The sequence below is a fragment of the Microtus oregoni genome, unplaced genomic scaffold (assembly GCF_018167655.1).
Source record: "Microtus oregoni isolate MIOR12 unplaced genomic scaffold, Mior012 000050F_ref0000143, whole genome shotgun sequence".
NCBI lineage: Eukaryota > Metazoa > Chordata > Mammalia > Rodentia > Cricetidae > Microtus > Microtus oregoni.
Window position 1 is genome coordinate 9,232,623 of NW_024543256.1, and position 72,089 is coordinate 9,304,711.

The 72,089-nt window shown below is 37.5% G+C and overlaps 1 protein-coding gene across 1 annotated transcript; it reads right to left on the reverse strand.

Moving 5' to 3' along the window:
- Positions 1-3,559: 3,559 nt before the first annotated feature.
- On the reverse strand, positions 3,560-38,632 carry LOC121437206 (zinc finger matrin-type protein 1-like). Its single transcript, XM_041637062.1, is given in 8 exon segments — positions 3,560-5,544; positions 9,084-9,183; positions 17,037-17,102; positions 18,157-18,213; positions 19,950-20,124; positions 20,212-20,313; positions 21,512-21,618; positions 38,373-38,632. Coding segments are annotated over 8 exon segments (1,986 nt in total). The 5' UTR covers positions 38,437-38,632; the 3' UTR covers positions 3,560-4,229.
- Between the last annotated feature and the right edge of the window lie 33,457 nt (positions 38,633-72,089).

Here is a 72,089-nt window from a genome sequence, read left to right on the forward strand (position 1 = left end):
CCACACACTGAGACAATGGGGATGTTCTATCGGGAATTCACCAAGGCCAGCTGGCCTAGGTCTGAAAAAGCATGGGATAAATCCGGAGTAGCTGAACATAGCGGACAATGAGGAATACTGAGAACTCAAGAACAATCGCAGTGGGTTTTTGATCCTACTGCACGTACTGGCTTTGTGGGAGCCTAGGCAGTTTGGATGCTCACCTTACTAGACCTGGATAGAGGTGGGCAGTCCTTGGGCTTCGCACAGGTCAGGGAACCCTGATTGCTCTTCGAGCAGATGAGGGAGGGGGACTTGATCGGGGGAGGGGGAGGGAAATGGGAAGCGGTTGCGGGGAGGAAGCAGAAATCCTTAAAAATAAATAAATAAATAAATAAATAAATAAATAGACAGAACATTGCACTCAGGACCATACATCTCTTTAGAGCAGAATGAGTCCACAATTTGATACTTTCATTAAGACCAGTGGCAAAGATTCATCCATCTTGTCTCAGCTGCCACAATCTTTAACCTGAAAACTGTCACCCTCTTTTCTACCCTCACCGTGAAAAGTCCTGTGGGAAAGTACTCAACTCTGTTCTAGAAACTTGGGAACGAAATACCCCAGCTAATGGCATCTGTTTAACTTCTGTTAAACTGCTTGATTGCCTTACTTCTCCCTGAAACTGTCAAGCAGGATATAGTTTTTCTGTGTTCTTTGCCTTTAAAAGCTCTCTGTAAAATGCATTTAAGGCTTTTCTGTGAGAAGTGATTCTCAATTTGGACTTTGGTTGTGGTGAATGGTCTTTGCACTGTACCATGCAACAAGGTTAAGCTTTTTTCGGGGGTGGGGGGAGCAGGTTTTCACTTTCTCTACCAGGCTGGTCTCAAATTCACAGAAACCCACCTGTCTCTACTTTCTGAGTGTTGAGATTAAAGACCCACTACCTAAGTTCAGCCTTCTTAGGTAAATAAATAAATAAATAATAAAATAAGTTATGGTACTGATGATCCTTGCCCTGCAGCCAGGGAGGGGACACTTAACCAAAACAGGGAGGACAAACAATTATAAAGTGTCAATTGTCCCATTATCTGGAGGCTGCCATGTCATTTGGCCTGTGGCCTTTTGCCTCTGAAGTGGTTACTGAAATCTTTCTCAAAGTGCATTCCATACCAATTCTGCCTTCCACCTTCTTCCATTTCAGGATCTTTATAAACATAGAGTCTACCCAATAATCCAGGATAATTGCCCTGTTTAAATTCCTGATTAGTAACATTAATTTCATTTTTTCTTTGTAATCTAAAATAGTCACAGAGTCCAAGCGGTTTTTTTTTTTGGATGGTCTTAATGCTGCCTTGGGCACAGGAATGAGTTATTTTTTTCTGTTGAATTAATATATTAAAAGGTAGAATATGAGAGTTACAGGAGATCTTGGGGAGTTCCAGTTTAGCTACCATGTTTTACCCTGAAAGTTGGGGTCCCATCTTGTGGTTTGTTTGTTTGTTTTTTTGAGACAGGGTTTCTCTGTGTAACCTTGGTTGTCCTGGAGCTCACTCTGTAGACCAAGCTGGCCTTGAACTCACAGAGCACCAATCAGCGAGTATAGCAGAATAGCATTAGTAATAATTCCTTTGATTTTTTCCTCGGTCATATTTGGTTCTACCCTGAGTCTCTTTGCTGTCTGGCCTCTGATTTCTGGTCATCCATGCAGTATCAGGCATGGATTCTCTCTTGTGGCATGGGCCTCAGGTTTGACCAGTCAGTATTTGGTCACTCCCTTGTGGAGTTCTGTACCACCATTACACTGGCACATCTTGCAAGCGGGACAGATTATAGGCTGAAGATTTTGTTGCTGAATTGGTGTCCCAGTCCTACTGCTGGAAGCCTTGCCTGGCTATATAAGATAGCTGATTCAGGCTCTGTATCCTTCATTACTAGAAGTCCTCACTACAGTCTTCCTCATAAAATCCTGGGAGTTTCTACTTCACTAGGTTTCCACATGACCTCCAAAACGCACCCCAACTCCAGTTGTCTCTCCCAATATTCTCTCCCTCCACCCCACCTGATCCCTCCTCCTATTTTCATCTGCCCCCGGCCCCAGTTCACTCACAAATTATGTTAGTTTGAAATGTCTCCAACAGATTTGATCACAAAATGGATATTCAGAAAAGAATCTACCAATTCTAAAAATTCTATCAATTCAATTGTTTTCTAACATTTTCTGTGAATACAATGTGTGTGTGATCAAAAGAAAATTGCCAATATTGTAGTTTACAGTCTACTTTTTCTACCTGTCTTACTATTTTTTCATCAGTACATCAAATGCTTCTTTAAAGAGAGCGTTAATACACTGATATATGTTTATCTTATACTAAAAGTCTCATGGAAGAGAAATGATTTTATGACAACCTAACATTCTTTGGAATAGTTCACTCATCTTAGAATAAAACCAATCATTATTATGTTCTAGTATCTACTTGTTGATTCAAACCTCAGAAAAAAATATAAAATCATTTTCTCGGATTCAGATATATCACCATCACATTTGCCATGATTTTTGACAGAATTGGCATATACAGGGCTTACTGTATTTTAGTTTTTCTGTCGTGGGACTGCATAGTGGAATCCAGTGGTATCTTTGCAAAATCCCATAGCAACCTGATGGCACTACTAAGATCATAATCCTGGGATTTGGAAATCTTAGGTTTTTATACTTCCTACTATAGCATAATAATGTTCAAGTTTGTACAGAAAGTACTTATCATAAAACATAGTGCACTATCAGAAAAAACTAAAATTAAATAATTTAAAGTTAACAAATCCCCATAGTTCTTAAGCATTTATAATGTTCTTCTACTTCACTTTCAAGTTGAAGATCTTTTTCTAACCTAAAGTTAAACTCGAAACAATGCTAACTTCTATAAAGCAGTCTGTAGAATAAATCAAATTATAGTTGCAAACTTCATTTCTTGTACCTCACATGGATAGAATCTTTTGATGGAAACAATCACAAAGATGTATTTAGAAATTAAAAAACTTTAATATAAACATTTTTCAGAATATAGACCGATTTTTATCAGCCCTTTGGAGAACACTTTAAAAGTATATATCATCTAATTTATTATACACTAATTTTCCACTTTCAGAACTAGAAAATACAAAAATACACTGCAAATTAGATTTAACAAAAAAGGGCTAAGTTGTTTCATACATTTTCATTGGAGAAAACATAAACATTAACACACAACAGTAGCAAAATACCACCAATACTCACACAAATTCTAAAAGGAATGGATTCTGAGAAGTCTGGTCTCCCTCAGGCCTGACCATTCTTCCAAAAGCAAACAAGACTTGGAAAATTCAGGGTGGTATGGCTGTAGACTGCTTTGTAACTCACTGTTTAGGTACATAGTTTCCATGAGCAAACAAGTCATTTTCATTGCAACTTGAAGGACAAAGTAGAAACACCTCTACTTAAGAAAACCATATTATATATAAGCAATAGAATATTTTTTTCTTATAAAATCAGAGAAAGTAACTTTAAAAAGCATATTGAATATTTTGACTTTAACTGGTTTCTGTTAGCAATTAACTGTACACATGTACAAATACACAAATAACACAAATTTCAAAAAAAAACAAAGTTTTAAACCTTTCTTCAACCTTAAGGGAACAAAACTGCAAAGTAGAAAGCACTGAATCTTCTGGATTTTCTTCAGTAAGTTTCTTCCTCTCCCATTCTTCTTAATATTTTGTTCTTGCTTATTGAAGGCTAGGTTTAGACTTTATGGTTCTACTTTCAATTACATTTTGAAAGGAGGGAGTGACAGAGAGAGAGGGGGCAAGGTGAGAGAGGAGAGCAGAACAGAGGACACATACACACATGGAGAGAGGGAGAGGGAAAGGGAGAGAGAGGGAGGGAGGAAGAGAGAGAGTTTTATCTCTTCTCTTCATTTGAAGTGCTTTATCTCAATTTTCTCAGAACTTTTCCCAGTGATTTTCTTGATTCAGTCTTCTGATAGTAAAACTAAAAGTTCAAAATTCTTGAGTAGGTTTACCTTAAAACATTTTCATAAAGGATGGATTTAGATATCTTGTGTTTCTTTTCTCATATTCATTTTTGCAAACAAAAAACCTCAAGGTTTTTGAGCTGATACTCTACCTGCCTTTCCTTAACTTCACCAGTCACTCCTATCTTTATCTAAATCAATATTGCTTTCTTTTAGCCATTCTTGGGTATCTTGTAAGTTCAGAAGCCAAGAATTGACTCATCCCAAAGGATTTCCTCTTCTGTTCTTTCAACAAATTTCTTTTTCTTGTGCTTACGGTCTTCTTTCTCTGAGGACACTTTATGTTTTCTTTTCTTTTTTCGATGCTTCAGTTTTGCAGAACTGACTCCAGCTTTATCTTCCTGTCCTTTAGTTTGCTCAGTGTTCTTGTCTTTGTCTAAATCTTTATCCTGATAGCTCCTTTTCCTTTTATGCTTGGACTGTTCTTTCTCTGGCCTTTCTTTCTCTTCCCCCAGATGTCGTCTTTTCTTCTGATGTCGTCTTTTATGACTTGTTTCATGGGCACTGGTATTGTCATATGAAGGCAGCTCCTTGTAAATGTCATATTCTACACTGTGTGAGCCAGGGTTATTTTCTTGCTGACTAAGGCTCAGAGGACCAGGTTTTTATGAGAAGCAATCTCTTGTGAAATGATAGTAACTATCAGAGTCTGGGTTCCGTTGGCTCTCATAAGCTGGTAAATAACGAGGTAACTTATATTCCACAGCTTGTGAACTGCTGTATGGATCTGTGTGAGTCTGGAAAGTCTCACACGGGAATCTTTGCTCAAACATTCTGTGCTTAGATCTTCTGTCAACCATTTCTCTGTAATCATGAGTTTCCAAAGCACTATCAATTCTTCTAAAAGACATCTTTGGCCTGAGTTCTCTAAATTCCTGGGCCTTGCTGTAATCATCAAATTCATTTGGGAAATCATCATTTGTCCTCTTTGAATGAGGTGGTAACCAGTATGGTAACTGGCCTTCCACTGGTGAGCCATTGTATTGTCGCTGGTAGGTCTGTGGACTCTCAAATGAAAATCTTTCCTCACACATCCTTTGTCTGTGTTCAGAATCAACCCTTTCTCTGTAACCATGATCCCTATACTTATAGTTTTCTGTCACCTGTCTAAAACTAATATTGGGATCAAGTCCTCTGGCCTTCTGTTCTTTGATGTAATTTTCAAGCTCATCCTGGAAAGAGTCATATGTTTTTGACTGTGCTGGTAAACAGTGAGGTAACTGGTCTTCTACTGCTCGAGGATTATTGTATGGTCCTGGCTGTGTCCAGAAATTTTCAAGTGGAAGTTGTTGTTCAAGCATTTTTTGTCTGGGTCTGGAATCAACCATTTCTCTGTACCCACGGACTTCCAAGTAATTATCCTCCATCTTCCTGAAATGAACCTTATACTCTAGCTCTCTAGGTTTCTTCACTTTGTTATAATCTGCACATTCACCTTGGTAAGACTCCTGTATCTTCTTTGAATTCTTTACTTGATTGATAACATGAGATTCTCTACAAAGAAAATAATACAGTTTTGATTACTATGAATATTTTATTTGCTCTAAAATACCAGTTTAAATAAAATCTACAAAGGTTTAATGCAAATCTAAAACTAGAAAAAGAATTTTGATGCTCAAATCATAGCATGGATAGGTAGATATCTCTCCAGAATTCCACAAGTTTTATGCAAAAACATTTCTTAGAAGATGGTAGATGGGAGACACTGATACTTCCATTTTCTACATGATATTGAAATATTGAAATAAAATCATAGATGAAGAGCTGCAGGGAGAGGGAATGCTGTGTAAAGATACCAGAACGCAAGAGCAGACAATAACAAAGTAAAGTACAGGAACACCAAATGTTTGAACTGTAAGAGATTTAAATGGAGAACCATAAACAAGTGCACAGCAATAAACTACGGACAAGGAAGATGCCCCTCAGTGGGGCTCTTAGCAGAAGAGAGAAGGAAACTCTTGGTGAGTTTCAAAGTATAGAAACTATCACCTTACAAAAATACAGTCTTAGATAGGAGACTTATGATCTATTTGTAATCTGGCCCGAAAGAAGTCTCCTGTATTTCTCAGCTTAACTCATTGCTGTTGAAATGAAGAATTATCTTAAAAGTTGTCCTGTTGTCCAGCCTTACTTTTGGATGTATAAATACATGCATTTTAATATCTTCAAAATCCAGACTGTCCATCCGAGTCATGAATATATACAGTGTTCAGGTTAAAAAGATCAACAAAGAGACTTTAGAGTTAAACTGCACCATAAATCAAATGGACTAAGCACACAGTATTTGATTCAACAGCTGCACAATACACATTCTTTTCAACAGCTTCTGGAATTGCATAGCCAGGAAAACATTAGAGAGAAGAGAAAAGCTGCTTCCTAAATGGATTTGGAGCTTGCTTCATAAGAGGGAATCCATGCCTACTGCTGTAAACCTGCTCAAAAAACCATGACCAAAGAGGTCTTAGACCCTGGGAAGGGATGGTAAGATTATTTTTTAGCTAAATTGGCAACATCAAACCATCCTCTAAATGTCTGTTTATACTCACAGACAAAGACTATTCTCTGCATTGAACAGAGCATCCTCTCCTTTGCAGATAAATACAGAGATCCATGGCTGCATAAGATGCTGAGAATAAAGGCTTAGTCCTAGACTAGACATTTATACCACCTGCTTAATATTCAAGGAATGCTGGGGAAGATGGGTCGGAAAGAATATTATGTTCTCGTAAATGGGGAGAGGGGTTAGAAATTATATCTTTAAAGCACAACACAGAAGTGACAACCATGAACTTAATAGCAGATGTGTATACTGTAACCAGGTCCACAGAAGTTGGGCCCTCCTATCAGTAAGTTATGAAGAGAAAAAGGATTCATGAGGCCCTACCACATACTGTTGATCTACTGTCAACCACAGCTTCTTGGAGAGGGGCAAGCATAGTATCTAGACGTGTACCTAGTGGTGATCCCACAAGGTTCTGATGGTTGGTTCTGCACTCAAGATCACACAGAAAGCCCTAAATAAACTTCGTGAAATGCTAAAAAGAGCCAAAGCTAGTACACATGGGGAAGAGATTTATAGTGAAGGAGGCTAGTAGGATGTGTGTGTGGGGAGGACAACAGGAGAGATTGAAAGAGTAAAAAGAATACATAGTGTACATGTACAAAATTATTAAAGAACAAAATCTACTTATTAAAGAAAAAATGCAAGACAAAATGATGAGAATGCAGAAAAAAATGAATATACATTTTAGTGGGAATATAAATTAGTGCAGCCATTACAGAAATCTATATGGAAGTTACTCAAAAACTAAATGTATAACTTCCATAAGATCCAACTATGTTACTCCCAGACATATATCCAAAAGAATCCTAGGTTGCTTAGAAGAGAGATGGCTAAACAGCAATACTTAATGCAATACCTAATTCACAATAGCTAAGTTACACAATAGTTTAGGGGACCACCAGCAGATATAGAATATGTTGTGATTCTCAAAGAAATACTTAATATTTAATAACAAAGGAAAATAAAAATCAGATTGTTTGTTAAAATAAAGGATAGACATGGAGATCACGGTGTTAAGTGAACTACCCTAGGTCCAGAAGGACAAGTATTGACTGTTTTTCTTTCATCTATGGGATCTTGATATTTTTAGAAATTCCCATCATAGTAAAAGGGGCGCCACTAGGGAAGAGGGAGGACATCAGCATAATTGGGAGAATGAATATGACCCAAGTGTGGTTTATAAATATGTGGAAATATCATAATAAAAGCAATTATTTTGCATATGAAATATGTGGTAATAAATTTTCAGGCCTGGGATAAAATAGAGGATGAACACAGGAGTGAAATGATCTCATTCTACTGTAATACCACAAATATTAATGCATGCTAGTATGTGTGGCTAATTAACATTAATAACTAATGTCCTTATAAACTGTCTGAATGTCACATTTTTAAAGCCAGTTCTTTGATTAGATGCACAGATGTGACAGGTTATAGATTTAAAATTCTGAGGTTTTAATATCTATAGTGTAATTTCATTTGCTGAGTCTGCAATATAATTCCTGTGATGGTTTGAATGATAATTTCCCCCATAGGTTCATGATTGAATATTTGGTCTCCAGTTGATGGAATTGTTTGGAAAGGATTAGGATCTGTGGCCTTGTTGGAAGAGGTATATCGGGGGGGGGGCATAATTTAAGGTTTCCAAAGACTCTGGCCATTCTCAGTGTTCTTTCTTTCTCTGCCTCCTAATTATGTATCAAGATGTGAGCTCTCGGCTGTTCCTGGCACCAGGTCTTTGCTTCATCATCATGTTTCTTATCCCTCCGAAACTGTTAATCCCAATTAAGTGCTTTCTTTTATAAGTTGCCTTTGATAATTGTATTTTGTCATAGCAATAGAGAAGTAACTAAGATACCTCTAAGTAATCACAAATACTATAAATATGTTCTTATAGGGTAAAATAATAAATTTTACATTTTTATTTAAAAATCAACAACCAAAACATAAATAACTCCTTGCCCTGCTACCAAAATTACCTACTGTACAATGCCACAAATTTCTCCTTGTCTTAAAAGCAAATATTAATATTGCTAAAAACAGATCTGGATTCTGTATTTTAGGTACAACAGCATGACCATTGTTCTGAACTATTATACCTCACTGTAAAGATGAATATTAGATCACCGAATACTTGGAATTAAGAAAACCTTTTTAAGATGCCTTGAATTTGCATGGCTAGCCTGAAAAACTTATTTTTTAGCACATCTACAAAGAAAAACAATGTTGTCTATTCAGGAGGATGTACCAATTTGCCAGAAAGATCTGCCAGTGCATTATTGTGATTAGAAAATGTCCTTCACACTAGTGTGCAATATGTTATAAATACTGTCTACTTCCTCTAGATTCAGATCATGAGGAAATGAATATCTAGAAGGTTTGTAAAATATATTAAAGATTATTTGACTAGAAGATTTGGTCTTTGGTAACATGTCGATTTTTTTTATTTTTAATATCAAAAACCACTTACTTAATTTGATGTTCACTTCTTTGCATGTGGGACCGGAACATATGTAAAGATGTAAAGGTGATACTGCAGATATGGCATACGTAGGTTCTCATTCTATATGCTATAAAAATGATAGAGTTTAAGAAGATCAATATGGAAACACTTAGAATCATATAATGCCAGTGATGGATAATACTTAAAATCATATAATGCCAGTGATGGATAATACTTTATTAGAGACCCTCTACTTGAAATATCCTAAGAAAGACTGGTCCAAAGACATAAAGTCACTTGCTGATAGTCACAGAAGCAAAGAATAGCATTAGCATCTTTTAGCCCATGTCTCTAAATTTAATGCCCAGGATTCCTTATACTATACACTGTATCTTCATTTATTTTCTAAGAATCTGCTATCTGCTTGCCTGATGTTGCTACACACACTGTATAGCAGGGGCTTTATCGGTCTGCAACAGCCTTTTTGTTTGCTATTAGTTAGTTTCTTACAAAACCAAACCCTGAAATGTCACAAAACATTAATTAAAAACATAGGAAAATTTTACTCTCTTATCTGAAATCGTTGTAGTTCACTAGTTACCAAAAACAATTTCCACAAATTTTAGAAAAGAGAACCATTGAGCCCATGCACAGGATGAAAGGTGAAAGCAGAATTCTAAAATTATAGCTGCCATTTAAAATGAATAAAAAACAAACAAAAAACCTGACAAAAACACAAAACCAAAATAGAAAACCTTTCAAAACAAATGAATTATAAAAAGAAGCTATATAACAGCTAACTATTCTGCTTTCAAAAGATAATTAGAAGCAGGAGATAAACTTATTTTTGAAATCCCACCATCTTTCAACTTTCTTATTGGTCAGCAGAACAACTTTCATGAGACAAGTATAAAATCGACATTATTCTAGAGACAAGGCAATAAATTGGTACCATATAAAATTTAAGGACAACCAGAATCATCTTCTTGTAAATCAAACAGCAGTTTAATCACTTAAAGGAGGATAAGTTAATCATATTCAAGTGCATTGACCTTTGTTGAACAAATATTATTTACAGAAACAAGAGACTACTTGCAGGGAAAAATAAAATAAAGACATTGAATAACATGTTCATTATTAATACATATTGTTAATGACCAGCAATCAACAGGTTACATTAAAATTTGAAGAATGTTTTGATAAGGACACTCAGAATATCCTTTAGACAGAAAACAGTTTTTCAAAAAACAGTGTTAGGAAAATTACTTACATATAAATGTGGGTAGACTTTTGAATCTCACCAGTTACACTGATCAACTCAAAATGGACTAAAGAGTTTAAGTATAAGAGTGGTGTAGGGGCAAACAGGAGCATGCAGACAATAACAATTGATGAAAACAGAGGTCATAAATTTCAAGGAGAGTGGGAAGGAGTGTACAGGAGAACTTTGAGGGAGCAAAGGGAAGGAATAAAAGCGGCAGCTAAAATACAATCTCAAAACTAAACAATAGAAACACTGATAGCTATAAAATTACTAGAAGAAAATTCAGGTAAAATGTTTCAGGATACTGTAATATGTAAGGAATTTTTGGAAGTGGCTCTCAAAATTCAGGAATCAAATGCAAATACAGACAAATAGGATTTTAAAACAATGTTAAAGTTGCTACAGGACAAAGGAAATGCATAACACAATCAACAGACAATCTACAAACGGGATAAAATTTGTGGTTTGTGTATAATAACAAGCAATTGATAACTAGAATATATAAAGAAATATATATTGAGGAACCAAAACCTCAATCCTGAGCCGAGCTAGATAGGGACTTAAGCAAGCAGTGATAATGAGGAAGAAAAAAATCAAATATGGAGAAACATACACATTATAGAAGATAAACAGAGGCAAAGATAGATAGAAATAAGAAAATGAAAATAGTGGAATAATTAAAGTGGCATATGGTGTTAAGCTGCCTTTTTTGAAATTTTATGTGTTTTGCCTACATGTATGTCTGTGTAACATGTATATGCAGTACCCATGGAGGCCAGAAGAGGGTGTTGGAAATAGAGATGGTCATCAACTGCAATGTAAATGCCGGGACTTGAACTCGGATCCTCTGCAAGAGCACCCAGGGCTCTTAGCTTCTGAGCTATCTCTACATCACCATAATTGTCTTTTTCTTAAAACTGGTTCACTTGTAACATGGAATTCTGTTGTCAGTGTTCTCTGAAATTCTCATTAGCTAATTTAATTTTTCTAGATATGTCTTTTTATTGTTGCTGTTTGAGAAAGGGTTTTGCTATATATCCCTTGCTCACCTGGAACTCACTATGTAGCCCTGACTTGCCTCAAACATATAGTATACAGTAATCTTCCTTCTCCCTCCTGAGTACTGACATTATAGGCATGTACCACCATGTCTAGATGAACTAGATGTTTTCATAATGCTCTCATGTTTTGGCTTGCGAGACAGGAGTGTAGGGTTAAGACAGCCCCTTTAGGGGGCGGGGTTTGCCTCGGGCAAATGCCTACAGATAAATGGGCGCACGGGAGGCGGCTCCAGCCCTTCCTTCCTACCTCCTGTGCCACGCGGGAACTTCGGTTCTGTAAGTTTATCATTAAAGTGGTAAATATTCTTTAATATCTGCATTGCATTTATTTACACAGATACATTTGGCGCCCAACGTGGGGCTCGAACCCTCAACCCTGAGATTAAGAGTTTCATGCTCTACCGACTGAGCTAATAACAATTCATTCACAAGGATGATGGGCATTCTGATGGTAAGGATTACAGATAAGTTGGGGGCAGGGTTCTTTTCTTATCTCCACAGGAAAATACTCATCTTCAAAGAATTTAAGGGACTCTGAATATTTAATTACTGAAGGATGGAAAATAGTTACGACCCACTGAGTATCAACAATAAAATTCTATATATACTGTAAGTATTGATTTTTTATATATATTTATATGTTTTATTGAACACTTCTTTATAAATGTGTAGAGCTGGTTTTGGAGTTGGACTATGGCTCAGTCCCTCTTCAATTCCAAGCCTGTTGAAAAGAGATATTTCAGAGTTTTTGTCTCAGGTCAGGAGCCATGAAATGGGACAGAATAAGAATAACTTTATATTTGATAAACTTTCTTTGCTTTTCCTCATATCTGTGTCTTTCTTTATATGTCAGTATATGTCCTTGTTGTTAATGTTTAAATTTCCCATAACAAGCAACATATTTTCCTACAGTAATCTTTGAAGTTTCCAGGATGAAGATGGGGCCCCACAACATCAACTCAATCTGGCTTTTATGACGTCATGAATTTTTTTTAAGCGCTAATATTAGACCTGTTTTTTGGTACCAACTGCAAGAGACAATTTCGAATGATGCACATTTTTGACAACACTCTGGCCGGACCTTCTCAAAATGCTCAGAGACTAGCGTTTCTTAAGTCAATGGTTAATTTGGGAATTTTACCATCATTTGCTTTCACCGGGGCCCCTAAGAAGAACGTCGCCCCCATGTCAGCTAGAAGCAATCTAAGAGGACGATGTCCCCTCTCCCAACAGAGTTTGCCCACAGGGTTAGGGACATCTTTTAGTGGTTGGTTTAGGGTTGAGGGGATGGGGAGATATTGTATGGAATTAGGGGTATATTCAAAAACAAAACAAAAAAGGGGGGATTAATTAGTTTGATGGGATGATTGGTATTTGTGACTTACTGTTTTTAGAAAATTATATTGGTACTGTTTCTTGTATATTGAATATTGAATGTGAGTATTCCTACCTCTATTTTTGTATAAGAGTATGCTTATATTTTATGGATACATCTATCATATCACAATGTACATTTCTACCTCTGGTACTATTTATGTAATAACATTGTTTACATTTTGATATGTAATGACATTGTTTACAGGTGAAGATCATTGTCTTCATATATTGCACAGTTGTTTATTCTCTTAGTTTTCAAATTAGATAGGTATTGAGAATTATATGTTTGTCATATTTATTTTTAGATTAACCAGGTCTTTTAGATACATAGAGATTATTTTTAGTATAGATAGTATAATCTTCAGCCTCTTTGAAGAGCTGTAGAAAATGGCCTTTAATCTAACCTAGAATTCTGTGCCAACGAGACACAATTACTCCTGGCAACACCACTCTACTCCCGAGAGAACGTTGAGCACCAAAGACACTCCACTGGGAGCTTGTCTTCTTGGCAGAACTGGCCTTTGGGTTAAGAAAAGCCCATACCTCAACTACTGACTAAGATATAAAACAGGATTGTCTTATCTTGCCAAGACAGGGTAGGATAATTCTAAGAAATTTCCTTGCATTTGATAATGGTATGTCAGTTATGTTAGGCCTTAGCCAAAGTTGGTTGACTCAACATTGCAAACGAGACTTTGGGTGATTGCCCAGGTAGTCAGTTGTCTCTGTCATTTGTTGCACATTTTGGATATCTCTCATTTGTTAAGTAATATTTATTCCCTTCTCAGATCTTTGATGGAGTTGAAGATTATTTAATAGTAGTTACTCTCTACATTATTTAGACTCCTTGAGATAGAATGCCTAGCAAAACATTTGTTCTCAATATTGTTTGTTATATTTTATAATTTGTTATTATTGTTTATAGTTATATTTGGTTTAGTTCTGTCTTATTTAGACAAAAGGGGGAGATGTAGGGTTAAGACAGCCCCTTTAGGGGGCAGGGTTTGCCTCGGGCGAATGCCTACAGATAAATGGGCAGGCGGGAGGCAGCTCCGGCCCTTCCTTCCTACCTCCTGTGCCACGTGGGAACTTCGGTTCTGTAAGTTTATCATTAAAGTGGTAAATATTCTTTAATATCTGCATTGCATTTATTTACGCAGATACACAGGAGTTATGACAGGATATGTTTATTCTCTGAGCAGTAGCTTCAGAGATTAGTGTAAAACGCTTTCAATAAATAGACTGAATTTTACTGACACTATTTCATGATCAGATATGAACACCAAAATTCTTTTTGCTGGTAAGATTTTTGTCAACTTGACACAAGCTTGGGTCATCTGGGATGATGGAGCCTCAATTAAAAAAAAACTGATAAGGTTGGACTGTGGCAACTGTGTGGAGAACTTTCCTCATTCATGATTGATGTGGAAGGGCCCAGCTCATTATGAACAGTGCCACCCTTAAGCAAATGGTGCTATTTATTTAAGAAAGCAGACTGAGCCAGCCATGGTGGTAGCAAGCCAGTAATCAATGTTCCTTTATGGTCTCTGCTTCAGTTATTGCCTCCAGATTCCTGCCTTGAATTCCCTCCATAGTTGACTATAAGCGGTAAGCTAAAATAAACCCTTTCTTTCCAAAGTTGCTTTTGGTCACAGTGTTTTTTTTTTTTAACAGAAAGCAAACATTCTTCTTCTTTCATTCTAATAATCTTGACATTTCAGAGGGCTAAAATACTGTCTCACACAGCAGCAGCAACAGTCCAAACACCTCTCATTTAGACTCAGTTCAAATTTATACAGAAGCCACACATTTCAGAGCCTTTCAACTCACCAGTAGGAAAAATACCTAACAACTGGCAATTCTTCATTTCTTCAGACATTTAAAGTAAACTGCCACTTTTACTTTTATGCTTACTTAACACAAATTCTTTAAAATAGTGGGTAAAACTACATATCCCCACAAAGGTTTTAGCACTTTGACCACACTACATAGGAAACTGAAATAGTACAAACAAAGGGAGAGCATTTGAGAGAAAGAATCATTAATAGTTCACTGACTAATATATTAAACTAATCTCTACAGAGGTAGGAATAAATAGTTTTATGCTTGTTTTTTTGTCTATCACTGGAAATAGAGATGAATTACATGACATTTCCTCCCTTAAAAACCTTAAGCTGAAATGGGAGAAAAAGCACTTAGAGAGAAAAGTAGACACATAGAAGGGTAGGTAGCCTTAAAGGAAGCAAAAAGGCTCCCAGTTAGCAGCAGAATGTTTAAGAATGAGTATGAATTAGTCAGAAGCAGGTTATTGAAGTATTTCAGGCAACAAGGAAGGAGGGGGTATAAGGAAAAGTACAAATAAAAGAAGTAAGAGTAATGGTTTTTGGAAGCCATACAACTTGCAGGTATTGACCTGCATAGATAACAGCATCTCAGGAGCAGAAGACAAGCATGAAGAGGAAGAAAAAGAAGAAGAGGGCTAGGGCATTTATATTTCATCTTTAGAAGTTGGAAAAGCAGTGAAGAAATTTCAAGTTGGACAGTATCATGGAAAAATTTGTGTTTTGAAGGAAACACTCCAGTAATTGAATTGAGAGTGCATTTGTGGAAATAAAACCAGTGGCAGAAAAAGTACTGTGTCTTCAAGTTTCTTACATATAAATCATTTAGAGGTCTTGTTAAAGAAGTGAATTCTGAATAAGTAGGTCTATAAAAAGGGCTGAATTCTATTTTCTAATAAGCTCTCAGATGATACCAACAATTCTGGTCAATATCTCACAGTCTGACTAACAAAGCTCTAGGAATATATAAAGACCTATTGTAGTGTAGGAATGGTGTGGATAGAGTTAGGGGGACAGTAATAATTCAGGAGGTAAGACAATCAAAACTTGGCATTTCATTAGATTTAATGGTGTGGTGTTGGGAAGTTGACAGTTAGCTATAGGTTTTTATTTTGGAAGAGTGTTGATTTAAAATGGCTTTGAGATATCCAACTGCAATAATATCTCCAATTTTGACAGGTAGTCTAAGTTTGATGGACAGGCTATGAGAGTACAGATGACAGTTGAAACCAGGGAAATACACAGACTTGTGCTTGCAGAGTCAGGCCAATAATGGAACCTGTGAGGACCTAAATCTAGGTGTTGAACTGACAAAGAGCTGATGCAGATAGCTTACAAACAAAACAAAAACAAAACAAAAAACGAAATAAAGTAGAACCAGACTGTGAGGAATTGTACATGAAAAGAACAGAATTTTAAGAGGTCAAAAGTAACGAACATTTTCACATGGAAGTCTGTCTAGTAAGAACAGGTGAACTATAATGTGTTGAAGAAAAGGTAAAAAAGAGACTATGAAAGGGCAAAAAGACACACTCGTAGTAAGAAGGTGTTTGTATGTGGTGGGGGAAAAGAAATATAACAGAGGAACAGATATATTTCTCTTGTCAAGGCAAGTCTCTATGTTGTACCTGAAATTTTGCTACCCTTTCTTAGCTCTAAGCCATCTAGTCATTTTTCAAACTTTCTACTTCTGTCACTCAAAATAATAGAAACCAATGGACCAAGAAATTTCATGTTAGCAAAATATGTTCAATATATGTTACAAAAATGTGTATACACACACAGACACACACACACACACACACACACACACATATATATATATATATATATATATATATATATATATATATTCTTTTGCAACGAGGTATTATTAACTAGTTTATATATTTTCCTCTTTAGAAAAAATGGTACATTCCTATTTATACTACCAAGAATGACTAGTTTAGCACCCCAAAAAATATCGTATCACACTAATTTGGAATACTTCTTAAAATAACATGGAAACACACACACATACACACACACACGTATGATTTTAAAATTAAGAGACATAAAAGACTTTATGGCTCTCATGTCCTAGAAAAACAAATAAAAATACATGGAATTGATTGCTTGAACACTACAAGTTCTTTAATTATTAAAATCCAGTGGTTTATTAGTAAACTAGTATGTTTTATAAAATACAAAATTCTTGTGAAAGAGTATAGAATACTTTTTTAGTTTGTTATTTGTATTTGATTTTGCTAGCAGACATTTCTCAGCTATTTAGATAAAAATGTTTTCCTATCTTCATTTTTTTGCTCCTAATGTAATATTGTGAAGCATTAGTAGATTATTAAAAGAAACAGGAAAGAGCTTACACTATCTGCTTGGATTATCCAGATCCAAAGCACTGCTAGAGAAAAAAAAGGAGTTGTTTTGACCTTATTCTTACCTGGAGGAGGCTTCACAATAACAGATTTTAGGAAGGTTGGCGCTGCTGATGTAATGTTGGGTTTATCTGCAGAAATAATTGTAATGAAAAATTATTAACATCTAATCAAATATTAGAATTGCATCCATTGTAAAGTATTAAAGAAATTCTCTAAAAATTTACTATCTTTCTACATACTCAGCACAGGGCTTCTGGATAAAAGAAATTAAGTCATGAAGGCTCTTTTGTGAGATAAATGTGCATGCTAGTTTGTCACCTAGTTTGTAAACCAAAGACTTGGGAAGGAGGAAATATTTTATAACCAGTTTTGTTTGACCATTTCCATTTATGGAAACAATAGAAGTATGGCAGCTATTTCAAGATTATTCTTTTGCAAATCACAAGATAAATCAGATGGTATAAACTTCTAAGATGATATTTTTCATCTATTCTGTCTTGATTTGTCATGTTTACACCAGAGTGAGCTCTCATCATTTAATAACTTGAAACTATATGTTTTATTGTACGTCTCTTTCAATTACTTTCCTCCTTGAACCCAAAGAAATGAATTTGGGGGCTATAGGTAAGATATTTATAAAATAGTTTCTCTTGTAAAGCACAATGATTCTGTCCCTATTTTAATCAACAGATAAGAAAATAAGCATATGATAATCTGACGGACTAGAATAAATATAAAAATTATAGTGTATCTTATTAGAAAAAATAAATTCCTTCCTTCCTTCCTTCCTTCCTTCCTTCCTTCCATTTTTAAAGACAGGGTTTTGTAGGAGGAAGGACACTTATTCGTCCTGGCCGCCCAGAACCAAAATAACAACGCAGAAACTGTATTCATTAAATCACTGTTTGGCCCATTAGCTCTAACTTCTTTCTTACTGGCTAACTCTTACATCTTAATTTAACCAATATCTATTAATTTTTGCATCACCGCAAGGTTGTGGCCTACTAGCCAAGTTTCAGCACGCCTATCTCTGGTGGCTCCAGTTACTTCAAGAGGAAGATGGGCATCAAAGAGGCTCCTTATGGAGTTTGTTAGCCATTAGGGCAAGGAACTGCTCTTGCATGAACTGCTAAACTGAACATGCAGGTGCAGGACCTACAGAAAAATGACTGCTAAACTTACCTAAAGGTGCGATAATCCTTTGGGGTTCCTGCTTCATGAAAGAGTCTGTGAGACATTCTGCAGGATACAAAAGAAAGTGATTAAACTGTCTTTAACATTTCCTGCTTTGTGGAAAAGTCTGCTGGATACTATGGGCTTGTAGGCTGAAGATAGATGCTTCAACAGTACAAAAAATCTTTGGGTGACTGTCCAGGCAGTGAAATGTCTCTGTCAATTCTAGAGTTTTGGAAGTTGCTTACAATGTACTTCCTGTTTACTTAGGCAATGGTATATCCTTCTGGAGTCTTTAAAGGAGTTAAAGAATAGATAGTTATAGTTTCCATTAGTTATAATAAAAGATAAAGTAGATATAAATATTATAACTGCAATTCTTGTTTAATACCTGTTTTGTTAAATGTAATGTTACTATGTTGAAGTTAAAGCCTTCCTTTTTGTTTAAACAGAAAATGGGAAATGGTGTAGGAAGTCCTTCTGTCTATGTGTTGCTTTCACTGGTTAATAAAGGAACTACTTTGGGCCTATAGCAGAGCTATAGGGGACCAGAGCTAGGCGATAAACTAAATGGAATGCTGGGAAGAAGAGGCAGAGGGAGATGTCATGGATCTGTGCTGAAGATAGACATACTGGAACTTTGCTGGTAGGCCACAACCTCGTGGTAATGCACAGATTAATAAAAATGGGTTAAATTAAGATGTAAGAGTTAGCTAATAAGAAGTTAGAGGTAATGAGCCAAACAGAGATTTAATGAATACAATTTCTGTGTGGTTATTTTGTGGCTAAGCTATCCGGGTGGCTGGGATGAACAAATGGGCCCTCCTCTTACAGGGTTTCTCTGTGGTTTTGGAGCCTGTCCTTGAACTAGTTCTTGTAGACCAGGCTGGCCTCAAACTCACAGAGATCCACCTGCCTCTGCCTCCCGAGTGCTGGGATTAAAGTCACATGCCACCACTGCCCAGCTAGAAAAAATAAATTCTAATAATATGCTGAGGTAATTTGCTCTGGAAAATACCTATATGATGTGCTGGAGATGAATGTTGATGATTTTTTTTTCAGAAATGAATGCCTTAGTGACACAGTGAAAGCTCGTAAGAATGTGCTAGATCAATTATTCCAGCTGATCAAGCATTATTTTTATGGTAGCATGTAAATTTTTCAAAATATGAGCTATTTTCCAAAATGTACTCTGCCAGTTCAGGTAATTCAGTGGAAGTGCTTTCTTTATTTGAATGTTACTAGAAGGAAGAGGCAATGTTCTATAATTTTCTGTATCTTTAGGATTTAGCATTCTATAATTATTCACTGGTACTTCACATTTATAGAAATAAAAGAATGGATTATTAGGATTGAAGGAGATTCAGCAATTTAGTTTGCTTTTTACAGCTTTGGTCATAAGCATACTATATAGTATACACACTAGAGTATATAACTATACTATACTGAAGACTGATCTGAATTGACAAATGAGATAAAGATGTACATCAAAAAATTATGACAAGGTGAGGAAATATAATTTAAAAAAATCCAAGATTTTTAGTTTCTCTAGATGCTTATTGTTATTAATAACATATAGTACTCATTTGCTTTACGTGGATTTAGTAAACTGAATAGTGACAATAATATTTTTTTTTAAATTTAGTTAACAGTTATCTCCACAGATAAGAATACAGAAAGTGATTTACTAAGTGGAAAAATAATCAAGTTGTTTGAACTGTAGTGGGAGTTTGCTCCCCAAAAGGAATGATACAATGTAGGGGAAAGATAAATATCTTTTAAAGAGATGAAGAGAATCTTACCCATCTTTGGTTGGCATCCTGATGGAGAGACTCTGTCATGTTCTTCCAGCAATTGTTTTGGATTCTGCACATGGCTCTTTTCTACAAAATGAGCCTGAGCAATGGCTGTGGAGTCAAAACTCATGTTGCAGAAACCACTAAATTTGCCTCTGTTGACTTCTTCACTCTTGTACACCTGTAAAAAGTACATTCAATCTTTTTTATTTTTTAAATATTAAAATCTTAGAGTTTACAATTACACCATTCCACAAAGACAACTTACCTGAGAATTCTCAACAGGCATGCTCACTTTTCTACCAGGCACTTCGTTTGGTTCCCCATGCATTTGAAAATAGAACTTAACATTTTGAGCATGTATTTCACTCTGGAAAAAGATACAACTTTGTCTAGTTAACAACAGGGACACCTACAATGTGCACCTCTCTGAATGTGAGCTCAGGAGACATGAATTTTAGCAGATTTTATAATAACTTTTTTTGAGATCATGGTCTTGAACAGGCTAGACAAGTGACACACTTTTGGGCTACATCGTCAACACTTGACTGCAATAACTAGAGTTTCACTCCTTTCAAATCTTTAGACCTCAGTTAAAATTAAAATAAGATGATCCTACAACTTTGAAGTCAGTATTTTATTTTTTATTATGTTAGTTAAACATTGCAAGGGGCTTCATCGTGACATTTTCATTCATGTATATATTTTTATATTACCTATTATCCTCCCAACTCACTTTCCTTTCTACTTTCATGCCTTTTTATGTATACCACAACGATCTTCACTAGCATAATCCACATGAAGACTAGTAAAAGTTATTTACAGGATTATGAGCACATCATCAGTAACTACATCAGTGCAGAAAATCCCTCCCTTTCCCAGCAACCATCAATTGTTAATGCACAGGGAGTGATGAGGCCTCTTGATCTCCTGCCTCCTAACAACTGTTAACTGTCAATGGAACTGGGAAAGTGGGTCTTCTGAGCCTCTCCAACCTCAATGGCAGGATGCTAACAAGCCAAATCTATTGTCTACGTTTATTATAAATGAAGATTCTAGGAGTTCTACAGTATCCCTCAAACTTGTTAATATCTACAATATATTTGCTATAATAATAGAGAATACAAAGGGAGGCAGAATGGTGTGAAGGAAAGAAAAGAAAGTTTGCAATCAAAACCAAAGAGTTTAATCTATATTCCCTAACTTAAATTTGTATGTGACTATCCTTTCCTGAGCCAATATTCCTGTCTGCCAAATAGAAATGTTACCATGTTGCCAGGCGGTGGTGGTGCATGCCTTTAATCCCAGCACTCAGGAAGCAGAGGCAGGCAGATCTCTCTGAGTTCAAGGCCAGCCTGGTCTATAAAAGAGAGTTCCAGGACAGCCACCAAAGTAACAGAGAATCCTTGTTTTGAAAAAATTAAAAAAAAGAAAAAAAAATAAAAATGAAATGTTACCATGTTCCAGGTCTTAACATTAATCAAGTAAAACGACTTAAATGCAGTTAACTTGCTACACTTAAAAATATGATTCCTCATCCTCATTCCCACCGCATTTAACCAACCAACCTTATAATGTGAAATCCTTTCTGATTCATGCTGCAGTACCACTCCACATGTTTGACAAAAATCATCTGTAAAATATGCAGACCTTTCTTGTCCTTCACAGGTGTCATCTATAAATAAAGTAAAAAAAATCTATCATAGCAATGAAATTTGAACTAATCAAATTTTTATATTTGGGAGTATATACTAACAGCCTTCTCTTCAAATATGCCATTGAATGTGCAATATATATATATATATATATATATATATATACACACACATGTGAGTATATATATACATACATACGTGTATTTACACACACACACACACACATATATATATATATATATTTGATGTATAATATGTCAACAGTTACCAATTTAGAATGGCAAACCCAGGCAATAACTTTGTAAAGGAATAGTTAAATGAATATATGTTACTTCTTGAACTTCAAAGAATGATTTAAGGAATCAGTAATGAAAGGCTGAATTTATAAAACAGTCTTGATATTTTGTTTTACAGAAGACAATGCCAAGGTATGTAAGACTTTTATATGAGATACAGCTCCAGTGTTAGCTAAAAATTGCCACTGGATACAATGCGCAAATCTCTCCCATCATTGCAAAAATACCAGGACACTTTTGTGTATACAGATCTCACATAAATCTCCCTCCAAATATATAAAGTAATATTCATGTACTACAATCAAGAAATTTATGCTGTAGTGCCTGCATCATCAATAAAGAGCACATACCAAATAGTTTTATATGTACACTTTAGTTTCACACTTATATTTAATGTCCTTAACAGTTTCAGCATATTTTGCTGCTAGTGTTTATTGGTTTATCTATAGGATATTAATAAAAATAATCATACTTTTGCTTATTATTTGGCTATTTGAATGAGTATGTTTGTATTACACATACTTTCATGGATGGTATACTGAATAAATATAAGTTTTACTAAAATACAATATACTCAATTTCTAACAAAGGTAACATGAAATATACATACATATACACATAGAAAGTTAGAGAATGATCTAACCTAAATTTAAATGTATTTATCTCTGGAAAGTGGGGAAGATAAGAGAAGAAGACTTAACATTTTACTCACTACAACTTGTTTTGCAAAAAGCACACAGCGCTTTCTGTATATGGTGAAGATAGATATCAGCAAACTGGTAGGATATCAATTCAAATAATTATCCATTTACAAAATACCTTTTCAGGAGTTAAGGAAATCAGACTGTAGATTATAGTATCTGGGTGTATTTAAGACATAAAATATATTGGATAGCATAAGATGGAAACTTCAGGTTACCTGTATCATCCCTTCCCCAATCCTGGCTGGAATGAAATGAAGGAAGATACTTTGTGTATAAGGAAACAGCAGGTAATGAAAATCGTGTTTTACTTTGAACCCTAATATAGTGGGCACACTTTGTTAAAACTCATCACCTTGCAGGCACCCAAAAGCCCCATATTAATCAGGCAGGTGTTTCCAGACTGAGTTTCTAAACCAGCTCTGGGAACTCTCTGGATCCTGCCATTTCAGGCTCTAGGGTGGTGCAACAGTTTTAGTTTCCAGGCTGCTCTAATTAATGTCTGGCCAGCTTACTCTTAGCACCAGAATCATCTCAACAGCCTTGGGTTTCAGGCTAGCTCACATGGGCCCCAACCTCTTGAGCTATTGTGGACAGAGCTTCAGGCTTGTACTTGTAGACAGAACCTTTAGCTTGCCACATTGTCAACTTAGACCTTACACCACCTCTAGGCTAATACCTGCAGAATCACTCTCCATGATAGATTCTATGTCCCATATTCTAAAAGACGAGTGTTCAGGTCTGTCCCACTAGACCTTAGAGCTGGACATCTCCCCACATCCCAGGTTCCAACACCACTCTTGTGTTACCAGTTCCCAGGATGGCCCCTGGAGTTCCAAGACCTCACTAAGCCTTTATATACCTAGTTGTTCCCCAGGAACTAAGTCCCCAGACTCCAGGATACTCAGTACAGACACAAGATCCAGGGTCATCCTTGTGGACCCAGACTCTAGTCCCATCCCTAAATAACTGACGAGTAAATCTACCACACTGGATTCAGATTTCAGGGCCAAGCCTGGGAATGTGGGCATGCACACTTGCTTAACTAAACAGGAAAGTGCACAACGATACTAGCTGTGAGCCTTCTAGAAGATCACATCATGTCGCCTGTCACAAGTTTTTAGACAGGCAATCCCTTGGTGGCAAAATAACATTACAACTGAAGGAAAATTTCTTGAAGATGAAATTGTCATTTCCCATATGGGAGTCCCTCCCACTCTTGGGAGTTCTTTTTTTTAAACTGAGTAAATTTAAGCTTACTCTACTGTCATTTCCCCCTTTAGAATAGTACTGTTAAGACTTACTGTCTTTAACTTATTTTCTCAAACAAGGTTTGGTCTGTTTATCAAATGGCACAATATAGCTGGGTTCAAAAGCTCAGCCATTCTCTTCACTGAATCGCTGATTCCTAACAACTCTGACGTATAATATTTGTTATTATATACGTCTTCCTTTGAATTTCACATAACAACATTTTAATTCACACCCTCCATATATTCCAACATGTTTTAGCTTTATTGATACTAATTAAGCTTAGCTTCAGACCATTATGTAACATAGTCTGGAATGAAGCAGACAAAAGATCAATATAATTGAGCATCTGTTCATGTTAAACCCTTAGACCTTAACACAAATGTATACAGTAAATAGTACTTTGTACATTCTGAGTTAGGAAACTGGGAATAAGTGAAATTGAAATAATATGCTATGCTTTCTTTGGTGGAATGGTACACAAACCTTTGTTTTACGTTGACTCTTTCCATTATACACACACACACAAACACACACACACAAACACACACACAATTCCACGTTGGAAATGACTAATCCCTAACTCCAAGGAGTACAATTAAATATGGAAGGTAAGATGTGTATGGAAAAATGAAAATCCCCAAGCCAAAATGTTTCAGGCAATAAAGATGTAAGAGGGTAACGGTATATTCTGAGAGAAATGGGTTGAAAATTATGGATAACAAGTTCTGTCTAAGCTTTAAAGTACATGTAAACAATAGAATCTCACTAAGGTATAAATAAAATGAAATTATAATATTTGGCAGGAAAATGGATGGACTAGAAATCATGCTAGGTGAAATAAGCAAGATTCTAGAATCTTGGTTCCTGGTATATGTGGAATCCAGATTTAAAATTATATGTATGTGTATCTACCTGTGCATATGCATTCAAGTATGTGCAGAACATCAAGCTAGAAAGGGGATTGTTAAAAGGGAGGAAAAGATCTTAAGGGATGGTGGAAAAGAGAGACAAGAAAGCAGAATGGGGATCACTTTCAAGGGGTGACAGAGAACTAACCCTGGGAGGCACAGGCAGAGAGAAGGGCAGTGGGGAAGGGGACAAATTAGAACAATGTATAATGATACATACAAGAAAATGCCAAAATAAAACACCTTACTTTGTGCATTAATTAAAACATTAATACACACTTTAAAAATAATAAAAATAACAGAACAAAAGTATTTCAAGGAAGGCAAGAGTATAAATAATAGTGGAAGGTTCAGAATAGAATCAAATAATGACAAGCTATTTTAGGGTATTTGAATTTATTTACATTAGAGAGACATAAGTGACTCAACATGGGTATAATATCAGTCAGTTGTAGACTTGAGGCTTGAACCAGATAGATACAAGTTTGAACCAGCCATAGATACATAAAGAAAAGGTCCATCTCTCAAAATCAAAGGGTATTAAAGGCTGAGCTTAGCATTTTCTATCAATATGGTAGACATTCAGATCTACATATTTAAGCATAAGTAATGCTGTTTCTGATAAAAGGTGGAGATTCAACCTTACAATCTACAATTATTACCAGTGGCAAATTCTCTTTTTCACTATCAGAGTGTTGAAGTTCCAAGTTTAGCATGTTAAAAAAATTGTTGAGTGAAGGACAGAGAGGGAGAGCAAGGAAAGAGATACATTGAAATTGTAGGGTTAGCGAGAAACCAGGCACTAGGAAAATTCCCAGGAATCCACAAGGATGACCCCAACTAAGAATCTAAGGAATAGTGGAGAGGATACCTTAACTGCCCTTCCCCTGTAATCAGGATAATGACTACCTTAATTGTCATCACCGAACCTTCATCCAGTTGTAGAGATCTACAGCTAAGCACTGGGCCAAACACCTAGAGTCCAGTCGGAGAGAAGGAGGAGAGATATTATGATCAAAGGGGCCAAAATCATAATGAAACAGCTGACCTGAGCAAGTGGGAGCTCACTGACTCTGGAGTGACAGTTGGGGTACCTGCATAAGACCAACCTAAGCACTTTGAATGTGGGTAACAGTTGTGTGGCTTGGGCAGTTTGTGGGGCCACTAGCAGTGGAACCAGGATTCATCTCTATTGCATGAACTAGCTCTTTGGACCCCATTCGCTATGGAGGGACATCTTGCTCAGCCTAGATCTAGCAGGGAGGGCCTTGGTCCTACCTCAAGTGATGTGACAGACATTGTTGACTCCTCATAGGAGGCCTCACCCTCTCTGAGGAGCAGATGGAGGGTAGGGTAGGGAGAAGGTGGGGGAAGTGGGAGGATGAGAGGGAGAGGAAACAGGGATTGGTATCTAAAATAAAATTGTTTTAAAAATTATAATAGAAAATTGAAATATATGATGTGAGCATAATAAAAAAGATGACTGATGATTTACTCTAGAAGCATTCTTAATATACTAGTCCTTTGTTATATTCCCAAAGAAATTCACCCGGCGGGGGCAGACGCAGGTGGCGGTGACCGGAGTGGCAGCTGGCCTGGATCTGAAAAAGCCTGGGATAAAACCAGACTCGCTAAATATAACGGACAATGAGGACTACTGAGAACTCAAGAACAATGGCAATGGGTTTTTGATCCTACTGCACGTACTGGCTTTGTGGAAGCCTAGGCAGTTTGGATGCTCACCTTACTAGACCTGGATGGAGGTGGGCGGTCCTTGGACTTTCCAAAGGGCAGGGAACCCTGATTGCTCTTTGGGCTGACGAGGGAGGGGGACTTGATTGGGGGAGGGAGGCGGTGGCGGGGAAGAGACAGAAATCTTTAATAATAAATAAATAAAAGAAAAAGAAAATGTCAAAAAAAAAAGAAATTCACCCATTTCTGTTTATTAGAGCACTAGTCACAACAGTGAAATGAAAATGTAGTATTTATACGCAAGGACATTTTTTTTCATACACAAGAGTGAAATTATTTCAACTACAGGAAAATGAATGGGACATGTTAAGAAAAGCTAGCTAGACTCTGGCAAATACTATGTTTTTCTTCTATGCAAACTTGAAATTATGTCATTTATCAATTGTAAAACATTACTTTCATTCTATTTAATGTAGAATTAAATTCATATGCCTTAATGAATCCTATCATTATTTGGCTCCAATTTAAACTTTCCATTATTATTTATATTCTTGCCTTACTTGAAATACTTTCATTCTATATTTTAGTTAGCATATATTTAATTTTATTTATATACACATATGACATTAAAATCAAAGGCTGACCATGCCAAATGAGGAAGGGGTCTTTTGAGGAATAAGGAAAGAATAAGAGACTAATTGAGAAAAGAACTACAAATATTAAATAGCTATTTGGAAAAAAGGGACAAAGAGAAAAAGGGAACTAAGCCAAGGGAGGGTAAAAGGAGATATGTATGAATAAATCACAGCAACATTTTAGTATTAAAATGTCATGGAGAAATTATTTTGTATCCCATTATTTTTTATTCTAACTCAAAAATACCAATATCAGTAAAAAAGTCAAACAAAAATACACCTAAGATTTACTTTGCTTTAATATTCCTAACACATGATAAGTATAAATCCCTTCCTTCCAGTATAACATTTGTTCAATATTTAGAATTATTGTCTTCTTTCCCTTTCTATTTACTACTTTTGTGAATTAACTGCAGTTCTTTTAAGCACAATCCCCTTAACAATGTCATAATAATGACCAGTAAAAAGGGATCAGATTTTTGTTGTTGTTTTTATGTTTTGAGATTGGTTCTTATTATGTAATTCAGGCTTCCCTTGAATTTACATCCTTGGATTCCTAAAGTGCTATTATTACATGTGTGACAAATGCACTCTGCTCCACCTTCTTTTTTTTTTAAATTCTGAAAAACACAGTTTAGTATTGCAACCATTTTACATATATGGTTAGTCAGTGTTAAGTATACTTAAACCCTTATTTTGAATACATATCTTCTACTAACGTAGCCTAAGACAAGTTCACATCATATTGCTGACTCACACTCAGGAGCTTTCTGACAAATACATGCATGGTTCTATTCTATCTATAGTTGATTAAAACTACACCCCAAAGCAGACCTAATATATATTTATATTACTACTATTTACATTTTGCTTTGCTATATTCAAATAATCATTTTAACCTCCTAAGATCCCTTTTGAGCTGGTGAGAGGCACAGTGGGTAATGGTGCTTGCTGCCAGGTCCTAAATTGGATTCTCAGAACCCATACAATGGAAGGACAGAACTTACTTCTACTACTACATGTATGCTGTGGTATATGTCAGCATGCACCACTTCCCCCAAAATTAAAATAAAAGAGATTTTTTTAGTCTTAAATTTATTATTAGGAGGATTGTGGAAGTTGGATTTCTACTGAGAACAAATTTCTTGTTCTTAAGGACCAATTTCCAATTTCCAATTGTCCAATTTCCCCCTCAAGCTGCATGTCCCTACATTCATCACGAACATGATTCTATGTGCTCAAAAGTGCAATGTGAAGCTTGCAGGGATTAGTGGTCTTCTCAAAGCCACACATAAACTATGGATTAGAGCCAGGATTCAAATCTCATTCTGCCCAAGCAGTCCCTGAGAGCTACTTCTTAAATAGGTTGAAGTGTTGAATGACAGTTTTGTTTTTTTTTTTTTTTCTTTTTTTTTTTTTTTAGGCCGACATTTGTAAGGAGGAAGTCTGACTGGGAAGAGAAGCTGTTTTGGCTGAGTGGCTATTGGTATCTGATATCTGCTGGGAGAGGGAGAGTCAGCTTTCCTAATGTGACCCAAGTGACTAGCATTCCTTAGTAGGAAAACCTTCCTTTTAATGAACTAGTTCCTGGAGAACACTGGGCCCTAACCTGAAGTGCTTGTCAAAGACTGGGATTGCGGGACTGAGGAATAGCTGAAGAAGCCTGAGAGATGTATATCTTCCTTCCTTTCTTTCTTCACTTACACTTTTCTCAAGCTTCCCCCTTCTTCCTTAGTAATATAGAAAACAAACATTTTTGGTAGATGGGTAAACATGAACTTGTGAAGATCCTTAATTTTGAAATAAATCAGTTGTAAAAGCTACCAGACCAGATTCATCCTGCTGTTAACTAGTTAATTGTTGGACAAAGGCTTTCAGATTTCTATTTCTAAAGTTTATTTTGAATTTGAGTTTATTTCACAAACTTTTATTATGGTATCATGATGTCAGCGATCCTCTCTTGCATAGTATTTAGAAAGATTATTTGAAATGAAACAGTAGTTTTGTGACAAATTATAACTGGTATCTGATAAAAGAGCCCATCCGTTCAATGTAATGTATTTGTGTTTAAGTGCAGCTTCAGTCTTTGGTTGGAGAATGAATCAACATTATTCCCGTTAATAAAAATGTTTTAGTGGGATCTAGTGGTGCGCAACTTTATTTAATCCCAACACTCAGGGGCAGATGCAGGCAGATCTCTGTGAGTTTGAGGGTAGCCTGTCTGTACAGAGTTCTAGGCAAGCCAGGGATGCTCAGTGAGACCTTAGCTCAAAAAAGTGTTGTGCTATTTTATTTCCTTCCTACATGGAAGGCTTATATAATTTGAGAAAATAAAACATTCATAATAATTTGGAGTGAGGTTAGGGTCTTTGATCTGTAGTGCTAGGCGACAAGAAAAAAATAAAAATGGCACATTAGTAAAAAGACATATAACCTTGAGTAAATAATTTAACCATTCTAAACTATTTTCCACTGAATAATATAGAAATATAATGTATAATTTCTAATTCCCTGGATCCATCAAACATAAAAGACATGCTTTTTCCAAAAAATGTTCAACAAGTATTCTATACTAAATAAAAGTATGATTATTTATCTATAAGCTTTGAAAGTTTTATTTACTAAAAGATATAATCACCCTAGTTCAGTTCAGTGTTATTTAAGAGATCATCTATTCAACAGTTTTCAATCTTGATAGTACGCTTACTTTGGGCCACATAACCCATTGCTGAAAGGCTGTCCTGTTCAGCGCAGGTTTTTGGCAGCATCCCTGGCTTCTGACCAGTAAGATTGTAGTAATATTCCCTAGTATGAAAACGAAATGTGTGTGGAAACACTGGCAAGTGTTCTTTGTGGGGTTAAACCACCTACAGTGTAGAGCCAATCCAACCTATGACTTTACTTCATAAAAGAAAAAGCAAGAACCATAGAAGAATAAAGGAGTGGGAGCTAAAATTTTAAATTAGTGATTCTAAGTTTATATGGATTTGTTTAAAAAATAATTGCAACAGTCTAGAGAAAGACAATAGTAATAGCAGAGGGATGCTCTTAGGCAATTTATAGTTATGAATATCAATAATGGCAACATTCTAGATGTAGGAATTAGTAGAATTTAATGTATTGATTAAATACTCATTCAGTTTATATCAGAATGTATACTTTGATGATATAAAACTTAATCCACTATACAGAAACTTACTATTTTGTTGGATCGAGCCTTTTGCAAACAGCTAAGCTGTCATGTTAGAGTAAAATAACATTAACTTCTGAATCAAAAAATAATTCAACTACATGTGAAATCTAAATGATTATTTTGAAAATTTCTCCTCATACCATACAGCAGGAAGTTTAGGGTGATATAGCTTTTTGTAACAAAAGTTAGCACTTACAGCAGAAGTCAGAAAAGAATAATGGTTTTGATCCAATTTCATTTATAGAATTATAAACCAGGTAGTATTTCTGAAGAAAGGAAATGGAAGGTTATCATATTTCTTCAGTTCTGAGAATGAGAATATTCTTTGTTTACTGTAAGAAAATGTTCTTTGGTTAGTCTGATAAATTTAAACTTACTCAAATTAGGTGATTCTAGATGTAACTGGCTATATATAATGAAATCATTTTCACATTTCTTAAATGATAATTTAATTTTGTTGTACAAAATAACAAATTATATTCTTAGGAAAGCCAGATGTTTATACAATTACTTAATATAAATTTTAATGATTTTCTAAATTGTGAGTTTCATAGCTAAATTATTTTGATGTAAAGACCCACAGCATTGTAAAGAACTTATATATTCCACTTTGATAGTGACAGAGTAGGGAAAACTCAAGAGTGAACTGCAGTACTATATACACAAATCTCACTATTCACAGAGAAAACTGTGAAACAGTAATTTTGCTTTTGCAAAGAACATCCGTGCTGTATTTCCTGTGAATAGACTTTTAGAGATAATCTTCCTTAAACATTCTTCATTAAATGGAACTTTTTTGGCAAGAGTTAACTTGACTTTTGTATTCCTTTAGTACCATCATTATCATATGAAAAATCAGGCGAGCATAGTCCCGAGATAGAAGAAAATGAGGATGCATGTTAAAGTTGCCACAATATTTTTAATACTCTTTCTCTCTAAAGGCTACACTTCATTTAAAGAGTACTCAGAAATATTAATTTTATTAAAATGTGGATGTGTGGTGCGGGAGAATTGTCTGTATTCTGTCAATCATGTTTTAAATTTTTAAATAAATGCTGATTGGCTAGGCAGGAAGTAGAGGTGGGGCTATGAGAACAGGAGAATTCTAAGAAGGAGGAAGCCCATTCCCCGAGTTCTGTCCAGACCACCCAAGAAGCAAGATGTGACCTGCCCCACTGAGAAAGGTACCGAGCTATTTGGCTAACATAGATAAGAATAATGGGTTAATATAAGCTACAAGACGTAATAAGAAGCCTGAGTTAATGGGCCAATCAGTTTATATCTAAAGCAGACTCTCTGTGTGATTTTCTTTGGGGTTAAATGGCTGTGGGAACCAGGCAGGACATAAACCCCAACAAGCAGGTCCTCGTGCTACAGAATGGTGCCCATGTGGACAACTGCATCCACATAAAGCCTGACAGAGCTTGGGAAGTAATTCTGGGCAGAAAATAATAGAGTAAAGCATGGCTTATTGGTAGCAGCAATTTCTTGAGTCTGCTCTGTTTGCTAGAGGCAAGCAAGTGCTCTCATTTAAGAGAGGCTTCCTCACTCAGCTTTAGCTGCAAAACTTTGCAGCTCTTTTAAGAGGTCCTGCCACAAAACACTTGCATAGTGTTGGTGAAAAGCTGACCGCATGCTTTTTGGGTTTCAGTTGTAGCAGGAAAAAAGGCATGCTGTTTTAAAATGCCGGTTTTCTGGGCCTTCCTGCCAGGGCAAACTCTGACTCTTTGGGGCAGGCGGTCTGACTACAGAGAGAGCATTTGAGCATTGTTTGTGGATACAATGTTGCAGCTTGCTTGCTGGCAAGGACCTTAAAACACCATAGAGTTGTGGCAATAAACATGGCTACATCCACCATGAGCCTGAAATTGCAAAAAAGCTAAAAAATAGGCTGGATCAAGCCGTCAAAGCCATGGCTTTAATCCTACCCATATTGCTTGGTAAATTAAAGACTCACATGGTCAGAAAAAAAGAGATATACAGTAAAGAGAGATTCAAAGATGAAGAAAACCTCTAAATGGTTTACAATGTGTTAAAAACATATGCAGTTTTGGAAAAAAAAGGTTAAGGTCCTTAAAATAAAAAAGAAAGTAAGAGAGTAATTGGGTGCAGTGGTATACACCTTTAATCCCAACACTTGGAGACAGAGGCAGACAGATCTCTGTAAATTCAAGATGTGGTATAGCACACACCTTTAATCTCAGCACTGGTGAGGCAGAGCCAGGAAGATCTCTGTGAGTTCAAGGACAGCCTGGTCTACAGAGTGAGTTCCAGGACAAAGATACAAAGAAACCCTGTCTCAAAAAGCCAAAAATTAAAAATAAATGAAATAGAGGTTAAAATAAAGCCACATAAAGATGAAAAACACACAGAGAATCTTGATACTATATGTTATTATGTTCTCTTCGAATTATTTGAATGCTGATGAAGGAGCAATAGCTGCTAAAAGGTATTTGTTTATAAATGCTGCTGAATTAATCCAAGATATGTATTTTGAAAATACCTTGACTTCAAAATTGAAGTCCAAAGCCATGTTACTTTGGAGAAGAGATTTTGCTTTTGTTTCCAAAGGAAATGAGAGACTGTGGATTCATTCTGAGTTAAGAAAAATCAGGTTTGATCAAGGAAGACTACCTGAGAAATCTCCAATAGGAACAGATGGCCAAGATGTCTGAGTTCTACATCCAGAAGGGATTCAAGATGCTGCCTAGGATGATCAAGCCTCACAGGATACTCCAGTCTGAACCTGATCATAATTCAAAATTTTCTTTAGGTTCCCATAAGATTATCAGTGCCCCCAACCAGTAGCCTGGAATACTATGCCAACATTCCCAAAATATGGACTATGGATATTTTCCTTTGTTTAAAAAAAAAAGGAGGGGGGAAGTGGTGTGGGAGAATTGTCTGTATTTTGTCAATAATGTTTTAAATAAATGCTGATTGGCCAGGCAGGAAGTATAGGCGGGTCAACAAGACAGGAAGTAGAGGCGGGGTGATGAGAACAGGAGAATTCTAGGAAGGAGGAAGCCCATTCCCCTGAGTTCTGCCCAGGTCACCAAAGAAGCAAGATGTGACCTGCCCCGCCAAAAAAGGTACTGAGCTATTTGGCTAACACAGATAAGAATAATGGGTTAATGTAAGCTATAAGAGCTAATAAGAAGCCTGAGTTAATGGGCCAATTAGTTTATATCTAAAGCAGACTCTCTGTGTGATTTTCTTTGGGGTTAAATGGCTGCGGGAACTGGGCAGGATAAAAACCCTGCCAAGCAGGCCCTCATGCTACAGATATGTACCTGTCAGCATGACAAATGCTCATTGATATAGTGCTATTTTGCATCCTTAGTTTTAAGATGATTAAAATAGCTTCTGTCTTATGAGTTTTGCAATTCTTGTAATTTTACGCATGTCATCACAGTCAACGCAGGCTTTTCCAGGGTACCTCAACAATAACAAAATAAAACACAATTAAAATAATTGGGAATACTATGCTTATGATTAGTATTTGTGCTGTCTTTATGCTCAAGGAGTATTTGACCATAGTAACAATAAGCCTTTGTGGCTAGGAAGGTCAGGAGTCATGCTTATGAAGCCAAAAATACAGCTAAGGCTTGGGTGTAATCGTAATTTCCTTGATCCCACAGCAGCTGCTTTATATCAGATAGGCACTAAATATACGCTACTCATGCCAACAGTTGAACACATGTGAATGAATGTACAAGAGTGTTTCAGATAGAAAGTAATTAAAGTTCTATCCTAGTATATATGTAATATGTAGTAGGAGATTTCCTTGTTAGGCTAAAAATATGACTAGTGATTATTTTTACATACTGATATAATTCAGGGAGACAGACACCAATAAATGGCCATTTATCTCACTCTAGACATTGCCAATCCACCAAATGTAGAAAACGGGAGTTTAATCCTGTTTACTAATTAATTTTGTCAAACACCAATATCAGATTCACAATATAATGTGCTTTGGTGTGCTTATAATATGGAAGATTCCACAGACACAGATTCTTAAGAAATACTTGAAAGGTAATGACAGTTGAGGAATCTCATCAGTTATATTTAAAACTACACTTTCCCCACTCTTTGATTTATGTTAGAATTTTACCATCAAGCTCTACTGAGTGTAGTTTCTTTCTCTTTTACTTTTTATTATGCATCTGTATGTGCACTGGTGCGTGTGTGTGTGGTGGTGGTGTCTTTCTCAATGCCATCCATATCCTTTGAGACATGGTCTTTCCCTAGATTGCTCACCAATTAGGCTAGCCTGGCTGGCTAGTGAGCCTTGGGAGGGGGCAGTCCTCCTGCATTTGCCTCTCCAATGTTGCGATCGCAAGTGTGCACCACCACGTACATTTTTACGTGGGTTCTGGAGGGACAGAACTCAGAGCCTTATGCTTTTGAGACAAACACTTACCAAGTGAGCTATGCCTATAGACCATTAGAGAGTTGTTTTTATAGCTGTTTCTTTAGAAGTTTATTTTTTATTATTTTTATTATGTGTATTTATGTGTACACACACAACCATGTGCATGCATTAGCAGGCATGCGATCCCCTGGAATTAGAGTTCCAGGCAGTTATGAGCCTCCTGAAGTGGATGCTGGGATCTGAGCTTGGATCCTCTGGAAGAATGGTAAGTGTTCTCTAAAACCACTGAGTCATTTGCCCAGGCCCATTACAGATGTTTCTAATGCATTCCTAGGTTTTCAGCACTAGCCAGTATGGTTCGCCCACACACAGTGGCATTCAATGATTACTAAGTAACGGAAGGAAAGGTTAACTAGGCTTTCTCATGGAGGACTTCGTGACATATGACTCAAAGCTTTACTGAACAAAAGAAAGCTTCTGTAATTGCAAGAAAGTAATTGCCATGGAAACTATTTAACAACTAAATTGAAATCCACAATGCTTTCTAATCTAAAATACAAACTCAGAACCTTTTCTTTGGTTTTGCTTTTAAAGGGAAAAATAAATATGCGAGGAGAGTTTAAGAAACTACAAATAGATGTAGCATCATTACTGGATCAGAATTCATTTTGTCATAATATATTTGAAAAACTTCACTTGATGAAATATGAAGTATCCTAAAAGCCTCCCAACTCCCCTTACCCATATATTCTGTTTGTGTACATGTCTTTTTGCATATTATTTTCTGGGCATTTCTTTTGCTTGTTTTAAGTTTGTTGTTCAATACCACAAAAGAATTTTTTGAAAAATTTTAACATTCCCTGTATGACATTTTTTATTTCTACTGTCATTTCCTCATTACTAATGTAGAAAAAAGTCCTTGTGAATGTGGGCTACAACTGGAAATGGGCCAGCGGATACTTTTTCAAACCACTTTTCATGATCTTATCAGGAGTGATTGTGAAATAGTTGGGATCCTAATAGTACTCTGACATATTTCAGAGCTATATCTTAACTAGGATTTATAAAAAAGGACATTGGCACACAACTAACCAGTATTTTCTTTTCCTTTTGTATACTATAACTAGAACAAAATAGTGCTTTATAAATATTTAGACAAGATTCTGAGCCCTAATAGTGCTTGGAATATTACAATGTATTAAATACCTACCATTTTAAAGTGAAAACATAAGGGGGTTTTAGTTTGGACATCCAAGTTAATGAAGGATATTTAACTAAAATGACAGTTAATTTTTAGGTAACAATTACATTTGTTTTTTTGTATCCTAGTAAACTTTCTCAACAGTATTTCAACACAGATTTTGCTACTCATGAAGAGTCAAGTGGTTAACTATAGTCAAGGTTTCTTATGATTTATGAATTGTTGTTTTCATATACAGCTACAGAAATTCCACCAAAAGAATCCAAAATAATCATTTATATTTTCATATCAGAAATTAATGTCAGAGTTTGTCTTATCCAAGTCATTTATTTCAGAAATGGAAGCCCAAGTCAAGGAAATTTGGGACTAATTCAGGCTCACAAAGTCGGATAATTTATGAGCATCGTAATCTGTATTTACTATGCAAGAGTCCAGCTATTGTTTTTCCTTTATTAAATTATCTTTTTTCACATTTATTCATTTTGTGTGAACACATATGTGCCACAGTGTGTGTGTGTGTGTGTGTGTGTGTGTATGGAGGCCAGAGGACGACTTGCAGGAGTTGGTTCTCTCCTTTCATCATGGGGGCTCCTGGAAATGAACTCAGGTCCTCATGCTTGGCAGCAGGCGCCTTTTCCTACTGTGTCATTATGCAGGCCCCTGAAATTCTCCCTCTTACAATGCTTCTATTATTTGCATATATTCAAAGACACTGCAACCAAAGCAGTTACACAATGAGGCAGAAAGTCAGTTTTCTATGAAATACTTTTTCTAAACCTTACTATGAATAGGTCACCAAGCCAAACTGTTTGATGCCTACAAAACCGCGCTCACCTATTTGCTGGTTATAGACCAAGTTTGTTTTCCAAGTTGAAGCCAGGCACAGTGCCACAAACCTATAATCCCAGCACTCAGGAGGTGGAGACTGGAGATCTGTTGGCTCACTACTACACAGTGAGTCTGAGGCCAGTGTGAACTACAAGGGGGCCATATCTCAAACCAAAACAGACAAAAAGGGGGAAAAAGCAACCACAAGACCCCCTTAAAAATGTAAAAGTCCAGGAGTTTCCAAACAACGGTATAATTCATGACTCATGGAAGACATCAGTCTTTCAAAGACTGTCTTCAGTAAGACTGTTGATAAATAGAGCACGATCATATCACAGTGAATTCCCCATTTCTGTATTTATTAGGTGGCATTTATATAATGTGCCTATTACAAATATTATGGGGATTTTTAATTGCTTTGCCATTCCACCAAAGTGAAAGGTGTGAAATATTATGGAATTGCACACAGGGTATATAATCTATGAATGTAAAGAAATTAGTTTATGAGGTTCATTTTAATGAGTGTCCTTACCGAAGATAAACGAATTTAAATTATATCCTCTATTTTTACATTCACAACCTTTCACTTTGGATGTAAATGAGCAAGATAAGGTAACCCAGCAAATATTTTACATAAATTATGAAATCGGAGAGCTTCTGCAGCAGAGCCAGTCTTAACCATTTAAAAACATTTCCAAAACTGCTTTCAAACACATTGCAATGGCAAAGTTCACAGTCCAATAGTAGGCTGTTTACAGATAAATAATAGTCCATGTGAAGATCGCTCATATTCAAGTAATCAAGAGATAGCTTTCCATATTTGGCATAGTAAGTGCTGGCAGGTACAACAGCACTTACTTGAAACCAAAGAAATGTTAAAGATGGGCCCTTAAGCCCTGTTTTGCTAGGTCATAACCTCAAATACCAAAGAAAATTCTCCAAATGATTTCTGAAATCTGCGCTTCTGCCAAGCACTGTTTCTCTTCAGTACAGGCCTCATTGCCCCAGAGGACCCTATGACCCTGTCTCCAACAAATTCTACTTGAAAGCTCAAGTACGCATGCTAACCTACTCCAATTGCTAACTCCATCTTTCTGTAACTATCTTACTGCCGAGTTTCTTTACTGATTTTCTACACTGCAATCCCTTGAATTTCACCAGGGTGGGTGGGTGGGTGGGGGTTCCTGTTACAGTTATGATAGTCCCTCTTTGCTCTCCTTTCCTTTCCCTGGCCCTGGATATCCACAGCACTTCTGCTTTGCCTCTTCTTCCCAAATCGCACCTCGGCGTCCTACTTCACACTAAAGCATCTGGCTAAGACAAAAATTGTTTATTTTTTTTCCCCTTCAAACTCCTGCCTTAAGAGTATTTGCCATTCCTTTGCCTGGGGATGGGGGGGGGGGAGCTTTGGGGTAAGGAGAGGTTAGGGATGCCCTTCACAGCTTCAGTCTATCTGGCACTCTAGGGCCTAATAAGGGAGGGTGGGGTGGGGTGGGGTAGGGTGGGGTGGGATGGGACCAAGCCCAGCGAAGCGGGGCGGGACGGGGCGGGGCGAGCTTGGCCTTTACTGCGCCACAGCAGGTGGGGGGTGGGCGGTGTCGAACCGCGCCCAGCCCGGGTTTCAGGCCAGCTGGAGACTGGAGGCGAAGGCGAACAGGCCGCCTTCGCGTCCCGGGTCGGGAACTCACCTTCTCTGAGGCAAGGGCAGGTGTCTACTTTAAAACTACTGTCCCCCCTCCCCGCCGCCGCCATAGTGGAGCCGCCAAAGCTGCCGCCGCCTTCTCCACAGCACCGGCAAGTGAGCAGGCAGGGGTGGAGGTGGCAGAGGAGGGAGGCACCAGCAAGGCCGCCGCCGCTGCCGCCGGGTAGGCGGCGGCGGAGGCTACAGATTAGGGAGCTTCCCGAGGGGAAGACTTCGCCAGCTGAGAGACAGCTTTCGGCGACGCCACCGCCGCCGCCGCCGCCGCAGCCTGGCGCACACAATTGCACTGGTGTCTGGATTCCGTTAGGCTTTTTTAGCACCGCCTTTCTCTATGCTCCACCCGGTCCCTTGCTTCCTCTTTTCCAGCTCGAGCCTCTTTCTGGCTCCTGGTGTCGACCAATCGGAGAGCCGTGTGCCCGGAGGACGCCTCCCCCTTCCCTAGTGGCTCTGCATCACGGACCTCCCTCCGGAGAGGAAGAAAAGATGGCCAAGGGCGAAGGGCAAAAAGCTTGGGATGTAAAAACAAATGTCCTTATACGGTGGGGACTGAAGCTGTAATCCAACACCCATTAAAAAAAAATGTGTCAGCACATTTCTTGATCCTTCCTCCAAAATATCTCTAAGAGACATTTTCTCCTGTTTTATAAATCTTAGTACAGAGAATTGAAATAAGCAGAATCTGGTACTACAGTCTTCATGCTCCTTAAACAACAGTTTATCCATCTAAATTATGGTAAATCTGGTGCCCAGTCAAAGAACTGAAATATTACTGATTCCTTATAATTTTTACCCAAAACTCTTAAAGCTCTAATATTTACGTTTATTTCCTTGCCTTTAAAACATACTAATTGTTACAGACATATATGTCTAAAGTGTTACTTTATAATCAAGAATACATACGTTTAACACCTGGTATTATTAAACAAGATAAGATTTTTAGTTTGAAAATTGAGTGTAATTATATATTTAATGGGAATAATCGAATTGGCTGGCCTGGAGTGAAGCATTACTTGTAATTTAGAATTCCCCAACTACAATATTTCAGTTTGTTGATTCCAAGTATTAAATTTTAAAGATTTTGCAAAATGATCACATATATAGGAATATATATTAGTATTTGAAGTATTATTTATAATTTCTTTTCTAAAGAAATTGTTTTAAAGATAGAACAGTTTTATAAGAAATTAAATTTAATGTTTTTCATTTTTTAACCCAAAATTTGTTTTGAACTTCAAATAATACTTACTATCACACCTAAATTCAATTTGAAAACTTTCATGCTGTTTTCCAGCAATGAGATTTATTTTTTAATTTAAAAGTTTAATTTGTGTGTGTGTCGGTCTGTCTGTCTCTGTCTGTCTGTCTTCATGTATGAAAGTACACCAGGGATCATTCAAGAGCTTAAGGAGATCAGAGGAAGTGTCAGATGCCCTAAAACTGAAACAGACTGTTGTGGGCTGCCTTGTAGGTGCTGGGAACCAAACCCAAGTCCTCTGCGAGAGTAATCAGTGCTCTGAACAGCTGAGCCATCTCCCCAGACTCCAAAAATGAAATGTAAAGGGAAGAGTTTCATCCTTGGTATTAGACTCTTTCATGTAAATTACTGTTGGTATTCTGTTAGGTATTCTACCAGTAGTTGATCAATTCTGTAAGAGTCCATGCATCAAAAATCTCTTTTTAAAAGGAAACATATGCCCGGTATTGTAAATCTACCCAAGAACCAATGTTGGGGCATTCATCGGGTCCAGGGGAGAACCTGCTACTGTTTTTGAGAAATGGAGATAATAGTTAACTGCCCTCTAAATTCCCATCACTACCACAGGTTAGTGCAGCCCTCAGACATGACAGAAGTTTCTTGGCACAGTGAATGTCTGGATATTAATGTAGAAACTCATAACTAGTCAAAACGTGCAGAAATGAGTGTTTGTGGAGTGCTTAACCACAAATGGGACACCCATATCACAACCCCTCCCAGCAAGGCTCAGAAACTATTGAAGAAGAAGGGTCGAAGTACTGTAAGAGCCAGAGGCTGGAGAGGACAAAGTACAACTGTCTTCTGGATAAGACAAGGCCATGGCACAGAGGAATTCACAGCCCCCACAGGATCTGTACAAGTTCACATTCCAGCATTGGGGAGCAGGTTTTAAGAGCCCCAACGCTAGCTGAGGAGCTATTGACAAGTTGAAGGCAGGGTAAGAAGAGTTAGTTTTCTTTAATACTGTGGCGTCTGGTAGGTCCACAGTGCTCCAGCAGATGGCCCCACAACCTTAAATGTATAAGCAGCACAAACTGGACTCCTTGAGTTGTTTAAAAAAAAAACAACTAAAAAGGACATGAAATTGGAAGGACTTAGAGGAGGAATAAAGGGTGAGTATGATTTAAAAATGCATTGAGGATATGTATGAAATTCTCATAGAATTAAAAAACTTTTAAAATTTCTTAGTCTTTTTGATAATATTAAAGTCTGCCTGCAATTTAAAAGTTATTTGGCAAAAATAAGTAATTATGTAATATTACTATCTTCACATTGTACATAAATAGTATTCATTAGTTTTGACTGCTTACAAAATTCACCAAAATTTGGAACACTTTTGGATAGTATTCTAGGACTTAGTTCATTTATTTTACATTTTGCTTGTAAGTTACATCCATGTTGCTACTTGAAGCTGTAGCTATTCCCTGATAATAGTGGACAAACTCGTTTATTTCCCTGTTAATAGACAAACCCAGCAGACTTGTCCAGGGTTTCTTTTGTGTTTACTCTCTTTTCAAGTCTTTCATTCTTTATTTCCTCGTCATGTCTTTTCAGAGCTATGGCATCTGTCTCACTGATGTTTTTCCTCTGCTGCCCATCCCTCCAGCCTATTTTCATATGGTTGTCACGCATCACTAGCTCTCCTTGTTTTGCTAGACGAAGTCCGAGATGTGGTTTTATATTACTGACGTTCTCATTTCCTTGGTCCCATCCCTCCCCTGCCTATTCCCTCTTAAACCAAAAAAATCGACAGTACTAAATCTTATAGATTCCTGTGAAAACCATGTCATTTCATGGTGTCGTGTATTTTATCTGTTCTTTTACTCATTGAAATGACACGGGTCCTCACAAGTGCCTAATAAAGTCCACACATTCCTTGAAACTTAGATAATAGTGCATTTCTTCCAGGTAACCTATTCGATTTCTCTTTAGTTAATGCTGCCCTCTTCTACACAACACCTGCTGCTTTTGCAGAGAACCAGAGTTCAGTTCCCAGGACCCACATGGTGGCTCACAACAGTCTATAACTTCCAGGAAACTGTTTTTTTTTTTTTGGTTTTTCAAGACAGGGTTCAGGAAACTGTTTTATAACTCTGTTTTGGTCTCTGTGGGAACCAGAGATATATTTGGTGCACAGGCATACATTCAGGCAAAACCACTTACACACATTTAAAAAAAAATAGTGCTGGAGAGATGTCTCACCATTAAAAGCTATAACGCACAACAAAAAAAAAAGTGAATCTTACTGGGTAGAACAGAAATGCTTCATTTTATCAACCAATGCTTCAAAGGTGATAAGTGATGGATATATCGAAAGTTGTTCAATAACATTGAAAGGATATCAAATAGGCTTGTTAGGATACATAAATGAAAATGCATAAAAATGGTATATATATTTAGTTATGTCACTAAATAATTGACAAATTTACACACGGAGTGTGGTGACTCATGATTGAAATCTTGGGACTTGGGAGGCTGAGGCAGGAGGACTGCTAATCTGCATACAATGTGATTTCTTGCCTCTAAATAAAGGACGTAAAGAAGGAAGGCAAGATTTTTTTCTTATTGTTCTAAAGGCTTGGATTTCTAGACTAAGACACTGGTATTTGGGGTGAAAGAGGGTTAAAGGATGAATACTGTCCCCTCACAGGAGAAGAGCAGAAGATAATGAACTCCCTCAAGGTTCTTTTAAAAAATTATTTTTTAGATTAGCGTACAAAATAAACTCTTTCTCTCTGTGTGTATGAGCACATGTGCACCCAAGTACACTTTTTCTATGCGTGCATCTTCAAGCCCTGCTGGTGGCATTGTTCTCATAATTTGCCTTCTAAAAATGCCACTCATTTTTCTTAAATTAAAAATTATATTTTATGTGTATGCATGCATGTCTTTGTACCATGTGTACGGTACCTATGGAAGCTAGAGGAGGACATTAGATCACTGGGAACTGGAATTACAGGTGATTGTGAACTACCCATAAGTGGATCCTTGGAATCGAACCTAGGTCCTCTGCAAGAGCAACTAGTACTCTTAACTGCTGAGCTATTTTTCCAATCCAGGGTATCACTTCTCAATACTATCACACTGGCAACTAAGTTTCAACACGAGTTTGTGTGGAGGGAATTTAGACCTAGCATTAAGTATAAGGTGATTGAGCAAAAAGAAAAAGAACTACAAATATAGCATTTGAATTACATACACAAAAATGTCTCTAAAGTAAATAAAAATATGTGGAAAGTTAGGATTCAGAAGAAAATGGAGCAAAATTCATCTTTCTCCATTTAAAAATAATAGATAATAAAATTGTAGTACCACAGGATGTACCTGGTTAGAATTGATATTATAGAAATGAAATTAAATGTACATTTATTGACACTGGCTGTTTTAAATATATACTTAATTAAATATTAGTAGTATAATGGAGTCCCAGAACCCACAGCAAGGCTCACAAACATTTGCAACTCCAGTTTCAGGGGCTCCAACACTCTCTTTTGCCTCTACATGCACACCATACATAGGCATACACACAGACAAAATGCTGATATACATGGAATAATAAATAATAAATACATTTTAATAGGAGGGATACTGGAGAGATGACTCAGCAGTTATGAGCACTTGCTGCTCTTCCTCACGACCTGGGTTCCATGCCCAGCATCCACATGGCAGCTTACAACCATCTGTAACTCCAGTTCCCAGGAATCAGACACCCTCTTTTGGTCTGCGCAAGGACAAGGCACACAAGTGGTGCACAGACATGCATACAGGAACAACATTAAAAAATTAAGTCAGTTATATTGTATTTTTTGTGTGTATGTGAATATATTTGCGCACATGTATAGAGGCCAAAAGACAACCTCAGATATTATCCCTCAGGCATATGCACCATTGATGGAGGAAGGTCATTGGTTAAGTAATAAAGAAACTGCTTGGCCTCATAGGTTAAAACATAGGTGGGAGGAGTAAACAGAACAGAATGCTGGGAGGAAGAGGAAGTGAGCTCAGAGGCCATGCTCCCCTCTCCCGGGCAGACGCAAGTGATGAAGCAAGCCACCAGGTCAGACATGCTGAATCTTTCCTGGTAAGACCGGTGTTACACAGTTTATTAGAGATGGGTTGATCGGGATATCAGAATTAGCCAGTAAGGGCTAGAGCTAATGGGCCAAGCAGTGTTTAAAAGAATACAGTATCCGTGTAATTATTTCGGGGGATAAGCTAGCAGGTGGCCTGGGTGCTGGGGACGCAGCCCCGCCACTCCTATTAAAACACACCATTTTTTAAAGCACAGTGTCTTAATAGCCAGGAGGTCACTGAGAAGGATAGGCTTGTTGAGCCCCAGGGATCCAACAGTCTATACCTCTTTTCTGCTGAAGTCACAAGTAGACACCACCATGCATGGCTTTTTGTATGTGGATTGTGGGGATCAAACTCGGGTTCTTATGATTGCATGGCAAGCGCTTTACCAACTGAACTACCTCATCAGAGAGCATCAGCTATAGCCTCAAGACTGTAGAGAACATTATATAAAAATATATCTTCATGCCAGGCGGTGGTGATGCATGCCTTTAATCCCAGCACTCAGGAGGCAGAGGCAGGCAAACTCTGTGAGTTCAAGGCCAGCCTTGTCTACAGAGCGAATTCCAGGACAGGCTCCAAAGCTACAGAGAAACCCTGTCTCAAAAAAAAAATAAGAAAAACAAAAAAACAAAAACCCAAACTCAAAAATATATGTCATATGCCTAATTAGTCTCACAGTATAAATTTTTTATAATGTCATTTTTTTGATTTCTGTTACTTACCCTCAACAAACACACACACACACACACACACACACACACACACTTTCTTGTCAGATTAGAGATAAGGCTAAAATACTGTAACATGTTTAATATATAGATCTGTTCTAAGGTCTTTCTTAATATTTCTCATGTTTATAAACATGGGAAAATTTACATATATTGTACTGGTTAACTTCAAGTATAGGGAAATGCTTTTTTTAACCTAAGTTTACCTGTGCTGAGAATCTAATTATACAGAAGGCAGTGTTGTTCCATTTCTGTTGCTGGGACAAATGCCCTGATGAAAAGCAACTTAGGGAAGAAAGGGCTTATTTGGCTTCCAGCTCCAGGGAATAGTCCATTATGGTGTGGAAGTCAAGGACGAAAATTAGGGACCACATCCACTGTTAAGAGCAGGGACAGAATAAATACATGGGTCTTTGCTTGCTCACTTGCTACACTGTTATACGGTTCAGGGCCCAGCCTCAGAAATGGTGTTGCCCATAGTGGACTGGTTCTATCCATATCAGGTAACAGTCAAGACCGTCTACTGGAGACATGTCCATAGGCAAACCTGATGTAGATAATTCCTCATTAAGACTCTGCCCAGGTGATTCTAGGTTGTATCAAGTTGACAGTTAATGCTAACCAGCACATCCTTGATCTGTGAAGAAAAAGTTGTTCTGATTATGAGAATATCTATAAGTGAAAATGCTAATGATGCTACTATAGTCCAAACCAGTAAAATACATAGCAACAACAGATACCTATAAAAATGCTGTTGAGAACAACAGAAGTTCATGCCATCCTTAAAGAGTCGATAATTCATAGGAAATAATGCCAGTCATTTTCTATTTAGTTAGCTAGTCTATACCATTAAAAAATTTCAAGATAAAAAAAAATTCAAGATATTATGGAAAAGGAGAGAATTACCAAAATTCAAAACAACTAGTTTGTCTGTACTAGATGTGGTTATCTACTCTAGAAGTGGTTAATATGAGTTCAGATACATGGTATGTAGCCATAAACCTAATAAAATTATTTTCCATGAAAAGCACATAGAAGTAATTTACATTCACATTATTTAGACAAGATAAATAATTGATGATTTTGTCTCAGGGTTATATTAACACTCACCCTTTGTTATAAAGATGCAGATCATATGGATATTCTGAAGGACAGTATTTGATCCATTATACAGAAAACAACAATAATTGGCCCAAGTGAGAAGGAATTGATTGGAAGTTAAGCTCAAGTACTGGCACATGCAATGAATAGAACTATCTGAGATTCACGTCAGCAAAGTTTTGAGGGGTCTAAGAGCTTTAAGAATGTAGTCAAACAACCTTGGAAAGCCAAGCACAAACAGCTTTTTTGTGTTATCCATCACTTAAGTAGAAAACACCACACCTAGACCACTTTTGTGAAAGGTAAAATACTCTTAAGTTGGAGTTGTTGTTCTGATACATTTACTGAGTGAGTGACATGCAAATATACCAACTTCGAGTAGGACCAAAATCAGGAAAATTTGTTGGGATGAAAGTAACTCTGCAATTTGGGCCATATGGTCTAATACAGTGATTCTCAAACTTCCTAATGCTTGGACCCTTTAAGATAGTTCCTCATGTGGTGACCCTAACCATAAACTTATTTCATTGTTTTTTCATAACTTTAATTTTGCTATTATTACAAATTGTAATGTAAATATCTGAATTGCAGAATATCTGATGTGTGACTCCCCCAGGGGACCGCGACCCACAGGTTGAGAACCTCTGATCTAATGACCTTAATGATATTTGAATATATGCAGAGGGAACAGACTCCACATGCAATTTGTGATAACTATCTCAGGAAACTTGCAGCATAATTTTTGATGGTCTGGAAAAGGAGCATGCTATCTGCAGTAAAAAAATTAGACACAAGTTAAAAAGGGGTCTCACATATTATTGGGCCTTGGGAGAGACAGACCATCTAATCCTTTAGTAAAGAATTAGTATAGAGCAGAAATTTCCCACAATAAATTAAATACCCACAATATTATCTGTTTGAATGGGCCTAATGATAACTCATTGTATGACAAAAATGGTTTTTCAAAGGTTTGTGTATGCATTTCTAGGATGTACAAGGACAATGCTGAAGCAGGGAGTTCCAGATTTCTACATTATCAATACTTGCACTGGCCTTGGTGAATAGAGAAGGAAAATGACCAAACCTGATTTATGAATGGCATGAGGGAACAAAGTGAAGGGCAGAGCATCTGGCCATTTCCTTTGTTTCCAAGCAAAGGTAAAAATGTTTGTAAACTTATATAGTGGAAATGACTTATTAAAATGATCTGACTACTACAGAGGGAATGACTGGAGTATCAGGTACAAGGTGGTATGAGGGAAAAGGCATGGAACCATATGAATAGGGGGTCAGTAAACAGTGCAAAATTTTATGTTGTGTACTAATGCTCACTAGAAAGCCTCTACTAAAAGAGAGATAGTAAGCAATGAGAAGAAAGAATAATGCATTCAGTTGATACCATCCAGTTATCATTAGCAGTCTTCTAAAGTGTGAAAAAATAAAAACTCAAGTGCACAAAACAAATGGCCAGTAACAGTCACTATGGAGGTCATAGCTCAGTAAAACAGTGTGAGTTTCCTCATTACATTCATTTGCCTAGCAATTCTAGCACCATGCTATAGTCTTTTGTACCATCACCTTTTACTTTTGGAACACAACAAGAAAATTTCTACTAAATAACAATAAGATGAGGGATTTGACAACACAAGGAAAACTGTTAAAATATATTGTTTCTTCTTAACTCACTCTAGTGAGTAATTAATCCTATAACTACTGAAATTTGAAAATGTGACATGCTGCTCTCTCTCCCTTACTATGCATACCTGTACTTGTACCTAGAGAATTTCTCTGAAAGGTAAGGTGAGATTTAGCAAAGAACAAGTATTTAGACTGCTAGAGAGGCCACTAGAGGGAATTCAGGACACCCTTCTGATAGGCCCAACTGAGGAACTTTAACAATTTTTTATAAACTTGACCTATTACCTATCATTCTTTAAAAAAAAGTCTTTAAAGAGACAGAGTACAGACAGTCATAGATTAAAAGGAGTAAAGAAAAATAAGCAACAAAAATGGAAAATTCACAGAGAGTCTGGATTATGTATATTATTGTGTTTTCTTTGAATTTGTTGACTGTGAAGGAGCTAAGTACAGAGAAACATTTCATTGTATGGACTGCTAAATTAAGCCAACATAAAGGTATCTTGATTCCAAAATTTGAGTCTAATGATATGGTGCTTTGGAAAAGAGGTTTTTCTTTTGTTTTCACAGAAGATAAGAACCTGTAGATTGCTTCCAGACCAATATGGTTTCATAGAACAAGACTCCCTGAAAGGTTGCTGTAAACACCCCCACAAAGAAAATACTTTGCCCAACTGCTGACTGAGATGAACCTAGCACACAGGATACACCAGGAAAGACCTGATTAACAGCGTCCCCAAACAGCAGGAAGTAGTATGGACAGAACTATGCCCATATTCCCAAATTTTGTTTATAAATGTTTGTTTACATTTAAAGGAGGATATGCTATAGAGATTTGCATTGGTATGGATCTTGCTTTATTGATACAAATTTAAGGTCAATTTTGTTATACTATGTATATGTATTTCTGATCTTGATTAAGGTATTATGCTTGTCCAGCTCATTTAAAAATATAATGTATAATTAAGAAATATAGGTTAATGGATAATCATCTATAATAGTCAAACTTGTAGTCATGTTAGTTAGATTTTTCTAGATGTATAGAGATATATTTCAGATGGATAGGCATTCTTCAAACCTTTTAAAGACAACAGAATGTGGCATTGAAAATGTTTAAGAACTTAAGACTTTTCATGACAATGAGACACATATGCTCCTGGCAGCACCAAGCTACTTTAAAAGGATGATGGGCAGTGAAGAGGTGCCTTATGGAGTTGGTTAGCCATTTGGGCAAGAAATTGTTCTTGCCTGGACTGCTTCACTGGACATGTAGGACCTGCAGAAAAAAAATGACTGCTGAACTTGCCTAAAGGTGAGATGATCCTTCCGTGTTCCTGCTTCATGAAAAAGTCTGCAAGACATTTTGCAGGATACAGAAGAAAGTGACTGAACTGTCTTTGAAATTTCCTGCTTCGTGGAAAAGTCTGCCGGATGCTATGGGCCCATAGGCTGAAGATGGATGCCCCAATGGTACAAAAGAACTTTGGGTAACTGTCCATGCAGCAAGATGTCTCTGTCATTTCTAGAGTTTTAGAAGTTGCTTACAATGCACTTTCTGTTTACTTAGGCAATAGTATATCCTTCTGGAGTCTTTGATGAAGTTAAAGAATAGGTAGATAGTTATAATTTTTGTTAGTTATGATAAAAGATAAAGTAGGTATAAATAGTGTAACTGTAATTCTTGTTTGATACCTGTTTTGTTATATGTAATTTTACTATGTTAAAGTTAAAACCTTTTTTATTTAAAACAGAAAAGGGGAAGTGATGTGGGAGTCCCCCCTGTGTGCTGTGATTATCATTAATGAATAAAGAAACTGCCTTGGCCTGTTGATAGAGCTGAACTTAGGTAGGTGGGGAAAATGGAACTAAATTCTGGGAGGAAGAAGGCAGAGTCAGTGAGACACCATGGAGCTGCCACTGCAGGAGATAGACATGCTGGAAATTTGCTGGTAGGCCACGACCTCGTAGTGATTTACAAATTAATAGAAATGGATTAAATTAAGATGTAAAAGTTAGCCAATAAGAAGCTAGAGCTAATGGGCCAAGCAGTGATTTAATTAATATAGTTTCTGTGTGATTATTTTGCTTCTGGGCGACTGGGATGAACAAGTGGTTCCTTGCAACATTCGGCGCCTGATTATTTCGGGGCTAAACTAGCTGGGTGGCTGGGAACCAACAAGCGGCTCTTCCTCCAACCATGTGATGCTTATTAAAGTAGTTAATATACCCTGAATTAAAATTAATAGTTATCACTTCACTACAAGATGGAATCCAAATTAACATATGAGAGTTGACTCAACGAGAGTTAACCTAAGTCTCCATCAAACTAACATATTTCTATTACTTAAGAGCACTAATTTCTCTATTATATACTCACAACCAGGAGCTCCTTTTCTCCACTCAAATAACAATGAAGTAATGAGTTGTATTTCTGTTCTTCCTCACAGTGCTAGAATTTAAAATGTAAACTAGATGAATTTCCAAATAGACTTCCACACCTAAGATACCTGATAAGTGAAGTTACAATTGTTTAAGACGTTCATCAGAAGACAACCAGTGTGCCACTTTCACAAGATGACTAGGGTCACGGAAGCTCAACTGATAAAACTCAACCTTTCTGTCCAGCTGTTTCTTAAACACCAAATCAAACCACATTTTTATTTTCCAGAATGTACATGGTTTAAAAACACTTTACATATCTCTTCACATTTATTTGTCTCTTTGTTAGTTTATGAGACAGGGTCCCTCCATGTAGCCGTGGCTGTCCTTGAGATATCTGTGTAGTCCAGGTTTACCTTGAACTCAGAGAGAGCCACCTGCCTCTGCCTCCTGAGTACTGAGATTAAAGTTGTATACCACTGTCCCCAGCTCAAATGTGTGGCTCAGGCTGGTCTGAAACTTGTGGTCCTCCTGCCTCCCTCTCCTTCAGCAAATTCTACAGACATGCACTACCCTCTTTATTTATTAATAGCCCTACATATTAGACATTCAAATGCACACTACAGATAGCTTATACATAGCCAGTACCTAAAGTTGAGCAATTCTAAAGGCACTAAGATGGACTATAATATCACAAGGACATGGATTACAATGTAAATTTTTCTATACAGTTACTATATTACCCAAGACTGCCATCTAGTGAATAGAAATGTTAATACTATACATCAGAGTTGTAGAGAATAACTGCAGTTAAGTTTTTAAAGGAACAAACTTAAAGCTTGGCATAGAGTCAGCCAGCATCCCCTGGAGTTCCCATAACACAATCACCATACTTTATTCAATCCTTACAAATACCAGTGGAAATTTAATTGTGGCAATGAAACAATTTTAAAGTAATATTACTTGCTTGTTTATATGTTATAAGAAGTTAGTGGACTAAAGGAGTGTATGTTACCAAGATAAAAAGGAAGTATGATGACAAAAATTATATCCACAAATTCTTCACCATTGATTTTGGTTTGAGTGTTTGTGTCCCTCCAAATTCATGAACTAAAAATGATTTCTTGCAAACAGCTAGATGACATTAGCATCCTTATAAAAGAGGCTTGGTAGAGCATTTTTTTTGCCCCCTTTGCCCTTCTGCAATGTGAAGACACAGCTGGAAGGTGGATTCTGTGATGGATGAGTCTTCATTAAGCACCAAATCTACTGTGACCTCCATCTCAGAATTTCTAGGACCATGGACATTATATTTCATTATTTATTAATATTTAGGCCATGGCATTACTTCAAACAGATCAAGACAAATTTATACACAGAATAAATGCCTTAAAATGTGAAAGTGATTTGGAAATTGGGTCATAGGTATAAGATGAAATCATTTAAAGCAGTATCATGTGGTTATAAAACAAACAAACAAAACTCCCCCAAAACCCTACTTTGTAGCTGGCATGGTGGCACATCCCTTTAATCCCAGAACTCAGGAGGAAGAGGCAGGTAGATCTCTGTGAGTTTGAGGCCAGCCTTGTCTACAGAGTGAGTTCCAGAACATCTAGAGCAAATAGTGAGACCCCTGTCAAAACAGCAAAACAAAACACAATACAACACCAAACAGACAAAAAGAAAAAAACAACCCTGCTTTTCTGTGAACAGAACACAGCATTAACAACAATTTTGGTGAGGGCTCACAGAGGAAAGCTATAGAAAAGCCTCAGTATCTTTAGAGATTACCTAAATGGTCTTGAAAAAAATGCCAATATGTCAATCACTTATACCAGAGCTGACCAATCAAATTCCTAGACTACCATTTTAAGCAGAAGCTGAGAATCTATATAGTGTTTTTTCATATTGTAGCATAAGACAGAGGGCATTGGGCTAGAAAAAAATGAATTAAATTTCCCTAATCTCTTCTATTCTTCATTCTTTTGGGGGGAAAAATTATATGCAAAGAACATGTGCTGAGAACTTGAGAACTTAAGTGCTAGGAACAATACCCTTTAATATATGTATATTTTATATTTATTTTAGTATTTTGCCTGTATACATTTTATTTTCTATTTTGTAGATGAAGAAATAAGTTCCTAAAAAAAGTTGTTTCTGTATATTACACAAAATTATGTTTTTGTTTGTTATATTTCTTTTGAACTTGCTTTTTTGTTTCTTAACCTTTTGTTATCATTTTTCCTTGCTATAAGAGGGCTACTTCTCACTTATGAGTCTAGCTATACAACAGATAAATATAACATTATCTTCCCATTAATTATATCTCCCCGTTCTACCATACATAATGTAACCTTTCACAAATTATGGATTGAGGACAGAGAGTAGAACTAATGAGGCTCACTGAAAAATCTAGAACCTCCTGTTCCAAGATGCTATTCTATATGGCACCAAAACAGTTTCATTGAAGAAGGTTGTCATTTTCCAGAATGATGATCTACGTCTATGTTCAGTTAGCTGAAAGTTCCTGTTTTCAGGGATCAGATCCCATATGTTCAAGTGTTGCATTTTTGGGATAAGGAAGATGATGTGGGAGAGTCTTCTGTTTTGTGTTGATTTCAATGGTTATTAAAGAAACTGCTTGGCCATTTAATAGGACAGAAAATTAGGTAGGCAGAGTAGACAGAAGAGAATGCTGGGAGAAAGAAGCCGAGTCAGGCAGTTGCCATGATTCTCCTCTCCGAGACAGACTCAGGTTAAGATCTTTCCTGGTAAGCTACCACCTCATGCTGCTACACAGATTATTAGAAATGGGTTAATCAAGATGTGAGAATTAGCCAATAAGAGGCTGGAACTAATGGGCCAGGCAGTGTTTAAAAGAATACAGTTTCTGTGTAATTATTTCGAGTAAAGCTAGCCATGTGGGAGCTGGGTGGTGGGAAGCAGCCTGCATCTCTTACTACAAAGTGGCGCCCAACGTGGTAACAAATTCCCCGTAAAACCTGAGAGAGCTTAATTTTAAACACAAAAAAAACAGAGTCTAACACAGCCATTTGCTATATGCTAGGGCATGCTGTAGAGAGATTTCCTGTTTCAGCAATAGCAGCAGAAAAAAAGCTGTGTCACTTTAAAGTGTGGCTTCCTGGGGCTGTGTCGCCAGTGGAAACTCTGGCTTTAAAGCATTTCCATGGCTTTTATGGGACTGGATGTTTCTGTTCCTGCTTGGAATCAGAAGGAGAGTGCTCAAAGACGGTGCTGATGGCTCAGTGCTCCCCGCCTGCACCTGGGCAGACGGCAGAATCAGGCTTAGGCAGGCGGGAGAGCATGGTGGATTCCTGCCGCCATACAGAGGGGTGTTTCCAGGCTGCACAGTGCTCTGCGTGTCAGATTTGGCTGTAACTTGGATGAAAAGAGTTTCTGTGCTGCACGCTCAGTCTCAGAGTTAAAGTGCTGAGTGCCGCTCCTACCTGGCGGCCCCAGAGCTAGCACAAAATGGTACGTCCTCCATTTTGAAATTGGAGAGAGGTGGAGCCAACATCCAGAGCAGCCCGCTGCTCTGCAGCTCAGAGGCGCAACTGATTCAGTCACAAGCAGCTCCGGCTCCTCTCCGCCCTGCTGAACTGTGCTTACCTCAGGCAGGAACTATTGTAATTACCATACTAACAGCACAGTTAAGGTTTAGACTAGGCAGGACACAGGCGGTACCGTATTACCTCTACGTGGTGCAACTTAAGTTTTTAAGAAATGTTTAACATTTTAATAAATGCTCCTGGATAATAAAAAATTACAGATTCACAATAGAACAGATTCAGACATAAAAGACCACTAAATAGATCACAATGTTGGATGAGTGTATGTAGGCTTGAGAGAGAAAAAAATATATAAAGTTAATGGTTTTAAAAAAAGGTGAAGTCTTTAAAGAGACAGAATGAAGTAAAGTGATAGAGTATAAATAAGCCACATAAAAATGGAAAATTCACAGAGAGTCTGGATTATGTACATTGTGTTTTCTTTAAATATTTGACTGTAAAGGAGCTAAGTACAGAGAGCCATTTCATTATATGGGCTGCCAAGCTAAACTAGAATGAATATCATAAGGGTATAACTTCAGAATTTGGGTCTAAGGATATGATGCTTTGGAGAGGGTCTTCTTTTGTTTTCACAGAGGATGAGACCCTGTGTATTGCTTCTATCCCAATATGGTATGATAGACCACATCCTCCTGAAAGGTTGCTGTGAACACCCTCAAAAAATTACTTCACTTTACTGCCAACTGAGATGAATCTAGCACACAAGTCACACCATGAAAGATCTGATTAACAGCACCCCCATTCAGCAGGAAGCAGTTTGGAGAGAAAAAACTGCACCCATGCTCCCAAATATGGTTTATAAATGTTCTTTTACATTTAAAGGGGGATATGATATAGGTATGAATAATTTACATTGGTATGGATTTTAAGGTCAATTTTGTTTATATATATATACATATATATATTTCTGATCTTGATTAAGGTATTGTAATTGTGTAGTTCATTTAAAATCTAATGTATAATTATGAAATATAGGTTGTTAATGGATAATCATCAATAATAGTCAAGCTTGTAGTCATATTAGTTATATTTTCTAGATATATAGAGTTATATTTCAGTTAGATAGGCATTCTTCATATCTTTCAAAGACTGCAGAATATGGCATTTTAATGTTTTAATAATTTAGGACTTTTCATGAGACATGTCTGCTCCTGGCAGCACCAATCTACTTCAAGAGGAAGATGGGCATCGAAGAGGCTCCTTATGAAGTTTGATAGCCATTTGGGCAAGAAACTGCTCTTGCCTGGACTATTGCATAAACTGGACACAGAGAACCCACAGAGAGAAGACTGCTGAACTTGCTAAAAGGTGGGATGGTCTTTCGGGGTTCTTGATCTATGAAAGAGTCTATGAGATGTTCTGCAGGACACATCAGAAAGTGACTGAACTATCTTTGGAATATCCTGCTTCATGGAAATGTCTGCTGGATACTATGGGCCTGTATGCCGAAGATGGATGCCCCAACGGTACAGAGGAACTTAGGGTGACTGTCCAGGCAGCGAGATGTCTCTGTCATTTCTAGAGTTTGGAAGCTGCTTATTTCTTGTTTACCTAAGTAATATATCCTTCAGGAGTCTTTGATGGAGTTGAAGAATACATAGTTATAGTTTTCTTTAGTTATGATAAAGGATAAAATAGATATAAATATTATAACTGTAATTCTTGCTGGATAACTGTTTTGTTATAGGTAATTTTACTATGTTAAAGTGAAAACCTTTCTTTTTTGTTTAAACAGGAAAAGGGGAAATGATGGAGAGTCTTCTGTTTTTTGTTGATATCATTGGTTAATAAAGAAAATGCTGAGACGCGCAGAGGCGGAGCGGCGCGGCGGCCAGATGCGGCGGAGCGGCGCGGCGGCGCGCGGCCAGACGCGGCGGAGTAACACCGCATACAGGAAGAGGCTTTCAGGGACCGGCGCAGCGGCAGACCCAAGCGGCGGAGACAGGCGTGCAATAAGGAGAGTAGATCACCCTACTACAATTGAATCAAAGAGGTAGGCCTTTGGTTGGCCAGGTCACTGGCACAAGGGGAGCCTGGTCCTGTCCTGAAGATCCTTCGGAGGGGTGAGAGGGTTCTTGGCCTGCAGCAGGAACCACGAAAGAGAGTGAGGGCATTTTGTAAGCAGAGCCCTTGGCCAGCAGGGAAACCTGATCCGGTTTTTAAAGGACCCATTGGATAGGATCAATAGGAGGAGATGGGCAGGCGCCAAGGCAAGAATTCACCCAATAATCCGAAAAACAACATGAAAACATCAGAACCCAATGATCTTACAACAGAAGTATTTGAACAACCTAACACAGAAGAAGTGGAAAAAATCGACTTTATGAAGATAATAGAGTCCCTTAAACAACATGTAAAAAAATGCCCTTATAGAAATGGATGAGAAGTATAACAAAAAGTTTGAAGAAATGAGTAAATATGTACATGATACCCTGGGAAACCAAGAAAAAAACCATCAAACAGGTAATGGAAACAGTTCAAGAATTGAAAACTGAAATGAAGGCAAAGAAGAAAATACAAACTGAGGACCAGCTGGATATGGAAAATCTAGGCCAATGAGCAGAGTCTACAGAAACAAGCATAATCAATAGAATACAAGAGCTAGAAGAAAGACTCTCAGATGCTGAGGACACCATAGAGAAAATAAATGAACAGATCAAAGAAAACAGCAAAGCCAACAAATTCTCAACACAAAACATTCAGGAACTATGGGACACAATAAAAAAACCAAACCTAAGAATAATAGGAATAGAAGAAGGAGAAGAGTCACAGCTCAAAGGCCCAGAAAATATTTTCAACAAAATTATGGAAGAAAACTTTCCCAACTTAAAGAAAGATATTCATTTAAATATTCAAGAAGCATACAGAACACCAAACAGACTGGATCAAAGAAAAACATCTCCTCGCCATATAATAATCAAAACACAAAATATAGAGGTTAAAGAAAGAATATTAAGAGCTGCAAAAGAAAAAGGGCAAGTAACTTATAAAGGTAAACAGATCAGACTTACACCTGACTTCTCGATGGAAACTATGAAAGCCAGAAGGTCCTGGATAGAGGTTCTGCAGAAGCTAAGAGACCATGGATGCAAACCCAAACTACTATACCAGCCAAGCTATCGTTCATTATCAATGGAGAAAACAAGACATTCCAGGATAAGAACAAATTTAAACAATACGTAGCCACAAATCCAGCCCTACAGAAAGTAATAGAAGGAAAATCGCAACCCAAGGAATCCAACACTGCCAACACTGCCTACAATAACCCAGGCATCTAATGACCCTTCACAAGCACATCTCAAAGAAGGGAGACACACAATCTCTACTACCAAAAGCAATAAGAATAACCGGAGTAAACAACCACTGGTCATTAATATCACTTAATATTAATGGGCTCAATTCACCTATAAAAAGGCACAGGCTAAAAGATTGGATACGAAAACAGGATCCAACATTCTGCTGTTTGCAAGAAACACATCTCAAACACAAAGACAGGCACCTACTCAGAGTAAAGGGTTGGGAAAAGGTCTTTCAAGCAAATGGTCCTAAGAAAAAAGCAGGTGTGGCCATACTAATTTCTAACAAAACTGACTTCAAACTAAAATCAATCAGAAGAGACCGAGACGGTCACCTTATACTCATAACAGGAACAATTCATCAGGAGGACGTCTCAATCCTGAATATATACGCCCCCAATATAAAAGCACCTACTTATGTAAAAGAAATATTACTAGAACTCAAGGCAGACATCAAACCACACACACTAGTAGTAGGAGACTTCAACACACCTCTCTCACCAAGGGACAGGTCAATCAGACAGAAACCTAATAGAGAATTAAGAGAATTATTGGAGGTAATGAAGCAAATGGACTTAACAGACATCTATAGAACATTCCACCCAAATAGGAAAGAATATACCTTCTTCTCTGCAGCTCATGGAACCTTCTCAAAAATTGACCACATACTTGGTAACAAAGGAAACCTCCACAGATACAAAAAAATATCAGTGTCCACCTGTGTCTTATCAGATCATCACGGATTAAAGTTAGAAGGCAACAACCACGCTGCCCCCAAAAAACCGACAAACTCATGGAAACTGAACAGTCAACTACTGAACCACACCTGGGTCAAGGAAGAAATCAAGAAAGAAATTAAAGTCTTCCTTGAATTTAATGAAAATAAAGGGACAACATACTCAAACCTATGGGACACATTGAAAGCAGTGCTAAGAGGAAAGTTCATAGCACTAAGTGCCCACTTAAAGAAAACGGAGAATGCATACATTGGGGACTTAAAAACACACCTGAAAGCTCTAGAAAAAAAAGAAGCAGACGCGCCCAGGAGAAGTAGAAGACTGGAAATAATAAAACTGAGGGCTGAAATCAACAAAATAGAAACAGAGAAAACAGTCCAAAGAATCAATGAAACAAAAAGCTGGTTCTTGGAGAAAATCAACAAGATCGACAAACCCCTATCCAAACTAATTAAACAACAGAGAGAGAACACGCAAATAAATAAGATCAGAAATGAAAAGGGGGACATAACCACAGACACAGAGGAAATTCAGAGAATCATTAAATCTTACTACAAAAGCCTGTATGCCACAAAACTGGAAAATACAAAAGAAATGGACATTTTTTTAAATAAGTATCATATACCAAAGCTAAACCAAGACCAGGTGAATGATCTAAATAGACCGGTTTCTCGCGAAGAATTAGAAATGGTTATCAAAAATCTCCCTTCGAAAAAAAGCCCAGGACCAGATGGTTTCAATGCAGAATTCTACCAGAACTTCCAAGAAGAACTAATACCTATACTCCTTAATGTATTTCACAATATAGAATCAGAAGAGTCATTGCCAAATTCTTTTTATGAAGCTACAGTTACCCTGATACCAAAACCACAAAAAGACCCAACCAAGAAAGAGAATTACAGACCGATCTCACTCATGAACATCGACACAAAAATTTTCAATAAAATACTGGCAAACCGAATCCAAGAACACATAAGAAAAATTATCCATTATGATCAAGTAGGCTTCATCCCAGAGATGCAGGGCTGGTTCAACATAAGCAAATCTATCAATGTAATCCACCATATAAATAAACTGAAAGAAAAAAACCATATGATCATTTCACTAGATGCTGAAAAAGCATGCGACAAAATTCAACACCCCTTTATGATAAAGGTCTTGGAGAGAATAGGGATACAAGGGTCCTACCTAAATATAATAAAAGCTATTTACAGCAAGCCAACAGCTAACATTAAATTAAACGGAGAAAAACTCAAAGCCATCCCACTAAAATCAGGAACACGACAAGGATGTCCACGCTCTCCATACCTCTTCAATATATTGCTTGAAATTCTAGCAATAGCAATAAGACAACATAAGGAGATCAAGGGGATTCGTATTGGAAAGGAAGAAGTTAAGCTTTCGTTATTTGCAGATGATATGATAGTGTACATAAGCGACCCCAAAAATTCTACCAAAGAACTCCTACAGCTGATAAACAGCTTTAGTAATGTGGCAGGATACAAGATCAACTCCAAAAAATCAGTTGCCTTCCTATACACTAAGGATAAGGTAGCAGAGAGGGAAATCAGAGAAGCATCACCTTTCACGATAGCCACAAATAGCATAAAATACCTTGGGGTAACCCTGACCAAGGAAGTGAAAGATCTACTTGACAAGAACTATAAGTCTTTGAAGAAAGAAATTGAAGAAAACACCAGAAAATGGAAAGACCTCCCTTGCTCTTGGATTGGGAGGATCAACATAGTAAAAATGGCAATTCTACCAAAAGCAATCTATAGATTCAATGCAATCCCCATCAAAATCCCATCAAAATTCTTCACAGATCTGGAGAAGACAATAATCAACTTTATATGGAAAAACAAAAAACCCAGGATAGCCAAAACAATCTTATACAATAAAGGATTGTCTGGAGGCATTACCATCCCTGACTTCAAACTCTATTACAGAGCTACAGTATTGAAAACAGCTTGGTATTGGCATAAAAATAGAGAAGTCGACCAATGGAATCGAATAGAAGACCCTGACATTAACCCACAAACCTATGAACACCTGATCTTCGATAAAGGAGCTAAAAGTATACAATGGAAAAAAGAGAGCATCTTCAACAAATGGTGCTGGCAAAACTGGATGTCAATCTGTAGAAGAATGAAAATAGATCCATATCTATCACCATGCACAAAACTCAAATCCAAATGGATTAAAGACCTCAATATCAGTCCGAACACACTGAACCTGATAGAAGAGAAAGTGGGAAGTACTCTACAGCACATGGGCACAGGAGACCACTTCCTATGTATAACCCCAGCAGCACAGACACTAAGGGCATCATTGAATAAATGGGACTTCCTGAGGCTGAGAAGCTTCTGTAAAGCAAAGGACACTGTCACTAAGACAAAAAGACAACTCACTGACTGGGAGAAGATCTTCACCAACCCTGCAACTGACAAAGGTTTGATCTCCAAAATATATAAAGAACTCAAGAAACTAGACCATAAAAGGCTAATCAACCCAATTATAAAATGGGGCACTGAGCTGAACAGAGAATTCTCAACAGAAGAAGTTCAAATGGCCAAAAGATACTTAAGGTCATGCCCAACTTCCTTAGCGATCAGGGAAATGCAAATCAAGACAACTTTAAGATACCACCTTACACCTGTCAGAATGGCTAAAATAAAAAACACCAATGATAGCCTTTGCTGGAGAGGTTGTGGAGAAAGGGGTACACTCACCCATTGCTGGTGGGAATGCAAACTTGTGCAACCACTCTGGAAAGCAGTGTTTCGGTTTCTCAGGAAATTCGGGATCAACCTACCCCTGGATCCAGCAATACCACTCTTGGGAATATACCCAAGAGAGGCCCTATCATACAACAAAAGTATATGCTCAACTATGTTCATGGCAGCATTGTTTGTAATAGCCAGAACCTGGAAACAACCTAGATGCCCTTCAACGGAAGAATGGATGAAGAAAGTATGGAATATATACATATTAGAGTATTACTCAGCAGTAAAAAACAAGGACTTCTTGAATTTTGCATACAAATGGATGGAAATAGAAAACACTATCCTGAGTGAGGTAAGCCAGACCCAAATAGAGGAACATGGGATGTACTCACTCATATTTGGTTTCTAGCCATAAATAAAGGACATTGAGCTTATAATTCATGTTCCTAGAGAAGCTAAATAAGGTGAATCCAAAGACAAACACATAGGCATCCTCAGGAATATTAACCTTCATCAGGCGATGAAAGGAGACAGAGACAGAGACCCACACGGGAGCACCGGACAGAAATCTCAAGGTCCAAATCAGGAGCAGAAGGAGACGGAGCACGAGCAAGGAACTCAGGACCACGAGGGGTGCACCCACACACTGAGACAATGGGGATGTTCTATCAGGAACTCACCAAGGCCAGCTAGACTGGGTCTGAAAAAGCATGGGATAAAACCGGACTCTCTGAACATAGCGGACAATGAGGACTACTGGTATCTCAAGAACAATTGCAATGGGTTTTTGATCCTACTGCACGTACTGGCTTTGTGGGAGCCTAGGCTGTTTGGATGCTCACCTTACTAGACCTGGAAGGAGGTGGGATGTACCACATTTTTCTTATCCATTCTTCGGTTGAGGGGCTTTTAGGTTGTTTCCAGGTTCTGGCTATGACAAATAATGCTGCTATGAACATAGTTGAGCACATATCCTTGTCGTATGATTGAGCATCTTTTGGATATATACCCAAAACTGGTATTGCTGGGTCTTGAGGTAGGTTGTTTCCTAATTTTCTGAGAAATCACCATACTGATTTCTAAACTGGCTGTACCAGTTTGTACTCCCACCAGCAATTAAGATGTGTTTCCTTTACCCCACATACTCTCCAGCATAATCTGTCATCAGTGTTTTTGATCTTGGCCATTCTTATAGGTGTAAGACGGAATCCCATAGTTGTTTTGATTTGCATTTTTCTCTCATGGCTAAAGATGTTGAGCATTTCCTTAAATGTCTTTCAGCCATTTTAGATTTCTCTGTTTAAGTCTGTAAACCATTTTTTTAATAGATTATTTGTTCTTTTGATGACCAATTTCTTAAGTTCTTTGTATATTTTGAAGATCAACCTTCTGTCTGATATGGGGTTGGTGAAGATCTTTTCCCATTCTGTAGGCTGCCGTTTTGTTTTGTTGACTATGTCCTTTGCTTTACAGAAGTGTCTCAGTTTCAGGAGGTCCCGTTTATTAACTGTTGTTCTCAGTGTCTATGCTACTGGGGTTATATTTAGGAAGTGGTCTCCTGTGCCAATACGTTCAAGGCATACCTCTCATTTTATTATCATTGTTTGACTCTAGAAGAGTGATCAGAGAACCTAAGAGCTAAGAATAACATTAGAGACCATTTACAGGCTCTTGTTTCATAACTCTGGTAACGAGGCATATCCAGCAGAGGTAGGCACTCCTAGCACTATCCTAATACCACTGAGGCCCTAGCACTTTGTTCCTTGTATGAATTCAAAGATATTGCTGTTTGTTAATAGGCTCCAGGATATTTTTCTCAATGGGAGCTATTAAACTGAAGAAGTGGTAAACTGTTATACTTTCTTCCATTGTTTAATGTTTCTGCTTGTAGCCTGAGGCAGAAGGGAGTAATCTAGTTTCTTCCAAAACAACAATTATGCCTCCTGGGCAAATCTGACAGCTATACTCACACCTGTATTCTTAAGATAATACACAAAAATCAGACATAAACCTTATGAATTTAGCTAATTCCTGGGCATGCACAGTAAAATCATGGATTTAATTTTCTTAGTTCAGTACCTTAAGAATTCAGAGTGCTCACAAGCCCCAACCTGCCTATCTGTAACAGCAGGGTCTCATTAAGAAGAGCAAGAAAGAAAGTTCTCAGATTTTCCGGAGTGAATGAACTCTATGATGGATCTCTTGTAATCCACTTTACAAGAATCCCATGGGCCAGATTTCACCCTGTCAGTATGTGAGAGGAGACAAGATGTCCATGGCGTCTAGAGATGACCCTGTCCCCCATCGCTGAGTCTGCTGAGGCGCCTTTGTACTGACAAGGGGCTCAGAGCCCATGGCAGAACATGCAGTGTAGCGGCAGCTGGACAACAGCACACTATACAGTGGGCTGCTGAGGATGACCTTCCAAGTGCGGCTTCTCAGTTCGCCTGCTTTCTGCATCAGACGGACACGGTCTTATTTACTGGAGTGGCGGTGTTCCTAAGTCTGTAGAACAGACTTGTTCAAAGAGCACTATTCCTTTTTTGAATTCTTTCAAGACAAGCATAAATGCAGCTCAAAGCAGAGCCTGGAGAGGTTCTATAGAAGCCAGAGTTGTCATTCCCCAACCCATGTTACATATCATCTGCTGATTCTTTAAATCTTTCAAAGTCATACAAAAATTAAAAACCGCCACCCCTTAAGCTTGCCTGGCATGATGCACTGAAACTTCTGTAGTTTGTTAGCAGTAAAAACGCCAAATAAAAATCTCCCAGATAAAAAAAAAAAGAAAATGCCTTGGCCCTTTAATAGGACAGAAAATTAGGTAGGCAGAGTAGACAGAACAGAATGCTGGGAGAAAGACGCCCAGTCAGGCAGTCGCCATGATTCTCCTCTTCAAGACAGATGCAGGTTAAGATCTTTCCTGGTAAGCCAACACCTCATGCTGCTACACAGATTATTGGAAATGGGTTAATCAAGATGTGAGAGTTAGCCAATAAGAGGCTGGAACTAGTAGGCCAGGCAGTGTTTGAAAGAATACAGTTTCTGTGTAATTATTTTGGGTAAAGCTAGCGTGTGGGAGCTGAGTGGTGGGTAGCAGCCGGCAGCTCTTACTACAGGAAGATGCTTCAAAATTATTTTTGTAACTAATATATTATTAAATAGGATATAAATTTGACTGTACTCTATTGCAGATGCTGAATGAGGAGCTGCTACTAGATCAAGGATGACAATACTTACCAGAGGACAGAAGAAACTTTATAGTACATTGTTTGTGTTCGTGGGGTGTATTGGGTTAATCTCACAAAACTTAGTGATTGTTGCTACCAACATTTGCAGCTTTCTATCAGGCAAGAAAATTGAAGCACAGAGAGTCTAAGTAATTTGCCTATATGAGGAATAAATGACAGAGCCAAGAGTCAAGTTCAAGTAGCCTGTTTTTTCATCTGTGTTATTGGCGGAGTCTCAATTCTGAGTGCATATTAGACTCATCTAAAATATTTGTAAGATATTTTTGTCTATGCCTACATACCACTCAGAATTAAAAGAAAATTTCAATAGCTCCTAAAGTACCTGGACCATTCTAATACACTGTGGGATTTGAGAATCCCTTGCTTATACCCCGAGGGAAATGGTCAATGTGGATTAGCTATTGTTTTTTCTTTTTAATGTTATTGGTGTTTGTTATTTAGAGGACAATAAAGTACATTTATAGAACATGCAAGAGTGAGAGATATCACAGCTAGATCTTCAGTGACCATTTTATGCATATATAGAAATAAGACCTTAAGTATTTGATAATTGGTATAAGAAAGAAAATCATCAGAGCACACACACAAGCCATATACATATATGTTGTAGGTTTACCTGAATATACTAGTTAATTTTTTTAAATTGCATAAAATGTCTATTTTTCTGTGTAAACACGTGAAATGTGAATTTATCCTTTTAAAATAGCTACATCATTTTTTCACCTCATACAGTTAGCATATTTTCATCAGATCCTGCTTATGTCAGTTTTTTTAAAAGTAGAATTAAGTAAGCTAGAGTTCTCTTCAGATATGTGACAGATGTTGCCTGGTGAAATTACTCATTCTATTTATTTATTTATTTATTTTAGTTTTTCGAGACAGGGTTTCTCTGTAGCTTTGGAGCCTGTCCTGGAACTAGCTCTTGTACACCAGGCTGGCCTCGAACTCACAGAGATCCGCCTGCCTATGCCTCCCGAGTGCTGGGATTAAAGGCGTGCGCCACCACCGCCCGGCTGAAATTACTCATTCTAAAGTTACCACAAAATAAATGGAGAGTTGGAATTAGTTTGAATAGACTAGAAATACTGTCACATTGTTGATAGATATTACCACTTTCCCTTATTTTCTTTCTAGTGCTCTTGGCCAGCCCTATGATTGGTCACAGAATACACACGAATTCTCTGGCTAGCACAACTTCATACATACTGTTCTCTTAATATAGGAAACAATGTACTTTTTGTTTTACCTCATCCACTTTGGCCCTGGTAGAAATGCTGGCTATACTTGAATATCTTACTACCTTCTTTTCCTTGTCTTTCAAACGTTTATTCTCCCCTGAATGTCCTTGACATAGCTGTCTGTGCTTGGTGCCAGGTTTGCGCAATTCCATATACCTTACAATTCTATGTCTTTGGCCTGCGGTCATGGTTTCTAGTTGAGTGTTTCCCCTGGGGTTTGATTTGTGTGTGAATTCAGGTATCTAGCTGCTTTCAAGTCTAAATAAGTAGGTGTTACATACATTGTCTGGACTTTTGACTTCTAACATTTTTTGCCCTGTTTAATATCTATTCATATCCATTGCACTCAGGAAGTAAAAATGCTACCAACACAGGCTGCTCTCTATAAAGCATAGAAAATAATTACGTTTGGTTATTTAATAAGCATACTCAAGATATGTGCACATAGGCAATCTGAACGAGACTTCTTTCAAAAGACAGAATACAAGTTTATCTTAAAGATCTTTAAGTGGCTTTGTGGTACTTAATTCAGGGAGCACTTCATTTCATGAAGCAGAAAAAAAGTGCTTCAATGAAGTGAGTAGAAGATTTATAAACAAAGAGAAGCTTAAGAAAGCACACACAAATAACAAACTGGATTAGTTGTTTCAAGGTTCCTTTTGCAGAAGATATATAGAGAGAGCAGAAGAAAGTGCACTGATTGATTAACTTTAGGTTAGTTACTTCAGGTTACTTTTGGGGATAAAGATTGGGAACAGGGAGGACTTGGTTTTCCTGCCTACTGTAACTGGCTTGTTTGAGAAATTGCATTATTATCTCTCTGTTTTGGAAGGTCAGATAACTTGCTTCAGTATAAGTAACAATATTTCAATATTTATTATGCTCTGTTGGGATGTCCTGCAGGGGCTTAGAATCTTAAACAATGGCCTCCTATAATTTTTATCGAATATAAAGTAGGACATTTGGCACAGGTTATGCAGGAGTTTTTACTAGTACAAAACATGCCTTTCAGCACAAATGTTTCTTTTTTCATTTCAGTTCATCCTAAATTCATCTGCAAATTGAAGTAGTTGTTTTAGACCATAAGATTCGCTGAAAGAAATAATGGGACTTCCCAGCTTATTTTCAAGCAATGATGGCAATTTGAGATGATACTTTGGTTAAGCTCTTAAGGAAAACTTCATGAAAATTTGCATTTCATAAGTCCACACCCTTATAAAAATTCATTTACATTCCAAATGTTAGATTTGGAGATCTCGGTTAATTAGGCTTCACAAAGAAAGGCTCTTGGATGGGGAAATGGTTTGTCTTTTATAAATAGAAGCATCACAGTAGTCCTGTTATCACCAACCACTGGGTCTTAAGATTCAAAGAGAAGTTATGGAAGCTGTGTGAAATGCATCTGCAAAATCACCCATAGAGCTGGAAAGTCTCAGAAGACGTTATCTCCCTGTCTGGTCTTAGCTATGGAGTACTAGCAGAATTGGCATTGTTCTTAAGCTATCTACCAGGAACAAATGTTCAAAAGCTTTTTACTTTCTGCCAATACTAAAGAATCAGATCATGCTTCTAAGTCATAAATGTTGGTGATCAAACAATAGAAACAGGTTAGCATTCATATTAATTTTCTTTAACTGTGAGAGAATACCTGATAGAAACACTCAAGGGAGGAAAGATTTTAGTCTGGCTTACACTTTGAGGAGATACAGTTGATCGTGGGAGGGAAGGCATGGCCACGGGGGCTCCATCCATGGCAGCGAGGGATCCATCTGGGGCCGCGGGGTCTCCATCCAGGACAGGGAGGTCTCCATTCAGGCCAGCAGAGTCTCAATCCAGGCCAGCGGGAGTACATTGCAGCTTGTGAATGCATAGCTTGGTTCAGGAAGCAGAGATGAAACTGAAAGCAGTCCAGGCTACAACCCTCAAGACCTCCCTCTAGTGACGAACTTCCTCGGCTTGGCTCCGCCTTCTCAGAGTTTTGAAACCTCCCCAAACAACACCACCAGCTAGGGACCAAGTGTTCAACACATGAGCCTTATATTCAAACTGTAGCATTCCTCCATAGGCTCATGGTTATCTCATGATTGCAAATACACTCAGTCCAACTTCAAAAATACCTGTAGTCTTAATATTCTCAACACCAGTATAAGGAGACCCAAATCTTTAAAATCCAAAGTTTTAAGCAATCTCTTAGCTGTAAGCCCTATTTTAAGAAAAAAAAATCTAGGAGCTGGAGAGATGGCTCGGTGTGTAAGAGCACTTTCTCTTTTTGCAGAGGACTAGGTTCAGTTACTGGCACCTATATGGCAGCTCACAACCATCTGTAACTCCATTTCCAGTGGATATAACACCCTCTTCTTGCCTCTGTGGGCAGTGCATTCACCTGGTGCATTTACATGCAGGCAAATGCCTATACATATAAAATAAAAAATAATTTAATGAAAATAAAAGATCCAAGCGACATACTTCCAATATACAATGGCACAGAATAAACATTCGCCTTTCAAAAGCAAGGAATGGAAATAAAACCAGAGATAAACAGGACCAGAACCCCCCAGGACAATCAATCTCTGCAGCTCCATGTCCAGCATTAGAGCTCATGATGATGTAATGTAGGTTCTGATAGGCTTCCGTAACCTTGGCTCTCCAGCCTTGCTTCCTGCAACATAGATGATCTCTCTCTTGGGGCGACTCTACTCAGTGTTTTTAACATTCCTCAGCAGATGTTCGACATTTCTGGCATCTCCTTTATTTTAGTGTCTTCATTGCACCATTAGGACTCACTTTAACAGCTGCATACACCAGCCTAGCAGGGCCTCTCTTCGGAGTGTATGACTCTGTTAAACATTGCCTAGCCTTGCAGGCTTTTCCCTCTGAAATTTTGGGTCAATCCCTCATAATCACATAACTATTGCATTTTGTATGCTTGTTCAACTAGCACATGGATGATACAAGTTTTGCTCCCAGCTTGCAATGTAGCCTGGCCCTGGATGCCCATTGGCTCTAGTAGCTTCCAAGGGCTTGGGTGGGCTAACTAGGGAACATATTTCCCTGTTTGAGCAAGGTACTGTAGTGTCTTCTCTTTTCAAACATTCTATTTTATTCTTCATTTGTGTGCGGGGAGGCATGAGTGTAGACATGTGCATGTGGATGCCCATGGAGCTCAGACTAGGGCATTGGAACTGGAACCGGAGTCATAGGCAGGTGTGATGCACCCAGCCTAAGTACTGAGAACTGAACTCAGGTCTTTTGTTAGAACAGTATGTAATCTTAGCTACTAAAACATCTCTCCAGTTTCAGCACTCTAGTTTTAAATCAAGGTTTTCAAAATGAGTTTTTATTATGCCTTGGAACATTGGGTGGTTGGGGTCTTACCCTTAAGGCACCACCCTCACAGCTCCAATGCAAATTTTGAGCTTGCTTTTTAGTGATATCAAGCTGTTTAACAATTATATCATGGTTTACACATGACATGTCTACTATATTAAATATGTTCATATGCCTTTCCTTACCAAATGGTACATTTTTACATCCTTCTGCTCTGCTGTTTTCTCTCCATTCTCATTGTAAACCTGGCTAAAAGTACAAAAAAGTAACCATGCCATAAACGTAATGTTATGCAGTCTTAGAATTTCCTCCTCCAAATAAATTGGTGTAGTATCTTTGAATTTAGCCTCACTCAAATTTTCAGGACATGAAGATAATACACCTAGATCCTTTGAGTGACATGAAGCCCGTGACTAATAAAGTCCTTATTCCCTTCTGAAACCTCAGGTGCCAGGCCTTCACTTCTACCATTATATCTGGAGTTTGGTTTTCTGAACTTCCACCAGAATTGCCCCTTAAGTTCTGCTAATAGAGTTTCTCTAGTCCATAGCTCCAAACTCGTCCACATTCTTCTCACAGACAAGTTCTGAAGGCTGTGAATTACATAGCAGGGTTTATCATAGCAGTGACTCCACCCGTGGGACAAATTTTCTACATTATTGACTTTTATCCTCACTGTAGCAGAATAGCTGACAGAAGCAACTTAAGGAAGAAAGGATTTGATTTAGCGAAGAAGGTTTGAAGGTATATAGCCCATCATAGCAGGGAAGGCACAGTGCCTTGGGATGTACCCAAGATGGCAAGAGCATATAGCATCTGTTGGTTGTACAGTTCTAAGAAGCAAATATGGGGCTGCAAACAAGGTTGGGTTATAATCCTCAATCAATGTCCCCAGTGATGTACCTACTCCAGCTAACTCCCAACACCTAAAGATTCTACAGCCTCCACATAGAGTACTACCAGCAGAGGATCAAGTGTTCAAATACATGGGCACTCTGGGGGATATTTTGCATCCAAGCTAGAGCAGAGTTTAAAGAAGAAAACTAACTCTACTCCTTACAGTCTATTTAGCCTTCTGCTAACTTTATAGTCAAGTTAGTTTGGAAGGCATTTCTGCTTTCCTCACTGTATCTGTACTGAGACAACTTGCCACAAGAGGCTCCTGTATCTATCAGTGGATAATGCAGAACATTGTGGTTGTTACCCCAGATATATTCTACACATTTGCTTATCTTCATTTTTAATATACTATTTCTTTGTTATTCAAGTATTAGGTTTCATAAATTGCCCCTCTTTATGATTTCTAATCTCTAGTGATTTTGAAATCTTTTTTTTTGTTTTGTTTTGTGTTTTTTTGAGACAGGGTTTCACTGTGATGTGTAGCAATGGCTGTCCTGGGTCTCACTCTTAGACCAGGCTGGCCTTGAACTCTCAGTGATCTGTCTGCTTCTGCTTCTTGAATGCTGGGGTTAAAGGTGTGTGCTACCACTGACTGGCAGGGCTTTGAAATTTTAAAATGATTTTTTATTAACTAAAATCACTTAATTATAATGAACTCACAAATAAAACATTACACAGCTCAATTAAGAAAACCACTGAAATATGTGCATAGTCTCAAACTCTGTAAATCTCAGTGAACTTCTGTACAGTTACAATGGCCATTCTGAAGCCATGGACATTCCCTTAGTATTTTACTCTTCAACTACTACATTTTGGACATACAGCCTCCGCAGAAAAGAAGAAAAAAACTATGACAGGGTTGAAACTAGGGGGAAAAAAAAGCTTTATATCCTCGTTCTTGACTCCTGTGTTCATTGCCTACATTCTGTCTTTCCTCATTACCTAATATTACCCTGTATTGGTCTCCTTTCTAAATGTTATGTTATGCTCTGTATACACCTACCCCCCCAACTATTATCTAGGATCCACATAGGAAGGAGAACATGTAGTTTTTCTTTCTGCATTTGGGTATCTCACTTAATATACGTTCTAAGTCCATGCTCTTTCCTGAAATTTTCATGATTTCCTTTTCCTTTATAGCTGAATAATGTTCCAATTTGCAAATGTGCTACATTTTCATTACCCATCCATTTATTTATGGACATCTAGCTTGGCTCGATTTCCTTGCTATGGTATGTAGAAGAACAATAAATGTGCATGCAACAATATCTCTATGGTAGGATATTTACCACCTCAACCCAGTCACAATGACGATTATCAAGGAAACTAACAGTAAATGCAGAAAATATGGGGAAAGAGGCATCCTTATTCTCATTGATGGGAGAAAAAATTAATATATTATTGAAATCAGTTCAGAGGTTTCTCAAAGATTTAAAACTAGGAACTGGAGAGATGGCTCAGCATTTTAGAGTACTGGCTGGTCTAGAGGACCTGGATTTGATTCCCAGCATCCATATGATTCCTCACAGCCATTTGTATCTCCAGTTCCAGAAGATGTGACGCCCTCTTCTGGTCACTACAGGAAACAACTAGAACCAGTTTCTTATGTCTGCTTTCAGAAGCGTACATGCTGTGTATATGCAGGTGCATATGTGTTAAGACCTTGTTGTAAAAACCTTTAATATTGTTGTGTCAAACCTGACAAAATAACTTCAAAGATTGTCTTAGCCCCAATACATACCAGCACAGGGGCCCCTAATACCACCTGACACTTCATTCCCATAATGCCATATCCAGCCTCTCTGCCAAGCCAGGACCTGCACATCTTGCACTAGGGCTCAACCTGATGAGTCCACCTGATCCTCCCATCCAGGCACCCTTCCCCATCCCCAGATCTAGTGCCTGCGTCCCACACCAGTGCCAGGCCTACTCTGGTCAGCTCTGCCTGAGCTGACCCCAACCTCTAGGCTTTGATCAGGATGCGCATCTTGTGTGCCTGCAAAGCCCACTGTGTCACCTGACTTCATCCCACCCAAACCATATCAACCCTTTAGTCCCAACCAGACCCACCCATCCTATGCTCTGTCCCAGCCTGCTCTGCCCATGGCAGACACAGAATAACAAAAAGAAGTTCACATGCCAAGTTTTCATCACAAAAACACAAACAATATTATTTTGATCTATAATGGACTGAGACAAGAAATGTTTGTTCTCTACTACATATCAATAACTTTACCTATATTAATGAAATTTTTTCACGGTCTCAGAAAAAGCAGAATTTATGATCATGTCAATAAACTGCACACTCTACTCACATTGCTGTGTGTTCTTTTTCATTGCTCATAACAATCTTACCTAATAAACACTTAATTGCCAGTTTACATATGATAAGGTTTAGTAACTTTAAACTCAAATATGCAGTACATGGAAAAGTCAGAACTACAGATGAGGTCTTTTCAGAGTAAAACCCTGTGCTCTGTCCACCATTATACAGTATTAGCCCAAGAAGCAAGAGACACTTATTTTAGAAATGAACTATTATTATTAATTGCAAAATTAATGCTCTTCTTAATCCTGGAAAAGATGGCTACAAAAATCCAGGCAGAAAAAAATACACATACCATTAATTTGCCTTTTACCTCAAGGTTTGTCCTTTGGTGTCTTTCCTGATAGTTCACATGTGTGGTCATATAAGTACAGCGTTTCCAGTTGCTTTTCCCTGCTTTTCCTCTTGAAACTTGCCTGGGACCTAGAGCTCAATTCTGTAGAAAGGTAAGAAAAAAGAGAGAAATTCAAGCTTCCAGAATTAAATTACTCTCCCAGATTTCAGGGAGGAGTGCCAAAGACAATAATTTGCTACTAGTCCCCAAATGAGTTGCAACAGATAGTCTTCATGATTAATGCCATATTTACTTATTTTAGCAAGAATCTATGCCATTCATTCATAAGTTATGTAATAATCTTAAACAAACTTCCAATAAAGAAATGAATGGTTTAGTCATGAGAATATGTACCTTTTATGTTACCCTTACTCATTTAGCAATTGATTATCTTTAATTAATGAAAGGAGAAATGACAGGATGAACAATTCCAAATGGCACATAAGAATAATGACTGATTCACATTGGTACAAGGCTTTCAGAAACATATTTAATTACCAAAAATTATTTCATATTATATATAACTTTTAATTTGAGAACACCTAACTTTAGGTCCAAGTGAACCAGATCTATCTTTAATACAGAGATATATGTTTAATGGAGATTAGTGAATGAAATCAAAGATGGGTTGTATTAGATTATTTGGTTAGTTGATACTTTCTGGGAGACAACTTCTGGTTCATTGTGGCTTCTAAGAGAAAATAGATTTTAGTTGCTTATAAGTTAGGTCCTAGTTCCAACTACCTATTTAACTGTGTATTAAAATTTAAAAGGACACATGATAAGGCTTAATGCAATAG